General features: G+C 41.3%; 2 protein-coding genes across 4 annotated transcripts in view; both read right to left on the reverse strand.

The window, feature by feature from the left end:
- Positions 1-25,235: 25,235 nt before the first annotated feature.
- On the reverse strand, positions 25,236-51,658 carry SMC3 (structural maintenance of chromosomes 3). Of its 3 annotated transcripts, XM_017804044.1 has the most exons (29): positions 51,529-51,658; positions 48,738-48,813; positions 46,690-46,728; positions 45,824-45,891; positions 45,376-45,447; positions 45,109-45,188; positions 44,504-44,582; positions 43,037-43,154; positions 42,310-42,485; positions 41,572-41,652; positions 41,155-41,319; positions 40,525-40,646; positions 39,874-40,087; positions 38,133-38,236; positions 37,818-37,917; positions 37,206-37,366; positions 36,281-36,422; positions 35,191-35,341; positions 34,095-34,247; positions 31,749-31,900; positions 31,370-31,528; positions 30,886-30,993; positions 30,480-30,588; positions 29,728-29,975; positions 29,395-29,607; positions 28,548-28,739; positions 28,240-28,417; positions 27,606-27,712; positions 25,236-27,295 (listed from the first exon to the last, which is right to left on the reverse strand). In XM_017804044.1, the coding sequence occupies exons 1-29, from the start codon at positions 51,541-51,543 to the stop codon at positions 27,224-27,226; spliced, it is 3,654 nt and encodes a 1,217-aa protein (XP_017659533.1). In that variant the 5' UTR covers positions 51,544-51,658; the 3' UTR covers positions 25,236-27,223. The 3 variants fall into 3 exon arrangements, with proteins under 3 accessions (XP_017659533.1, XP_017659534.1, XP_017659535.1); XM_017804045.1 differs by lacking the exon at positions 46,690-46,728; XM_017804046.1 differs by lacking the exons at positions 45,376-45,447; positions 45,824-45,891; positions 46,690-46,728; positions 48,738-48,813; positions 51,529-51,658 and having other exon boundaries at positions 45,105-45,125.
- A 13,127-nt stretch (positions 51,659-64,785) lies between these two features.
- DUSP5 (dual specificity phosphatase 5) overlaps positions 64,786-72,089 on the reverse strand; it is a 10,337-nt gene continuing 3,033 nt past the window's right edge. Inside the window, exons 2-4 of the mRNA XM_017839679.1 lie at positions 70,165-70,307; positions 68,505-68,724; positions 64,786-66,380 (exon numbers count right to left, since the gene is read on the reverse strand). Of these exons, the coding sequence (XP_017695168.1) occupies positions 65,980-66,380; positions 68,505-68,724; positions 70,165-70,307 (764 nt within the window). The 3' untranslated portion in view covers positions 64,786-65,979. The remainder of the gene's footprint in view (positions 66,381-68,504; positions 68,725-70,164; positions 70,308-72,089) is intronic.

Here is a 72,089-nt window from a genome sequence, read left to right on the forward strand (position 1 = left end):
ACCCACTGCTGTAATAACACAGGATTAAGGAGTGGAATTGCTGCATGGTGACACAGTGGGACGAAAAGTTTTGCCTGCCCATGTTTTGGGAGGAAATTTCAGGTGCCCAGTGAAGCAGAAATTGTACACTTGTACCAAATAAGTAACACGGAAAGTGTTCCTTCCAGGTCTTCCTGCTTCCTTTGTAACGTGCTCTATTAGAGAGGACTGAGTCAAGGACCATTTCAATTCTTGCTCCTGCTCTGCCTCTCCTTGCCACACACCCTCCCCTGGCACACAGACTCACACACGCACCAAGGAAAGCAGAAACATCCTGGCTTCTTTGAAAAATTAATCCTAATTCAGGGGAAAGATGAATTTTAAAGGGGGTCAGGTTTCCCCCCCTGCACCTGGCATAGTCATTTACAAGTATGTAGCCTTCTAAATGGGAACAAAATGCCACCTCCGGTGACTGGAAAATTTTAAGTTAGTTGCATTAATCACGTACTTTGCACTTTGCAGATGGAGAGCACCAACCAGGTGCAGAGCAGTGGAGAACTGAGCTGCATTTCGGCTGCACAGCTACTTAATGGTAATGTAAGACCAAATGAACCTTCTAAAAATGAATGGCAATTAGTACTTGTTTAGACATATGTACTTGCACACACTATATTCTGAGAAATACAAACAATGAGGCTTCACATTCTTTCCCCAAGGAAGGAAATTTTGCAATATTATGGGTTTTCTGGTTCAGCAAGGACCAAATGGTGGCCAGGACTGTGTAGCTACAGGAACAGTAAGGTCTGACAGACAGGTGAGGCGATGCCTGGGAACAAAAATTTAGGATGCGGGGCCATCTCTGCCCAAAGTTTAAAGCAAATCTCAGGTGCTCACTGATCATTCACAGAAAAAGCGGCTTTGTGTGAATTTCCTGAGCAGCAGAGAAAGCTCTCGAGAGACCAAGTGACAGCCCTTTCTGCTGCCTGTAATTATTTGAGGAAGTGAAAGATGGTGACTCATGGCTCAGAGGGCAGCAGGAGCACAGCTATGACACTAATGCATGGCCCTGGATTAGAAGGTGGATAGTCACAAGAACGTGTTACTTCGCACAGACATATTACATCACTTGTAAAAATGGATCAAGTGTGTTTTACTAGGCACTACTATTTCTGCACTTAATGCATACAGTGTACAACTCAGCATTCAGTCTCAGCATGGGGTCCTAAAACTCTGTGAAAGATTTTCTCCATTCATTCTAATGCCACAGTCCTTATCCCCATGTCTGCTTCTTGTCAAGTTTTTTCTCTTTTTCTGCCATGCCTCAGTGTTTGGCTTGGCATGATCTGCTGTAGCAGATCAGGAGCACTGACCCCTCACTGCCAGCTGGTCCCTGCCTTACCTCAATGCACCAGCACAAGGCTCACTCAGAGGGTGTCCTACGGTGAAATAAATGGGAGGGTGTGAGCAAGCACAGTCTGAGTAAGGTCCACGGACCCTCTTATTCAAGAAATCAACATAAGCAGTTTTCTGTCCAAGACTTACAGTATTTCTGGAACGCTGCCATAAGAACAGTGGCTGGGCCAAACAACATAGTTTTAGGGTCTGGTTTTGGCAGTAGAACTGAACAAGTGCAAACTGCTACACAAGATCCTATTCTCCTAATAGTGAACATGGTTACTTATGCACATAGAGAAATTGTATCTGTATGTTTTTTCAGTCAGCTAGAGTCATATTCTGTATTTGTGTAACTGTCAGCTAATGGGAATTTTGTCAATGATACTGGCAAAACGCTGACATTCCTGTTGCTGGCTTCCTATGTATTAAATATCTATGATTTTAGTTTAAAACTGTTGATTTTTTTCAAAATATCTATGCCATGGATGAGTGCTCATGCAAAAAAACAGTCCTAGCTAATAATTTCAGCTGAGATTAATATGCTTACTGCATCTCCAAATACAACTAAATAATCCCCATGTTTTATAATGCCTTTTTGGAGTTTCCAGTTGTAGGAGTCTGCATGCTAAAACTGAAATCCTGATCTAACTGCTGTTCTAACTTGCATGAGGACAAATCAAAAGCAGGACTCTGGTATAAATGAACTCACATCCAGAATACTACATTTTTAGGAGGTAGATTAACAGCAGAACCCAGGAAAAAGAAAACAAGCATAAATTAGAAAAGGGATGGAGATGGGAACACACAGGATACTGTGTCCCCAAATAGTTCAGCATCAAATAACAAAACCAGCTATAATTTCATTGCTTTAAGAGCTCAACTAACCATAGAATTACATAGCAGCAAGGAACCACATCTAAGAATAAAAGACTATAGCATGTCAATCTGCCTATTAGTCTGAGTAACACCTATTGTTGATTCATGCCTGAACCTGTTATTCTGTGACCTGAAACTTAATATTTTATGAATCAATTGCCTTAAATGTAATCTTTTGAAAATTAATATATAATCATCTCTCCATTATCAGGGAAAAGACGTGGTTGAAAAAAAAAAGAAAGATGGAAAACCCAGGTAACACAAGTACCTCTGGGCCAGGGTTGGCCTGGCCACAAGCCTTGTTCCCCAGTGTAAGTGTCCTGCTCACTTAAGCTGCAAAGCGCAGAGCTAGCCTAGGTGCCACTGCATGTGGAACATGGCTTATCCCCAAAGTGGGTGAGGCACCCAGACAAAGCAGAGAATAAACTCTGTTTTAGTGCACAGGTATTTTAATTCATATTTATAAAGCGTGATCTAGATAGTGTTGTGATGGTTCTGCAGAAGCAATAGTCATTAAAATACAAACATGATTTCATATAGAATGAGATGTCATCTCTTAAATAGGATTGAAGTAATATAAGTATCCAGTTGCAGGAATAAAAGACTTCATCTAGGAAGAATGGCAACATCGTACTCCTTAACACACTGGAAGGCGGCAGGAAAGCGCTCTCTTACTCGACCTCCAAAACTAATGAAGGAAAATACCTACAAAGTCCAGAAAAAAAAATGAAAAAAACTTCAGACCTGGCAGATTATGATTATTAGCATATTAGCTTTTCCCAGGTGATGCTGAACCCTTTTGTTTCTGGAGCTTGCTGTACATGTTTTCTTCTTGTTCTCTCTGATTGTTGTTTGGATAGAGAAGCTGAAGACTGAAGCAGAAATTCACAGTGCCTGGGTATATGAAATCTGCCTTTTGGGTAAGTCTCTATTCATTTTTATTGGCTTCTTCTAAAAAATATTTCAGTCAGCACCACTTTTCACTTGTTTCTTTTCAGTGATTTTCTTTTCACTGGGTGTGAATGACAACAGGTGGCTAAAAGTGGTAGGTTCTTTTGCAGTTACTCTTGCTTTGCATTTTCCTGCACCTGTGCGGGCTGAGCTGCCCATGACTGCGCGTCAGTGGAATGGTGGTGCACAGAAATACTCAGGGTACATTTACAAAGGACCAGGTAAAATTCAGCTCAAGTTGCTTTATAAGCAAACAAGCAAACAAACTAAATTTTCTGATACTCGAAAGCGGCAGAAAGTTTTCTAATGGTTTGGAAGGAAAATACAGAGGAGATCTAGTCCTTTAGAAGTTTTTGGCTATAAAGCAGATGGTTTTATAGGAGAACAACATCATCTGAAGAATTTGACTAAGCAAAGGTTAGAAGCAAAATAATCACCCCCTGAACACTCAGAAAATGAAGCTTATTAATGATGCACTGAGAGAGACAGCCTTGTAACAGACCTGAGAAAGGTGAAAGACAAAACTCAGGGGCTGGACTGATTGCTGCAGTGTGCAGATCATGTGCCTTCAAGATTCAAGCAGATCAAGATGCAGAAGGATAAGCTTTGGAGACAAGCTATCAGACATTCAACCATGGGAGGCTGGGACTCTCAAATATGCTGGGGCAGCCAGCTAATGAAAGACAAACACTGCAGAATTTTAGTCCTGATGCAGAACAATGTGGAATAAATTAATGTTGTCTTTTTGTGGTTACTGTGAAAAGCTGTGTATTCCCTCAGCACATCAAGCCTGTGACAGTACAATCCTCAATTCACATATTATAAATTTAGAAAACATTAGAATGCGCAACTGATCATACCTAGGATGTTTATACACACTGTTTGATCCCAGAATACTGGCTTATGTCATTAAGGGCTAGTATCATGCTCCTTTCTAGCTTCAGAAATGGCAAATGTTTACCATTTTAACTACTTTAGCCAACTTCTTAAAGAAAAGCAAAAAGTAATTAAGGAAAGGATAATGGGCACAGTAAAAAATGAATGTTAAACAACTCTGAGGAACAGCAGGCTTTTAAAAAAATCCTTGATGTTACTTTCAGCTCTTCAGATAACCAAAATATGCATGTTAATAATCCAATTTATCTTTCCATGCCCTCACTATTACATACTTCCATTCATATCATGGCATAACTGATCTGCTTCCACTCATCCTCACTTCTGTTTCTCATCCTTCATGACCCCAGAAACACAAGAGAATTAACAGTAATTGCTTGTTTATTTGTTTAACCCACTGCTTTCTAATGCATGGGTGGGGACTTTTTCTTCTCATCCCCAAAGTTGTAGTTAATAACTAGTACCCCTTTACTATTAATAAAAATACCTGTAATTAATATATTCAGTACAGATTTTACTTCAGTAATTTTTGATTTATAAGAGAGTAGATTAGAAATAATATCCAGCCCTTAAAAAGCTTAATTTGCAAACCTTTAAATACCAATTCCTCTTTGTGTGCATACAAGTTCTATGGATATATGCATTGCTGAAGGCAAAGTCTAAGCCTTAATGGTTCCCTTCTCCATGATAAAACACTGATTTCTGCGTAACTGCTGAGTACTGTTTGATAGGGATAAATACTACTGATGCACAAGGACAAACTGGACACAGATTACAAAGATGTTTTTATATTTTATATGAAGATGAGTGATTTCTAAAAGTATACCTAAGCAGAACAGTACCAAACACTGCACAATTTATGCAGCTATAACTGATGTTTGGCTGCGGTGATTTTATCAATTTGTAGAGCTGGCCCTTGTTCACCAAGAAAAATTTTAATTTTCTTGTCGAAGTCCTGCATGAATTTTGCTTCAATTTTAGTATTAAAACAAAGCTCACTTCACTTAAGGATGTGCTTGATTATTGATAGTTCTTATACACTGCTACTGATGCTGGAACTGCGTGGACTGAGCTGAGCATTTAAAGCATCTGTGGTTTAAAACAAGAGTGTGTAGTTATCAATAAAAACATCTATTTCTTTAAGGAGCACTGTCCATGGGGGGTTGTGCTTGTCATGCTGTCTCCAACACAGAACCAGATTTATTTTCTCATCATTATTTTTCTGAGTAAAGTTTTCTCAGAACTACTTAGTGGAAAGATCTGGTGACTGATGGAGTTATCATACCTAAGCTCTGCTTTGATGTTCTTAGAGCCCAGCATGTGGTGGACAGTAGGAAAAGATAAATATCACTAAAAGTAGCCGGGGATGAGAGACCCTGTCAGGAAGGCTGGTCCGGACTAAAATGACTGACACATGCTGATCCGGCCTATGGCAAACAGATCTATTCCTGGGACCTCTCACTTGTGAAGGATGTTCAGCAGGACTGAGTTTTTGACAGGCCACTTGTGCAGGGCCTGTCTGCTGGCGTGAGCTGCCGAGCTGCTGTGCCTGCGGGAAGGTGTAAAGCCCGTGCGGAGCGAAGGGCAGGGCTGCAGTGCCTCCTGACGGACCGACTGACCTGACTGCAGGGCTCCTTCCCCTTGTCTGCTGACAAATTGCACAGCTGTGGTGTTACATGTCAGCACTTGCGGTGCGGATCTCCGGAGACAAACCAGGAATGTTCTGCATGCCAGACAGTGGCGCTGAGCCATTACATTGAGACAACCTTCTGGAGGGAGCCGTGGGCCCTGAGTGAACAATAAGAGTGGGGAATCCACTGATGTTCTGACATGCAGCCCTGTAAAGAGAGGCAGCCCAGTGCAGCAAGACCAGACTTACAGCTGAAAGGAAAGATGTCTTGCAAAAGCGTGCCAAATCCAGGCAGCATTTGCTGCACAGATACTACACTGATTTCAAACTCGCTCGGCATTTAGATAAGGTAGGTAAGACTATGTGTTCCTGAAGTCTGGGGTATGCTTTCATCAACATTCATGCTGAGCCTGAAGTTGTCTGATGATGTTTATCATCATCTGGAATGCTTCCAGTGGAAAACATGATCTTACTGATCTGGAATCTAGCTCAGCTCCTGCAATCTATATATTCAGAGTAAGAGTCAACAGGGAAATTCACATTGACATTTGATGCAGAGAAGCAAAGGACTCTGAAGTTACCTGAAATGATCTGCTCACCTGTTGAGGGCATCTTCTAAAATTAGCCTTTCAGCTCATAAACTAGAGTTCTTGCTTGTCTCACAGAACTACCACAGCTGTTAACCTGGTCCTTCCCCTTTAGAAAAACTAGAAGGGCTTTTAAAGTCATATTTCTATTGGGATTCTGAAGAATATCCGTAGGATTGTAGAATTAGATTTTGTAAATAATTATCATAGGGACTGAGAAATGGCAAAGCAGTCTTGATAGACAATTGTGGAGGGGAAAATTGTTATCTGTAATGACAGATTAGTTTATTGAAACTTCTGCCACCCAGGATACAGAAATGATAAGAATAAAAAACATTCTGACTTGAACTCTGGAGGGTTTCTCCTTTGTTACTCCCCACTTTAATAGTAAGTTTACCTCTTTCTTTATTAGCATCTTGTGGGAAAGGGCATAGAAAACAAACAGCAAAGACAAATATTGGGATAAAAAGAAGCATGAATTAAAGAGCAAAAACTCATGGTCCCAGGTAACACAGCAAAAGCCTCACCATCTCAGAAAATAATTTTAAAAGAAAAGTAGTCACACTGTAAATGAGGCTACAAGGAGATGGATACACAGCTTCTTGGAAACCTGCACTCACAGCTGGTATGAGTAGTTTGCTGTCAAACTAGAAAGGCGTATAATTTGGGAATCTGTAAGGGTTAAGTCCTTTTCCTATCTTGTTATTCAACAGTCTGGGTAACAGAACAGATCACACATCTGAAACATGCATGTAGGGTAAAGTGCTGTAGGCAAATTGGAGCAGAGCAAGAGTTTTCAGAATGATCAGAGAAACTGTCTGAAAAACACGGGATTCAGCTGAACAAGGACAGGTGCTAAGTCCTGTACTTAGGAAGAGAAAATATTGTCTGGGAAAGTACAGGACTAGACAGATAACAGTTGTTCTGAATAGGACTCAGGGAGTATTACAGAGGATCAGAGCTGAACACGAGTCAACAATATCATGCAAAGAAGGCATCCATCAACCTGAGCTGTATAAATAGGAGTTTCATCTCACTAATAATTATTCCCTTATTTTTCTTGGTGGTGGTAAAGCCTCAGTAAGAACACTACATCCAGTTTGGCAGTGGTATCTAAGTAGGAATTGGACTGAGAAATTCAGAAGAAAGGATAGAACTAACAAAAAGCCTACAAAAAAAAAAAAAAAGGATGACAGAAAGGGCATTGTTTGGTCTAGAAATGAGAAGACTGAAAGCAGAAAATAACCTTTAAAGAAGAATGGAATAAATTGGTTATGATACCCAGGGTAAAGAAGATGGAAGAAAGTAGACTTAAATCACAGTAAGAGAAGATTAAAAGAAGAGAAATTCAAATTAAAATTGTAAGTAAATGAGAGAATATGCCAAATTTTGAAACACCTGATACTATCAGTTTTAAAAATAGGTTACGCAAAATATCTGTCAAGAATGAGTTAAACATGATCCACCTTTGGGGCAAGAGATATTCCTAGGTGTCCCATTTTCCAGGATTGTGAGCAGACTCTGGGATGGCAATGAAATATGCAAATCCCTTGGAAAGCAAGAAGTGCAGAAGTTGATATATCTTGTGTTTATTGCAGGTCCAGCAATTCTTCACAGTCCTCCCCTATTCATGAGGTTTGAAGATGGCCAACAATTTATATTAATAAATGGCATGACCATGCATCTGGAGAGGGCCTTGAAAGTGATACAGTCAAAGTAGAGAAGAAGAAAAGGCCATTTTAGTGGAGAGAGACAAAAGGAGAGATCACACAAACATTTTGAGTGTTTGTATTTGTACTTGGTGAGAAGGAAAGTCATAGAGTGTCTCTAAGAAATGCATCGCTCTCCCAGACAGAGAAGCCATTGCAGGCACAGACCCTGAACAGAAAACAAGATTTCACACATGGAGTGTGCCTTAAATTCAGTCCCACCTAGGAAGCCCAGAACTGGAGCCTAAGGAAATCTCAGTTTAACTGATGCTTGTTTAAATCCAAATTATTAAATATTTTGGCTAATAGGCAGTATCTGTTTAAGCAAGAGCCTCAAAGAAGACATATCTCCACATACAAAATATAAAATAAACATGATCATATTAGGATACTCCTCACTTAAAGAATCTTGTCTGAACAGTCAGATGCTTTAATACAGTCAATAGACCCAGCCCCTTTTCCCTCCACTGTTAAAAAGAGATGTGTGATGAGAATGTATCTAGTAATCCCAGAGTGAAAGAAGTGGCATAAAACCCACCCATCAGTCACAGTCCACAAAGCTTTGACTTGGACTGCCCTTGGCTGTGATAACACATCATTACTAATCTTCCAAATATTACACACATACAATCTGGAATGCAAGAACTACCATACAGTCTGCAAACAGACCAAAGCAAAGCCCTTGGATTACTTCCTGCTTGGGATACAAAGAAAAACAAAAACAGCCTTTGGCCAGGAACTTAAAATCACTTATGAAATTAATTCTGATTTCCAGAAATGCTCAGTTATAAAACTGGGAAACCTCACAGTAGTTTCCCTGAACCTAACAACATACAAACAATTTTAGGCACTGAAGCTCCTTTAGCTTTAGTAATTCACAAGGAAATTAATTAGGTTGTAGTTACAAAACATAGACTTTTCAATTTTTTTTCTCTTTTTCTTTAGCAGGGCACCTGCAGAACAAAAAGCTATAAAAAAGAAAAAGCAACTTTTAAAATCATACCTTTCCTCTTCCTTTTTCTCCCCTTTCCACTTGTTTTTTCGTAGACAGCTTGACATTTCACACAGTTTTTTCCAGTAAGCAGATCACTCGCCAAATATGCAGCCTTGGGCAAGCTTTGTCAGTCAGCTCATGTAGAACTCAGCCCGTAAGAAAGGTAACACTCCTGAAAGAATTATATCATTCATCTTGATTTTCCTCACAGTCCCAGTAGTGTCCTTACCCTCTCAGAACACACACTAAAAGTGTAGCAGCGTCACAGACATTGCAAGTGAGGTCACATGCTCGAGAGAAGTGAGGAAATTTCTCAGGACCTCTGTGATATAAACAAAAGCCCAGTGATAAGGACAGGCAGAGGGAAGGTAAGACAGAACCCAAAGGGGAAAATTAAACCTGAGTAGTTCCAGTTTGATAAAATTGTAAGTAAATTAAAATAGGTTCTTAGTAAAGAGAAATGTCAGGAAAGTCCAAACTCTTCCTCTGCCTTTTCACAGGATGAACTTGAACTACAGGTTCCCATCTCTCCAAAGTTACCCTAATTTCCAGTCTTCTGAGTTTCTGGGACTCTCAGTAGGTATCTTCCTTTTGTATTGAAGCTACTTTAGCTAACATAAACATATAGAAGGCAAAGCAGCAGGAATTCGGTTCATATGCAAGTCACCTCTCCCTAAATCTGGCTCTGGTGAAGCTTTCACAAGATCAGTGATTATTTTTCTTTCTCTGTGTTTTGGAATAAACATGCAAGTGTAAAACAACTTCCATCAGTTCTCAAAATATTCTCATAAATGTTGTTTCTTGGATTAAGCTGAAACAACATAGAGTTTGGCCAATGACCAGAAGCAGTTCTTTGGATGCAATATTTTCTTCCAGATGACCTTTTTTAATATCTGCAGCTAAACTATCTGTCCTTTTCTAAGACATGATTAGAGAATAATGAATTATTCAGTTCACATTGTGAAAAACAACTTTCTAAACTTTTCATCAAGAAATTCTCACAATGGAGAAGAGACATGAAGAAGGCAGGAAATCCAAACAGCTGTCTTAAAGATTTGCTTTTTTCGTGCCTATTATAGAGTAGGAGAAACAATGGGGGGGGGAAATAGTTTGTCAGTATGGAAGAAGTTTGCAGCCCACTTCAGTACAAATGGGCATCAGGAGTTTGCTCACGAGATACCTCTGGTCTGCCTTGGAAACAGCACCCAGCAGACAAGGCAGCCATGGACTCTTCCTAGAAGGCCCAAAGTGCAAAGGGGATACGGATTTGTAGGCAGTGGGAACTAAAGCTGCTCAGCTTACACTGGCTGCACCTTGCTGGTATCCCAGGGAGCTGGGGATGAGGTAGGGAGATACAATCACTCTTAATCTTAACCTGAGGTTCAGTGGAATCATTGCTAGAGATCTGTCAGAGGTAGGCAATGAGCTCCCTAGAAATTCTGCTTCACTGGCACAGATCATGGTGCTCAAACAGTGCAGTGTGATAGCATATGTTTATCCTCTCCTCAACTGTATTTTCCAAGAAGTCTCTACTGCTCTGTTCTTGATGTAGACAGAAAAAGCCAAAAGCCCTAATTAACTTCTAATTGATCTTTCATTCACTTCATTTTGTAGCACTTGCAGCCATTATCACAGCCTGGAGGACAATATTTGTTAGATATGTTAAAGTAAGGTGACACCAGCCTCACTAGGTAGCCTCAGACAATCCAGGAAAATGTCAGTAAACTTTCATCTAGCAACAAAATAATTTCTAAAGAGGAGATACAAAAAAATCTCAAAATTTGGTGGCTCCTTCTCTCTGTCCTCTGTGACTAAAAGTTTGGGGGAAAAATGCATTATCTGTGTTGCATTTCTTTAAATTCCATCTTTTTTTCCTGGTAATTCTTCTGCCTAACTAGTATCCTGTAGAAAAGGTTTTCTGAGACATCTGAACCATCTCCTGCTTTTTGCACATAGGACTTGGATGAGCCATCAGTGACTTGGTGTGATCCATGCCCAGCCCAGGCTGAGTGTGTTCATCTGAGAGCTGCTAACACTCATCCCAGCTTCCCAAACTACAAGTGCTGCTGATGGTTAGGGCAATACAAGGCACAGGGACCGTGACCCCATCTCCTGCTGACAGCAGCAGCCTTCCTGCTGGGCCCTCTGAAGGAGAAGAGTGCTGCATTAGGGTGAGGGAGGAGGTGGAAAGGTGCAGATTTTGCACTTTCCTGTTTGGAGCACTCAAGAAGGAAAGTAGGACTGGGATCCAGAGGGAAGGAAGTAATTCCTAAAAATAGACAGAATTTAGGAGGTGAAGGGTGGAAGGAGCCAAGGACTGGCTGGAATTCCAGACTGGGGTCTCTGAGGTATTGCTTGGCAAAGCAGTAGCAACAACCGACCTACCAAACTGTAGGTAGTGAGTATCAGCTCCTCAGAGCCTTGAGAGGCATTCAGCACTCACCCCCAAGGGACCTGGGCTGAACAGTGATGAACTATTAAAGCAGGAACACCATCCTAGATCTGGGATTCAGCACAAACAGGCAATTCCAATGTGATCCCAGAGACACAGGGATATGTTCATATTTTTTAAACCAGAACAGATGTCTAAGGCTCCATACCACAAGGCACTGCCTCACTCCTGTAGCTTGCAGAGCCTTTTTGACAGCACCAGAACCATTGTGAGAGCTTATGAGAGGTTAAAGCAGCCAGAAAGATCCAGCCCAGGGGGCCTGAGTGTGCTGCACTCACCAGGAACCTCCATCACCCCAAGGAAATGGCCCCAGTTACACAAGTTACAGATGGCTCTGCCATTCCCCCAGGCAGTGAGAACAGATCCCCTTTCCAAGGGAGCATCCATATCAAGGTAAGGCTGCATGACAGCATATTGTAAATGATACAATAAATTGCTTAACAGTAGCATATTGTTCCTTTGAGGTGTCTGCTTCGTTATTCCAGCTGGTGGCGAGTTTATGCTCTGAAACATGAGGATTGGTGGCCCCTGGGATTTTATCCAAGCTAATCTGACTACAGATGCTGTTTTAATGATCCTAAATGCTCAAACCTAATTTTAAAAATGTTTTGAAACTGTCTTGACAGCATCCTACAACTGTAAGCACCACAGGTTAAGTAGAAATTATTTGTTTTACATTACCAGCTCAACGCATTTCTGGAAAGAGCCCTAGTGTGAGGCTGCATGGAGAACCTCTCACACTCCCCCCACTTCAAGCGATCCCTTTAAAATTTCTGGCCTCCATTCTGAGTGACTTGCTTTAAGCCATTCAAAAAAATCCATGGTAAACCTGGGTGTTGAAACCAGCTCTCCCAAGGGCTCACCCAGAGCTTATTTAAATCAACAGAAGTCTTTCAAATTGATTTCAATTAACTTCTGAGCAGGTTCTGAGTCTCAAGGCACTGCCCTTGCTGTGGCAGCATGCTTTTTATACTGCTCATTTTATACACCTATCAGATTTCTTCCAACAATTCTTTCCAAATTAAATTGCCTTAGGGTGTAAGGGAACATTTCAGAGAGATGAGGGACCGTGAGCTATCCTATTCTCATTGAAAACCAATGTGACTTGGATACCTATCTACACTGGGTGCCATTTAAAATTTTCCACTTAATCAAGCCAGACCTTCCTGCAATGCCTTTCCCCATTTTTATCTCTTTTCTGTGTATCACTTTTGCTGTCTTTTTCTGATGCATAATTGGGCAGATGACAGGAGATCCCAGCACAGATAGACACCAGATATCACTAAAAGACTGATGAAAAAGAAATCTCTCTCAAAGAGTACAATCTCAGAAAAAGGCTTTATGAAAAATGAATGAAATTGGTTATTAGTTTAGTTAAGATGTGCTCCTCCAGTTTTATCCTCTGATTCCAGTAGTACACAAAAAATAAGCTGGCATGCTGCCATGATAAAATAGGTCTATCATTTTTCAGTGGTTTCAATATGGGTCAAAACATTTAATCAGCCAATATTAATTTATTTTAGTATTCCCTGAGGAAACCCAGGGTGACTTTAATAGAGAGCTCCTTCTAGCTTTTGAAACAAAGAAGAAATGGAAGGACATTCACTGTGATTTATTTTCTCTGGTTCATCAGTGGAGAAATTGGATACGCATGACACATTCATTTAGTCCTCACTTCCCTTTGATGATTAGGGCTGAATTTTCATTCTGGTCTATGGGGATTTGTGTGTGTCACTCCAAACAACAAGTGTCATACATCTTAGTCCAAATGTAACTTTCTAAGAGTGAAGTTCAGAGACACAAAACTCCAGTGCAAGTGGCCACACTAGAATATTATATTATAACTGCATGCAAGCAATATTTGTGCTCTGATGTTGAAGCCTGAGCCTCACAGAGGCTTGACTGAATTTGTAATTAAGATCCTTTCCTTAGCTTTGGTAAAAAAAGCACGTTGGAAAGATGTGCAGGCATCAACTTAATTAAATCTATAAAAATTGATTAGCCATTTCAAAACATCTGTTACTTGGTCCTTTGTACACTATTGCAAATAACTTCAATAATGAGGTGTGACCAATTGCTTTATAGTGGGAGCACTGCAGCCTCAGGAGATGAAGGCTGAAGTGGCATAGCTGTAGCTGAAAGTGGTTGCAGTGAAATGCTAGGTCTGTGTAGTTAAGTGATGCAATTTCATTTGTTTATAATAATAATTTGTTTATTAATACAACCTTTTTAGAGACCGTCAGAATCAGAAATGTCAGCAAATGTTTTACCAAAACAATCCCTTTACCCTTCAAGATTACTTGACATTCACCAAAAGAAAGAAGTTCTATGGAACTAAGCTAGTGGAATGAAGAAAAAAAAAGCTATATAATGGATTATGAAGTTTTGTAATCACTGCTTGCAAACCCAGAGGCAATTTGAAAGGCTACTGCTATGGCATAATATTTTACAGTTTTCATGCAGTCCCAATGTGAAGTGATACAAGCAATAAAGCTCTCCCTTATCTTCCCCTGTAAGACTATTCCATACATCACATTGTGAGCAAGTTTTATTTTTGGACTGTGATGAACACCTCACAAGATCAGGCCAGCAGCAAGGCACCAAGCACGTGGCAGTGATACATCACACAGATTCAAAACCTGCCTTCCACCACTGCAGCACTGGCTGCACTCATTGCAATGACCACAGAATTAAAAATACAGCACAATTGCGTTGCTGTTTAAAACCCAAAGAAATATAATCTTCACTAAATAGTCACACTGCACTCAGATACTAAACATCTGGTGGATCTATTTTAAGATTAGACATATGGCACCCCCGGACAGGTCTCAGCACTACAGTAAGAATTCAATCCCAAGGAATCAGATGCGAGTGCTCACAACCACATTCTGCACTGCAAGAACAGGAAAGAGTGACCTTGAACGTGCCGAGCTGTATCCAGCAAAAGGGGGGTGGCGACAGCAACTGAAGCTCTACTTTGAGGAGGCAGCAGCTGTGAAGCTGCCTCAGCTTCGTTTGCACATAACCATCCTTGACCCAGCTCAGGAGAGGGTGCTAATACACTCAGTATCTGAAACACCTCAGTCTCCTGTGTACATATATTTTACGTGTAAATCTGATGAAGGGAAAATAAAAGCAGCAATACAAATATAACTTTTCCGTATCCAAGGTTTATGTCTTTACGGCCTTTTAAGAAAAAAGAACAATTCTGCTAAGCTGGAAAAATGCTGTGGCTCTGTTTTGGCGGGGAAGCTTAAAACAAATTGCTTGAGGGAAGTGAGAGAAGAGCAAAGGTTTTTAACAGGGATTGTCATGCGGAAGGAGTGAAACTGAGTAAACATTCTCTTCTGTTATTCGTCAGCAGAGTTCAGTTTCCTAATTCCAGACATTAGTGTTTGAAAACCTTTGCAGTGGAAGCTCCTGTGCCAGTAGGAAGCCCAGACTGCAGTACACTGAGGAAACTTAAGTCCAATAATCCTCACACAAAATTTCTGTGCTGGAGCATTTAATATTGTAATTTCCAGTACACATGGGTAAACCCCTGCTGGAAGGATAACACAAAACAAGCCCATTCCCACTGGATGGGCTATTTCAGCTCTAATTCCACATAATAGATTGCATAATACATTCAGGAAGCTGTTTTTTCAGCATCTTCACTGAGTATTCCACTACAGTGGAAAGTGTAGTACCAAAAACATCCTATGCACAAAAGCAAGGGATGGGCAGGCCTACAAACTGATGACAGACACACTATCTGGCTTTAAGCCTTCCCCCAGGCTGTTCACAACCTATATTTGCCCTTCTTCATCCCAGACAATTTTCCTGACAGGCTAAGTTGGTGAGTGATCTTTTCCTCTCACCAGCCCAGCTCAAGGGCTGCAAGGCAGGACTTTTGTTGCTATAAAAGGGACTCCTTTAAATGAACAATAAATAACTAGACTTAAAACTTTTTTGAATCATCTATGACAAGATTTTTCATGAGGGTATAGTTTGTGATGCTGTTATAAGGATGCCAATTTTGGTGCAAAGAAGTTCAAAACAAACAGAACATCAAAGTCCCAAACTCACATAAGCCATCTCAGATATACTGCAACTGGGATCCCACCAGTGAATGTGATTTATGGACCATGGATTCTGTTAAAGTCTTACCACAGGAATTTTTAACCCCATGAGTTTTATGTGGCTTTAAATGTGTTTTTTAAGGAGCTGGGCTTATAGGTCATAGAGTAGATATGAAAATTTGGAAACAGTTTTGCCTTTCAGACCAGTCATTGATACGCCCTCCACAGTTTTGGCATTAGATTTTTTTTACTCTCTTTCTCTGCAAATTCTACAATTGGATGGGTAAGATGGCACATTTTCCATGAATTATTACACTGAAAAAGGTTGAAAGCACTTGGCCCACAGCCTTGTATCTCACTGTACAGCCCAGACCTCTGATAATCCTTCAGAAATACACTGTGCATCGAATCTTGTCCCGTCATTAAAGGCATACTTTCTCACCCTGCTTTACAAAAATCTTTCAGGGCAGCCCATAGCTGTGAGGTAAAGCCACTCAGATCAGAGGTGGCAAGGCACCAATAAACCACTCTGAAGTAAACTTCATTGGCAAAACTCAGCCATGTTTGCCTGCAGCTGATTTTTTACTGCAACTACTGTCCTTCTTTGGGGTTCTTTCCATAAAAACATATGACCCAGATCAACATGTAGAAATTACAGAAGGGTTGAGCTCCCAGCAGAGCATTTAGACACTTCCACAGTGTTTACAGAGTACTTCTTCACCTTGTGTCCATTTCTGATTATTCTACCTTCTTAAATATTTATAAATAACTGCTAAAATATTGCCATACCTTTTTTAAAGACACCAATAACAGCCATAGATCAAATCTGCAAAGATATGTAATTGATATGATGAATACAGCAAAAAATGTCATTCAGGTCCTCACATCAGTGTGGACTTAAACTGGAAAATTGCAGTTAAGCATCCTGGATAATTTAACTCAAAATTGACTGCTAAAAAAAATTTCCACTTCTTACAAAAGCCACCTATCACCACTCCTTGCACACTCACCTGGTTGAAAGATGAGACAACCTGAAGGAACGGCTCATGCAGCAGATGAACTCACCATTTGAAAGGTCTTTGGAAATGGGTCTGTTTTAGCAATCTCTCATCCAGCTTGTAGTGAGGTCTCTCATTTCTGAATGAGCACATGAAGAATTGTTTTTTTCCCACTTCTGCTCTCAGAAAAGGAGTGTATTTTTCCCTAAATCCCAAGTTTGTACAGAGAAAACTCAAATTGAATAGAGGTATTTTTGTCATTTTTTAAAAACAAGCACAAAAAACTAGATATTTTTCCAACTCTTTCTTAGGATAGAATTACTTGCATACTTCATCTGAATGCTTTTTAAGTAAAATTATTTATTTAAATTTAAGAAATAATTTAATTCATTTCAACTACTATTAAGAAAACCAAAGTAAAATTTCTGCACTTTTGAGCCCTTAACACGTGTGGTACAGACAGTGGATTTAACTTATGGTGTATCCTAGAAAGCTCAGCTTATGTCTCTATCACAGTTCACAGCTTCAGCTGTTATATCCTTATCCAGGCTGCTCTCTTTTGTAGTAAAGTGACATGAAAACACCTGTTAACATTACAGCCACATGGCAATTTCCAATCTATTTCAAAATTTAATAAGCTCTTTCCCATTAATTCTTTGATGTCATCTAATTTTCTGCCAGTTGATAAAGTCAGAGACACCAAAGTCTCAAAGTCTGAATTTTATAGTTCCAAACTTTTCTTCCTTACAAAGGAGCAGATCATCTTCTGCTTTGGTCTTAGATGGATTATTAAGACAGAGAAACTATTACAACAATGAAGGGAATGTTTGATTTTCGTATCAGCTCAAAAGCTCATCTCTGTTCTCGAAACTGAGATCCCTTATGCTGCAGTATACACTGAGATCTGATCAAAAGTTGCCCAATCTCAAAGGCTCATTAACACTTCAAGACTAAGAAAAGCATTAGGAAAACACTCACATTTAACTTTCTGTTAGTCACCTCAGCACCAAGCCCCCTTTTCCTCACAGTGAGGTTACATGCAGTGGATTCACTTTTTCTTCCTCTAGGTCACTCCATAACAACTCCCAGTAAAGTCACAGAGAAAGGTTTAAGGGTTTTTTTAAGCTAAATCCCAGCAGGAAAAACTGAGGCTATGTTTGTGCTGCCTCTAATAGAAAAGCCAAGGCTCCCTCATGGCAGATCTACTGATTCTCTGTACTGTGGTCCTACAAGTGCCTGTAAATGGGTGCTGTGGGCTGTGTATGAGGGGGTGGCACAGTACCCACCTTGCTGTGCTAAGGCAGGCAATCATGGGGACCCAGTGGGTCTGCTCTAAGACCAACCTTTTGGTGCAGCACAGACAGGATCTCATCTCAGAGCAGCAATCCCATCTGCTAATAGACAACCACAGCTGAGTCCGGACAGGCTCTGATCTTTAGAAGAGGCTAGACTCTTCTCAAGGGGTGAGAACAGCTTATCATCCTTCAGCATCAACTTCTTCAGCTGCTTCTTGTCCAGACAGGACTGCTTGTACCCACAAGAACAAACCTCTCACACTGCAGCCGAAACAGGTGCAAAAACATGGAGTCAAGTGGGGGGAAAAAAAAAAAAGCTGAAAATTAACAACCCCTTGGAGTTGTTGGTTAAATAATATTGTGCATAGAATTTGTATGGCACTACACATAGTATTTCCTTGTCAGAGGTAATCCTGATGTGGAATCACAAGAGAGGCACTCATTTCCAGGCATGCTACATCTGTTCTGTCATCTACTTTCCACATGCAAGAATTTCCCCTCCTTCCTCATTGCTGGTAAACTGCATTAAATCTCCTTCCATCAATTCTTCTGCTAGCTCAGTATCACCTCTTCCAAAGATGTTAATACAAATCCACAATACTCCATATCATCTTTTAGTCATATCACTGCATGGCAATTTCAAGTTTTGATTAAGAAGTTGTTCCTGGCCTTCTTGGGTACACACGACTGCTTTGAAGTGTAATTTGCAGGCACCTTTAAAAGCCAAAAGGGAAGCATCAAACAAAAAGAACCTACAGCCTTCTATTTAAAAACAAAGAACTATGATTTCCATACACTCTTTTTTTTTTCCTTAATACTTGACTCATCATTTTGTAACACCACTGGCAATACTGCAGAAGTTCCTTCCCTGCAGAGTGGCCCAGGCACTCATATGTCCCTATGGTGTCTGCCAACAGCAGTAAATAAGCTTTCCAGTCTTACACTGATGCTAAAGATCTAGCTGTTTACAGAAGAGCTTCCCAAAGATTCCTCAAGTGCTTGCAGAGATCTTTACCGCTGCAAGGTGTTACCTAAGGTCTTTCGCGCTTAATCCAAAGCCCAACAAACTCCACAGAATTCCCATTAATCTCAGAAATATTTGGATCAAGTTACTAGTGCTACCCCACTTTATAAGGGTACACCTTCATACCTTTGGCTGCTCATACTTATGTCACTATCATATGTTTTCATTTTAGGCAAGGAGTACAATTAAACAAGCCAAGACAATTTTACTTGCCTTTCTATTTTTGTTTTATCAAAGCTTCCCCCATCTCAGTAATGTCTAAGTCCATCTGCATTTAACATCTTCAGGCCTATGTTCAGTCCATTTGGTCAGGTGTCCTCTGCCATTTTTGGTGCAAATCAGGAAATGCCCCATTTATGTTTTGAAAACTAGCCCCCTTGTTAACTTTGGGCTTAAACAAAGTACTCTTCAAATATTCGCTACATGCATGAAGGAAGACCTTATTATCACATTTTAATGCTACTGTAAATGGATCCCTGTTCCTTGCACGGCATCTCAGACCAGTGGGTGCATAACATACTGGAGCATTACCCCAGGAAACTGAAGACTGAGCCATCGAGGTCTCAGCAGTGAAGGTCACAGAGCCAGGTTCCAAACCTTGACCTTGGCTGACTGGGTGTCAGTGCCAACATACCAGGCAAGAGGAGAGTGGGGGGAAGGGTGAGCAGACATTGGAGACAGATGGCCTAATTCATCACACACCAGAAATAAATAAAAAAAAAAGCTGTTCCAAGCATTACACACACAGCAATGATTGTAAATTCCACAACTGTGGAGGGCTGCCAAGCCATTATACACACACCCATACTGCAGTCACTGTGTATAGCTCCTGAAAGGTGAAATCAGGAGAAACTGCAAAGCATGAAGGGTGCTCAGCTCTCAGGAAATTGGTTCATAAAATGATTATCCAAGCCCTGGTGGAACAAACAGCATGCAGAAGTTAGGGACTGATGTGATACTACAGTTTATTTATTTATAAACAATCCACTTTTGCAATGCATAACTAAGTTATCCATGGATGTGATTCTAGATATTATATACCTAATTAGCTTCTTTCAATAATATTTTTTTTTATTTTGCTCTTAATAGGTTCCCAGTTCAAGCTACTTGATTGCGTGTCCTGCTAAATAAAGTTCCCTAGTCACCAAGCAGAGTAGCTCATAGGAACTGGCAAGGCTGGTGACACTGCTTTGGGATGATGGAATGCAGACCAAATGGAGCTTTCCCCAGACCATGTGCTTTGGTTTCTCTACAAAGAGAATGATGGAGCATCCTAGATGCTGCCTTGGAATTTTTGGCATCTAGAAATCCACAGAGAGCAAGGAAATAGAGTGGCATCAGTAATGCTGTTTCTAGCATAGGCTGAGTGCTCAAAGTGGTTTTGTGAGCACAGCTTTCCTACAGACAAAGACAACAGCAGCCATTGAATTGCTGAATGTCACAAAGCCAGTGCCAGAGAGCTTGATCATGGCCTTTGTCCAGCCCTTTAGTTCTCTTTCTACACAGGCCAATATCTATGCACTACATAACAAAGAGTTATTAATACAACCTCCACAATCAGCCAGTGTAAGAACCCACACATAGATCCTGGGGCTCCATTCAGAAGTTCCTTAGGAGTGCATGGTATGAATAACTGCAAATTCTTGCCACCGATCTGAAACTGCAACCCACGGAGCAGCCCTTCACTGTCAGGTGACCTCAAAGGATCAGAGAGCAGAAGGAACCCTTTCTGTGCAAGTAGGTTCAACAAGCAAACACACTTGACAATTCAAGTATCCTTGTCTGACTTCCAGTCCTCAAGTCTGTGATTCTTCCAGGAGCTGGTCTCCTGGAAGCTGATGGTATGTCAGAGAACCAGCACAACACACCCTCTGCTGCCTCAGAGCCACCATGGGCACTTCTGAGCTCTTACATAGGCAAGATAAACACAACACCCTGAAAGCCCGGCTGTCCTGGGAACTTCCTCTCATTATATCATACCAGTTGTATCCATCCATGCTTTCCCCTTGTCTCACTGCACATTCCAGAATTCGGCTCAAGCTGCCTCACTCAGTAACTCAGATGGGGAGATTAGACAATGAAGCACAAGTGTACTGTGTTGGATATCACTGGCTCATCCCATTCTGACAGGGAACACTATATGCACTGAAGAACTGCTCTGTATCCAGAGTCTGCCCCAGCCTCCTGAGGGAGAAAGAGGAGGAACTAAAAAGCAGAAAGTAGGCAAGTATTCTCCAGTTTTTCCTCTTACTCCAGCTATCTATCAGATTATTACTTCATGAAAACAAAGTTGTCCTCCTCCATCCAGCATGTGGTCTCCCTGTTTTACCCTTATTCTGGACTCTGAGGGAATATTTATGTGATCTACTTTGAGCATCTGATCGAGGTGTGATTCTCTTATGGCTTGAATGTCCTATGTCTTATGTAGCAGATGAAGATGTCTCCCCAGGAAACAGCGCCAAATGGTCTTGAAAGGACTATTTCCTTAATATGTCTTTATGTATTCTAGATTTATTTCTATGTATTAGATCTTAATATCTTTTAATATTATATATTTTACTTTATATATATTCTAAAATTTAGAAATCCCTCTTAGCTGTTGGAAACAACACAGAGTAACCCTAGCACAGTTTTGGCATCTGCACTGTCAGAATGTCAGTAATTACAAAGCAGTGGGAATGCAATTTATTCCCAAGTAACCAGTGCTGCATACTACAGCTGTACTTGAGAGTTTCCAGCTACTCAATATTTACAAGCTTGAATTCTAAAACTGGCCAGAAATTCATTCACAAGCTCAGACTTTCCCCAGTTTAAGCAAGGGGGTGAAGCGTTTTCCCCTGCACTGTGAGGGCCTGCATCCAGCTGGCCAGATGCTGTTTGGGTGATCTGAGCACTGAAGGTCATGGATACATTTTTATCCTTCAAACTTTAAGCAGAAAAACTTTAGTTCTTGTTTAGAAACAGAGGCAGATTTTCATTGCACTCAGAGCTCCAGCAGCATCTGCCTACAACCTGTACAATGATACCAACAGCAATTAGATGTTGTACTTCTGACTCAAACACATGCTCTGTCTGGAATGCCTCCTATTTAAAGCCCAGCACACGCAGATTCTATATCATCGATGTCCTGTAACGCAACAAACATCCAACAGATCCTCTCGGGCATAGCTGCACCAGTGAAATCTAAATGCTCAGCCTACCCCATGTAAATCTCATTTCTAGAATGGTGGGAACTGTCAGGCATCAGAACCTGAGAACATGCACGTCATTTCTCATCTTTACATTTCCACAGAGAGAAATTAAGCCATTAAGCCCAGACGCAAGCTGTGACTACAGTAAGAAATTAAAAGCTCTTATTTGCCTTTGCAAACAGAAGTTTGGAGGTACTTCAGAAGAATAATGTCATTCTACTAAAAGTAAAGTGCAAAATGAAGTGGCTGCTGATTCAGAAATGCTAAAAACTAATGCAGGGCTCAGCATTGTTACAAAAATTCTTAGGCTAAATGTGTTTTATCTGAAAGTGGTTAACACTTGGCTCTAAGTGCAGCAATAGAAGAATCCGAAGACTACTGAACAATGATTTTGTCCATCATTGCTGCTGCAGTATGTAAGAAATATCTGTCTGAGACAAAATACATAAGTAGAAAACTAAAATTAGAAAGCTGAACTTGAGGCAATCAAGGTGACCAAACCCAAGAGATGTCCTCTCATGGCTGCAGCCAAAAGGCAGGGAATGAAAGAGATGGAGAAGGAAAGAGTAAAAACTATATTAAAGGATGAGCAAAGCAGAGTAGCTAGAAATAAGGATCTCAGCCTAACTAGCTTCTCTCTTCAGTTCAGCTGACTGAAAGAGGGAGAAGAGGGAGATGCCAGGACTGAGGTGAAAAATATCTCCTAATAAAATAATCCCCAAATACACTTACAATCAAACAAGAAGGAAATGTTACGTATTTGCTTTTCTGTAAAACCAAATTCACTCTTTCCTAACCCTCTTGGAAATTAACAGTACCACTGGTGAAATGAACTTAAGCACACATGTGAAAAGATTTTAATTTGGTTACTGAATGCTTTTATTGGTTATTAGGGAGACAGTAAAAGCATCCATTATGTCTAATAAGGAATGAAAGCAGATGCTGGAAATAAAGATCATCCATGCTCTAAAGGTTACCTTTCCCCCTAGGAAAATATTCTGAAACAATGTCTGAAGACTCTCAGCTTGCAAAATCAGCAAGGCTCTAGTAAGAGTCAATAAAAAAATGGCCATTTCCCCCCAGATGAAGAGCTGTTCTCTATTAGAATCAGGTGCTCCAACCACAGAGCAGCTGTTCTTCAGCAGTGCTCTCATATACCTATTAAAAAAGCCCACACTCTGATAGGAGCAACTGAGAGCATCCCAGCAGTTGCCGACTCCAACAGTCAGGGTAACTCACTTCATACCTCCAGACTGAGGGAAGAATTTTAAGAGAAGCAGCCCATCAGCTCTGTTCATCCCTGCCTTGGGAATCATCACCTCCCATATCCACTGTTTAATCTGCATGGAGAGAACAAGGACTTCATTTGTTAGAAAGACTTATTAGTAATTTCTCATAGAGGAACCAGAATCTTTTATTTTTGTGACAATCTTTTACTTTAGTTGCAAAATGTTTATTTTTACATAAATTTACTCATACACTTTTCTGAATTGGCAAAGTTCTACCCAATAACATTTTAGCAAATTATTAAAATCTTAAAGGCTTTCATAAATTTTTAAGCAAAAACTGTAATTTATTCCCATTTACTTACATTCTTGTCCAGGTAAAACTATTTATAATTTGTATTTCTCTATTTGTTCAGGATCCTCACGACCACCGGAACTCCAAAAACCCACAGTAAAGCTTTGATTTTACCCTAAACTTTAACAACAAAGTAAACTTTCTTTTTGCATTTAGTCCAGTTTGGCTCCATCTCCTGCCCAAAGTTACAAACTACATCTTGTAACATTCAGATAAGTTTAAAACTATGAAACTCAAAGGTGTTAATCTTACAAAGTACTTAAAGAATGTTTGCTAGAGATGAAAACTATCCTAAGATATTAGAAGTGATCAGCGATTCAGCTGTTAAGAGTCACATATTGATAATTAAGAAAAGGAACAGCTGAGCACCTGTATTGGCAACACCAATGGCACTCCAGATACCTACAATTTCTGGGACGTCCTATGTTTCAGGGAAAGGGTGTAGTTTCACTGAATTCTGCCTTAAAAAGTTTCAGGTGGAAAAAACAGGACACCTGTGAAGAAACTCCATGACACAGTACCTTTCAATAAAGCTTATTTTTAAAACTTTATGAAGAATTTAAAGCACTGACAGACAGAAATGGCAACTTGTAAACCACGATGCTGAATGGAGCAGATATGAACCATCTCAAACAGAACACAGAAAGAACATACACCTCAGAAATGTACCACTCCGATCACTGCATTCCACAATGGCTGTGTCACATCTTCAGATTTATGTAGCAATCTGAAGCAAATCATCGGGGGGCAGCAAGTAAAGAAAACTCCTCTGCTACTCCTGTCCTCCACCATGGCCAAAAACAGGCTGGGAAAAAAACCTCCTTTAGGTTACACGTACTGGCATTTTTTTCAAGACCATTCTTTCATCTTTGTATAAGGACTTTCCTTAGGGCAATCTGTAACAGATGAGGTTCTGCTTTTTCTACTTTCATGCAGTTCTCTCCCATGCAATTTGCTTTTCAATAGAGTGAGTTGGTATGGATTTTGCTACACAACCTACCTGACTCCATCCCTGTCTGAAGCCCTCTTCAATTGTAAGCACAACTCCCAACTTAGCAACCCAAGCTCACTGCTGAGCATTCACAGCGCCGCACAGAGGCTGTGCTCTGACAGCTGGAGGAGGTGCTGTGTTAGTTCAGCCTTTCCCATTCCAGTCCCATGCATGCCAACATTACTGGTAACACTCAGTGAACCAGATGAGGGAACTGATGCCCTTAGGTTTTTTCACACTTGCCATATATGATTACACATCGGAAAGGCAGCACAGCAGTAAGAATGAGCATGTGGGAAGCAGTATCCTCACAGGGAAAAAAAGGTGTCAGCTTAGAAAGTACCTCTCTAGCAGCGCTACTTTCAAAGGACAGAATAAAGTTTAGTAGTAATTTAAACAAAGAAAAAACCACCATCACCCTCGAAACTTACCTTGGAAAGGGATTCTGAAAATCTTGATTAATCTCCCTTTGTGCAAGTAGGTCTAAAGCTTGGTCTTTAGCAGATGAGAAACTGAGCGATAGCTAAAGGTCTCTCTGTTCTTACTCTGCATTGTATCAACACAGTATGCAGTGGTTTCCACCAGCTTATTAAGAAGTAGAAGTTACCCTTTTCCTACTGTGCTTGGTAACCAACTTAATGCTACACCCAACCCAGAGAAGAATTCCTAAGACGGCTGAGATTGCTCAAGTTATTCAGCCGCACTTAGGCTCTATTATGCTGAGTACTGTATAAAAAAATCCCAACACCATGAAAACAAAACCACTTTTGCTCTGATCTACCTGCATTTTAGAGATTATATGTGAGAAAATTCATGATCAGTCTTAGATGGATTTAGTACAACACTTCTTAATAAGCACAGTAATTAGCTCCATGGCCTGTGAACTGCTTCTCTCTTCTAAAATTCAAACTAACAACTGTCAAGCTGATACCCTAGCACTGGCAAGTCTGAGTTAACTGAGAACAGAGCCTGCTACTTTCAGAGCAAGTTATGTATTTGGTGGTCATGGATTACAGACACTTCCAGTGCGCCCTTACACACACTGGACCAAATGACATGAAATCAGTAACCTGAGGTGTGAACCTCGGGCTGGGTTCTTTAGGTCCTTCTCTGGACTTTGAACTTCCTGGTTTCACCTGTGAGTAATTCAGGAACACTTTGATCTGCAGCCACCCTGAATGCATATTCAGAACTCTGCATGAAGAGGACAAATTTCAAATTCTTCGGGGTTCTCAAATATAGTTTATTCACACGGTAAAAAGTTTGGGGGCATTGGGGTTGTTTCATGTTTTGTACTCTATCCTCTCTTCACTAAGAGAAGTCTACTATGCAGCTAGTGAGTCCCTAGAACTACAGAAAGCTTTGTTATGTCACAACACCCTCCTCCTTTTGGCTTAAGACTTACTGCAGGTAGTATTTTCCTACATGTTTATCACTCCCTGGGGAAGTTGCTCCATACTAGCTTTAGTAGTTCTCTCACCCTGCCTTGTGATGCAAGGATATGCACTCCTGAGCCCAGGAGGCCTGCCATCAGTTCATGCTCTCCTTTCCTGCACTTCCCAAAGCTCTCAGTGGGGAGGGAACAAGGGTGCTTGTTTCTCATTGTACTATCTAAAGTTACATAAAGTACTGTTTAAGGTTATATATTTATAAATGTACTATTGTAACACCTACTGATTCTGTTTATACAACTGCTTTGCTATCTAAGAAATATATGGCTTGTGGTAAATCTTTAAGTATTCCAGGAGAACACATCAAATTATTCAATACCCCTTTCCCAAAAGCCTAGACAGCAGCAAAAGACTTCCCTTTTTGCCTAGTGACTGTCACTTGGCCCAAGTTGTGCTGGTTTCTCAGGCTGAAAAGGTGTGATGGAGCAGTTACACTGGCCAGTGTGCCAGGAAAAAGAGGGGGCTGTGATTTATTTTGATACATTTCTAGGGTCTTTTCAGACTTTTCTGATACTTATATTTTTTTTTAGTTCAATAACCAGAACACTGTGAATTTGGACAAGCATAGATTTGGGGCGGTTTTCTGCTGGCACTGGCAAGGTGCAAAAAAAGGGGGGGGAAAGAACTAAGAGTGGCTTGGAAGAATTGCTCTGTCTTGTGTTTCTGAAATATTCCACTCAAATATGACCAAATAATGCTTACTCCAGCTCAGTGGATCCCTCTTAAGAAAGACAATATAAACCAGAATTTTACTGTATACAAGTTACAGCAATAAAACCAATCATTTTAATTGAAGGCATTAAAAAAAACATGTGAGGCAATATAAATGATAAAACTATGCTTAAGAAGAAATAGCTAGCACTTTCTGAAAAGCTTTAAAACAGCGACAGACACTTTACAAAAGATTTGAGGGAAGAGAATAAAATTTCTGAACTACAGGTACTGTATAAAGGTAACATTAACAATTATCTTATAAAATACAGCAACAGAGACAAAATGGATACTCAAGCTCATTTGAAACTAAGCCTTCTGGGGTCTTGGTTAAAATGTATGTTCAAAAACTATTTTAAACAAGGACTAAATAATTCATATTTTAAATGTACAGGTCCCTGGCATAAACAGCACTATACACATCTTCCAAACAAGCAGTAAGTACAAGTTCCTTTAACCATGTGTGGTGTCATCTTCTACAAAGTCTTTGGCCATTTCTGCTGTGATCACATCAATATGACTGACCTGGCGGAACAAAGAAATGTGCAGTTATTACAGTATCTATCTCCTGCAGAGTAATACAGACACTTCTGAAGGCTTCAGAACTCAGCAATACACCTATAATCAATTTCTAATTCCCTTTAAGGAACATGACAAAGGACACATCTAGATATTTAAATCCTTTTTCAGGAAGGAACTTTTATAGAAGACTGCAGCATAACTAGAAATCTATCACTGAAGTGAGCCTGCTTCAGTTTGAACTCTTTTTAAGTCAAGTCTCAAATTTAGCTATTTTAGTTATGGTGTTTACTGAGAACCTTATCATATTATTTACCTTGTTTCGGAATTTTACACCATAGAACTTGTCAGCTGACTCAAGTAGTTCAGGTCTAAAAGTTGTTGTAATAAACTGAGCATGTTCAGCTAGTTCCATAATCATATCTAAAAATGAACACAGAAATTCTTGATTAGTGTAATCTTTACAATAAAGTAGGACAGACAGGTAAAGAGTTTGCTATTCTTTATTCAGAATGAGGTTTTGTTTAATTAAAAAAAATAAACATCCACAAATCAAGAGAGAACCCATACCGGGTTTTAAGTACTATCATTAATTCCAGTATCCACTCTTGACAAATCCAGCCACTCTGCAAACATAAGGGTGGTATTAAACTTCTGTGATGAAAAACAGAGTAAGTACTTTTCCACTGACTTTCAAAATCAAACGAGACTTCCAAACAGGACTGTTTCACCACACTGAAGTGCAGTAAGGAGACCCTTTAGACACAGTAGATAGCACAGAGCTTCTTCCTAAAATCAAGTTCATGAAAGCTTCAGTAGGCACAAAGTTAAATTCTAACACACACCGGACTTCTCAAAAATGTGCTTTTATGATTAAAAGCTTTAATCAGGGATGAGAAGACAAACTGTTACCTTTATTCACAATGAAGATAAGAAAGGTAGACAGGTACCTGAGACAGCCTTTCTGTGCTGGGCATCCAGGGCTTGGTCGATTTCATCAAACAAGTAAAATGGAGCTGGATCACATTTCTGGATGGCAAATATCAGGGCCAGGGCCACTAAAGATTTCTGTCCACCTGAAAGTTGCTGCATTTCTCTCATTTCACCCTGCTTGCCTGTGAAGGATACCTAAGAAAACAATATAACAGCAAGATGATTTCAAAACACTAAACCACATCACCTGATATTAAACCAACCGGATCAACTGACTGTTGCCTTTAAGTTAAAACGCAACTTAAACACAAATATTTTTCTTTACCCTTATGCCAACTCCAGTGAACTGATCTACAGATGGAACACTGCTCTGAGATCCAGATCCCCTATCACTCTCAGTGCTGCCTTCACCTTCATCCTGGGACTGATTGCCCTCCACATCTCCTTTCTTCATTACTAATGTGGCCTTGCCACCAGGCACTAACTTCTGGAATACTTCACTGAAATTTTTTGACACCTGAAAAAGAAACAGTCAATAAACCAGCTCAAATGCAGACAACAACTGCTTTTACATGATCACACAAAGTATCTGCTTCAAAGCAGAGATCAACATTCACTCTTAAGCAGAACTGAGAAATGTTATGCTGTACAGAGCTTGGCTTAAAAACAGCTAAGACAAATATTGTTGTAGTATGAGAATCTGCAAATTTTTTTTTTAAAAATGGTAGAATTATAACATAAAACTGTAGCAAAAGTACGATTTCTTTCAGTCACCTTCTATTAACCAAAAGACCTTTTAAGAGAAGTCTTCACACACTTTGTAGTTAAGATCCTTTGTTAACTTTAGAATTACTTTCACCAAATCTGGAGAATGGATTTTTTTTACCAGACATGTCCCAGAAAGGGTTGTAGGTAGTACAAAGAGACTCACTTGAAAGGAAATATTTAAGAGGTTTAAAGCAAAGCTAGAGTTGTAATAGAGATGGGCACCTGTTTAAAAGGTTAGTTATTTTTCAGTATTTAAAAAACCCACAAGCCTCAAGTTACATGACATTGCCTTCTGTTATTACACACATACTTAGTATTTGCTTCTTCCCATAGAGCTGCTACATAACAGGACAATTTGATTGATTTCAACACCAGTGTCTTTACAATTGTTCCGATTTTGTTACCTGTTTGAAAGTCAGCTGAATAGCCTCGTATTTCCTGAGCTCAAGGACATTCATCAGCTCCATGATGGATTTGTAGCCCCTGTCCAGTTCCTCCTGTCTTTTTATCAGTTTTTCCTTCTGCTCTGAGAAATTCACAAACTGATCTAAAGCTTTTTTATTAACGTGACTGTATTTCTTCAGTTCCGTATTGCACTGCTCCAGCTTGCGGAATAACTGTAAATGGAAACATTAACACATCAAAGTGACTTGCAATTCCAGTCACATTTGACACTAAAGATGAAGGTGACACTGATATTTCAGGTTAGGAAACATGAAACCAAGCACACTATTTACCTGCTTTAAACTTAAAGTCTGATACTTTTCAAAAGCCTCCTGTGGAAGTGAACCCAACTCTCGGATTTTCTTCATGCATTCCTCTTTTTTCTTGAGAAGCATGCCTTGCCTGTTGGTCATTTTCTCAAGTTCCTTTGTATCATGGTTAATGGCATCCATATGCTCCTTTTCCATGTTCTTCCAGCGTTCCATGCTCTTCTGAAGTTCTTTAATTCCTGCTTCTGTTTTATCAATAGAGTTATCCAGATCTGCAATATTGGGTGAGAGTACAAAACCCAAAGGAGTAAGTCTTACATGCCTTCATAAGACCAGCAATTATCCAGAAAAGTATTTATGAAACAAAAAGATAAACTAAAGAACATGATCTATTAAGGACCAGAAGGTTAAATTTCAGGCAAAAGGCTGAAAATCCCTCTCTTTTCTTCTCCATAAGCATTATGGCTTAAAAAAAACCCAAATGTACTACAGTCATATTGTTAATGTCTAGAAAGAGAAGCAAAGAAAGTTTTGAGCCACACAGATGCAATATTTTATTTGACTGCAGCTGAGTTTTAGATGGGTTAGACAAAGTTCAGGAACAACTATACAAGATTTTGCTTGTAGGAAGATATGTACTATGCCCTGAAGCCAGAAGCCCGTTATCGCCAAGTTAATTACTTCCCACATTATGGTCTATTTCTAAACCAAAAGATAGTATGTGTGAACTTCCAAAACACTGCAGAGTTTTCTTTCAAAAGAATGATGCTACCAACCATCTGACCGTGCCAGCGTGTCCTTCACTCGTTTGTTGATGGCCTCAAGTTCCGATGTTGTGGCAGTAAGAACTGTGCCACCTTCTGTTTCTCGAAGCTCATTCAGTTCCTATGGGATAAATAAATGCCACCAAGCTTCAGCACAAAGTGCAGCAAAAGTATGAGCCAGACAAACAAGTTACCTTCTGCTACTCTACATATAACTGTGTTCAATATTTACTAAAGTTTTAGAGAATAGTTAGATTTTCAAACAAATCTGTCATTATGATGACACACACATAGACTGTATTCAAAGCACAGATAATGCAGGGTAACAAATGAGTATTTATCAGGTGACTAATACGTGTTAGCCCTGGAAATAAACCAAAACCAGACTGCAAAAGTACATTTAAAACAAAATTCTTACTTGTTCCACTTGGTCTAAGCGTTTTCTCAGATTCTCATTGAGATACGTTTCAACTCTTGTGATAATGCCTTCTAGTTTAATCCTCTCATTCAAAAGCTGTCTGTTTTCCTGAAGAAAGTAAAAGACTATATTAGTTGCCTTACCTTGTTTTCTTTTCCCACACTGTGCATAATCCCTTCAGATGATGTCTAATTGTATTTATTGCTGCGAAGTTCAATAGCAGGAGAAAAGAAATTCCTATGATTTCACCCCAAATAACCTTAATTCTCACACGATCAGCTGGGAAAAAATCACCCAGCATTTGAAAAAAACATGCAAATACACTTGGCAAATAAGAGAACTTCAAACATGCCTACCTAGTACTGATGAAGCGCTACTTTAATGACACTGTATTCATAAGTGACTTTTCATATAAAAGAACAAAAATAAGTTTATTGCAAAGAAAGGTACCACAGTTAATGGCAAGACATTTTAATTTCCTTACTTGCTGTAGTTGTCGAATTTCATCATTAAGAGCATCCACACGTTTCTGATCTTCAAGACTGAGCTGAGACAACAAATCTGTCCCCAATTCTGCTTTTAATGATTCTCTAGTTGACTCCATAGCATGCAAACTTGCCTCCAAGCTCTGCAAACTACGTTGCTGTGGAACAGATATTAGTCAGAATCATTCCTCAAAGCAATCTGTAGATGTATATGAATTTCACCTTTCTGTTTATAGCGACATCTTTTTGTGACACACCTCTAGTCATCTCTTAATATTCCATTAAGACGTTAATCAGAAAGGAATGCAACTTTATCAGTAATATTAATGAAACAATTAATATAAATGCATTAACAGCTTTCAAAACCCCCATACCAACCTTAGGCATAAATGTCTTTTCAGACTGCTGCCTTTTCTCCTTCAGCATTTTCATCTCTGACAAAATACTGTCTCGAGAGGCTTTGAACTTCCTCTGCTGTGTTTCAATTTGCTGCATTTGGTTCATTAGCTGGTCAATCTCATTATTAATCCATGCTGTGAGCTAAGGAAAACTGTCTTTGTTTTAAAAGGCATTTTATACCTACTAGTATCTCTGTCATCAAAACAAGAAACAAACAAAAAGCCTCACCATACCACAATATTCAGTTGTACAGGAGAAATCAAGACTCATCAACAAAAGTAACTTGAGCAGCTTATCAAGTAACTTTTCAATACCAGGAACTAAGCTAAACAAAGCTTTCCTTGTTTATTTTACAACATGGCATTGAGAAGAACAGAGGCATACATTTGAATATGCAAGGAAAATTCAAATCTCACAAAATACAGAGGAGATGCCTACATTTACAAGGAAGTATTAGAACAATACCATTATCCCTCACTCAATTTTGAGGCAAAAGTCTAATTTGTTCAGGCCAATTTTGATACAATGGCTTAAGGCACAGTGCAGAGCTTGCTAAGACTGTGTTTTTAATTTATGTTGTGTTGCTATCATGTTACTCCTACTGCAACGTATATTTAAACACATCACCTTAAATGCTTTAAAACTGAAATAATTTCCTAAGCAGAGGTTACAGTAAAACACACATACTTAAAGCATTTGGGGAAAACTAAATGAGCTATACAACAGGAAGTTAGTGGCAATGGATATTTTACAACAACTGAGGTTTGTTTTCGTTATGTTTTAGAAGTTACCATCAGATTGCAGTAATAGCTACCAACAGCTGAAGCACATGCCACAGAGCACTACTTACATCCTCTATAGATCCCTGCTCAAAAAGAAACTCAGGTCTGAAGATTTTGACTTACATGACAGCAAGAAAAATTTCTCAGTTCCAAAATAGTAGTCCTGGTTAAAAGTTAAACTATACAGAAACACAAGGGTCTAACAAGTAATTGGAGAATTTTACTACAAGCAACAGGAATTCAAGTTCCCATTCCTACTCACAAAAAGTAGGCCACCTGCACGTTGCACACCGGGTTGTTAAAACTAGTTTCTGCACAGATACTTTTAAAACTGTATGCCTATATATCTATAGTTTAAAAAATACCTAAAGAAGGAGAGAAAACACACTAATTCTAGATATACATATTTGGTCCTGCACACTGCCCAGAAGTAACCAGTAGAAGGGTGAAAGACATTAATTATTGCTGGTGCATGTAAAGCCAGCTGGCAAATTCAGCCTATTTAACCCATGTTTAACAGACCATTCTGAAATTCTCCCACTGACTTAACAAGACATAGTCACATACTTTTAAAGCTTTACTCATCAGCTTAGATCTAACCATAGGCTTCAGTGGTCTGCTTATCTGCAGTCCCAAAAATGTCTCTAATGCACTGATACAGGTCATAAAGCAAAGGCATTCAGTTTGAAGGACAGCATGACCTAGGTGATGGTTAAGAAAATTGTATAAACCTCCCTTGCCCCTGAATTCTAGATACTGGATCTCAAAAGGACACTGTACAAGAGACTGAAAAGACTGAACTGTCAAACAACTTACAGCTTATTATAACATAATGGTCTCCATCTCCCCTTCACAGCGTAAGGGGACTCTGTAACACACCAATTCAGGACACAAGTACTAAAAATATAGCATGAGTCAGAAGGAGCAGTGAAGATTAACACAGATAACAATATCTGGTTATAGCAGTTACTACAACAAACTCTAAAAGGAATAGAAAGCCTCATAATTTAGGGTTTAACCTCATCTGTAAGCTTTAATGATCAGTATTAAATTTTAACTGGGACAAGTTACCAGTGCTTTTTACCTGAAGGCCACTGTGCCAGCCACTCTCTAAAGCAAACTATCGACAATGTGAGCTTCAATTACTATTTTTGAGTCAAGTGTCCCCAGTAAGGAAGTTTTACCAAAACATTAACAGTGGTACAGCAATTACCTCTTACCTAGCTGCACTGATCTAAATAATATTATTTTTAAAAGAGAATGCAATTCAGGCACATAAAGAATTGATATGTTTTAAAATCTTTTCACTGGCTGTACACCAATTTTCACATGCAGGGCGTTCTTTATTTTTGTTTCACCACTGATTCATTTGTTACAGAAATCCCTACAGTAACATATAAAACCAGGCTATGGTTCTATAGAACAAATGCCACAGCTAATGTGTTACATTAACAAGTCAGTCTCCTGCTTTTTATCTATAACTGTAACCAAAACAAAAGATTTGTCATCACACAACCTTCCCCCATTAACAATAAAAGGATATTTTCAATGTTTCTGCGTAAGTTTTCATTGAGTTTTGCTTCAAGTTCACCAAGTTCTTCTTCTGCTTTTCTAACATCTTTCTGCAATTCAAGCCGAGACTTCCTGGTGTCGTAATAACCTCCAGTCAAAGCCCCACGATGGCTGACTTGATCACCTGAGAGCACAAGAGAGTGAGACTATAAACAGCACAATATATGCTCTCCAGTGCACACAAGTGCTGCATGTCTGAGCAATCATGTACCTATGTTTAAAGTAATCAGGGAAATGCTTATTTCTGTATTCAATTTAAGTGCATTTCCTTTCTCAAGACAAATGCAGACTCCTATGATGTCCTTTAAGCATTAGCTTGTTTTTAATTCACTTCTGAAACCATGCAGCTTGAAGGAAAGAAAATACGTAGGAAAAGTGCAAATGCCTAGCACTTATCAGTTTGAAAAAAACCCTCGAATTTCTGTGAGGAAATAAACAAGAGATCAAGTAATCAGCAGCATCTGTAGCTTGTAGAGTATGCTGATACTGAAAAATTAGTAACTTCCTCCTCAGACATCCTTAGGAATTTTTTCAGATTGACTTTGAGTGACAAAAAGACAACAATAAACCTGCAGGGAATCTGCCTTCTTAAGAACTGGCAATTAAGAAGAGTTATAGATTATTTCAGAGAACCTAAGATGTAAACATGCCTGTTGCACTGGAGAATTCACCGTGCACTTCTCAGTAATTAAGGCCATACATTCACACACTAAACACTGGTTTAAGCTTGAAGAAAACATCATAAATATACTCCAGGAAAACAAACGCCTGTTAAATTGGATAAAACAAATTGTATGAATACAAACCTGATTTGCTTTACAATTCTCAGGATGGAGATACGCGGCTACTACTTTTAGCTCCTACAAGAATTCCACAGTTTGTGAAGAAATCCTGTATTTTTAAGCACTGTACTTAACCAAGTGCAACTTTGTACATACATCTCCGTCAAGTATACTATTATCTTAAATAATCTTATTTTGACAACACCAACAGACCATGTTTAATGAGCCTCACAAGTCAGGGATCCTGTTTTTACAATAAATAATTTATAAAATTGAAATACTTACCTTCCAGAGTGATACAATCCATAGTGAAAGCTCTGGCCAACTGGGTAGACACTTCCATGCTACGACAAATTAACGTCTTCCCAAAAACATGTTTGAAAGCTTTATCAAATCTTGGATTATATCTCAGTTTACTGATCATAGGAATAGCATCCTGAAATGACAGGAATTTTAACGATAAGAACATATGGCAAGTATATTGCAACTAAATTATACACAGCACTCAAGAGTAAAAGTAGTCATAAACACTCTACGGAAATCAAGTGCAAGATATTGCAATTTTAGCTTCTCACAGCTAGGCTTGTGCCTGAAGTCAACTACAGGTCTTCCAGAAAACTCACAAGAGTATTAGATTGCTACTGAAACAAGTTGAATAAGTATCACGTTTTTTTTCCTCCAAAAAAATTACTGCTTTTTGTAGAGAGCAGAACACAAACATTAACAGTTGTACTAATACAGAGTCCTCACAATAAACACACTAGAAGTCTGCTTGTTTCCTATGTCCATCCAGGAAAAAGAGAAGAAAACCCCCTATTTTTGAAGAACTCATGCAACTGTGATTATTGCAGGAAGCAGTGTTAACGTTCACACTATTAATTCACTACTAAAGTTTCAAATAAGAGCCAATACTTTCCTGAAATGCGTTACAGAACTATTTTTTAAATAGTAGTCACTGAAGGTTTATTTATGCATTTTTAAATGTAAAACCATAACTATTTCCAATAATTTTTATAATCTGTCCATGGCTGTAAGATGGCTATTCAGCTTTTGTCCATAGCAGCATTTCAGCTGAAGGAACTGCAATTCAGAATTTAGGCAATTCTTGATTTTTAGGTTACAATAAAATTCTACCTTTTAGTATTGCCTTTTTGCTTGTAAAGTACAGTTAAACTTTAAAGAGTAGATACCTCATAGGAAAGTATTTTTCTATAACAGAGGATTTTATGTTGAGAAGCATAAATTAGAAGTAGCATTTACTTGCAGACATCCAACAGAAAAGCAAGTGAGCAATAAGCAATGTACACAAACAATTCAAAACATAAGGCTTTGTAATTATGAAGCAGAGGAAGGTTCAAAAGGAATTCTAACTCACATTAGTCTCAGGATAAGCAGTATCTCTAACATCCAGCTTGTTCAGAGGGAGGAAGGTAACTTCTCCAGGAAGGTTCATTTTGTTAAATTCCATTAGGATCTTTGTACTGACCTCATCAGAATCCACAATGTGATAAAACAACCTATTTAACAAGCCCAACAAACAGACAAAACTTTACCGTGCTAACAGCACAAACATATTTCTATAGGAACAATAATCCTGCAGGTACCATTAAATAACATATCAATATAAAGCTGCATTGCATTTTCCTTTCAATTCCATGCCTCAGGAAAAGCAAGTGGATACATTCTATTCACTTTCATTAATATGGGATTAGACAAGAACTTTATATTCCACCCTCCTGTCACAAGAGCAGCTCAATCTCTCTAGAGCGTCTCTGTATACAAATATTTTACATGGACTCCTTAACACTCAACATCTTCTCAGAGCTTTTAGGTAGCAGTTTTTGACAGTTTAGAGACCATTCTCACCCATGAGATTTTCTAGTGTGAGTGAAATATTTCTTACTGTTATTGAAAGATCAGCCTTGTTTCCTGTAGAATTTTCCACACTGGAAGATGCTGCCAACTTTAGGCAATATATCTCCGTTTCACCACCAGTCCTTCTGGTAAATGTCAAGAGTGTGGGTCTGGGGCCTTTTTTGTTGTTTGTTGGGTTTTTTTTTCTTTTTCTCTGTGTTTTTGTTTTAGGGTTTTTTTGACAAAGTCAAGAGCAGCTAGGCTTAATATTCAAATAGGCAAAATTCTTCTTAGTTCCTTGACAAAGGAATAGCAGTTTGATCATGCTATATAGAAGGCACTTTGACAAAAGAAAGGCAAGAGCTCAAGTTCAAAAGACTAAAACTTCAGTACCAGCTTGCACCAAGAACTGAACTGTGACACTGCACTAAAGAGCATGTCATTACCTGTTCCCTGCAGTAACTTCAACACAGGTGTAGAAAGCTGGTTCACACTCAAAGTTATTCATCACAATGCCATGGTAGCCATTCAGAACATGCTGGTTTATGCCTTTGCGACGGAAGTGCTCCAAAACTTTGTTTATGCTGTCTATACCATTCAAAATGGCCTGTTGAAGAACAACTTATTATTGTATTGCAGTTAAAATATGTACACATAATATCCACTTTAACTTAGTGAAAGTTGTAACCTCCTTTTCTGCCAAATTCCTGCTAACTAACCCAACAGCTCTAACAGAAAATATCTAAATACTTGAGTTCATTACTTCTCAGTTTTGCTTGTTTGTTTGGGTTTTTTAAGCAAAAAGATATCAGAAAAAATTTTAGAAGTATTCCGTTTCTGCCTGGTCTCCTCACATCAATTACCCTGAGTTTACAAAACAAATTTTCAAGTAGTTTTAGAGCTATAAATATTTGAAAAATTCAGCTTCTAATATAACTTGTTTGAATTATGACAAAAAGACTGTAATTAAAAAAGTAACTATCATATTTTTCAGATATGACTATGACTTGTCCTTTAAGAATAAGATTCCACAAGGAATTCTCAAATATGAGGTATACCTTTCCTGTTGCTGCTCTGAGAAGCTGCTGTTTCTTTTCTAAATCCTCCCTCTTCGCAGCAAGAGCTTGTTGTTCTGCATTTTCTTCTCTCCATAGATAACTACAGAACAAAACCAATAAAATTTTGAAATGTGAATGCAATCTGAAGATTTTATAATTATTTCCTTAAAGACTGCTCATCTAATGGGAAGGCAAAGTGCAGGAGTTCATACATGGCCATATTCGAAAAACATACCTACATGCCATGTTAACAACTACACAGTTGGGGTCCTTCATATTAAGTGAGACTGAGACATATTTCAATTAATTACTAACTTTCTTTCACTCTGTAGTTCATCCTTTTTATTTTTCACTTCATAGTATTTTCTGTCCAGTTCTTCAACACGAGCCTTCACTTCATTAAGATCCTGGTCCAGTTTCTAATACAAAGAAAATAACAGTATGAAATTACAAGTCTTCATATGAAAAAAAACTTTATTTAATACTGAACTATTACTTAAAATTCAGAAAACAATTCCTACAAACATTTAAACCAGTTTATAACAAACTGCAAAAGCACTAAGAATAAATACATCTTTGTAAGGAAGCAGTAACAAGGTCTAGCTGCTACATAGATGGCAAGGCAGGCAGAGTTCAACTGTGCATCTGGGCATTGAAGTGAAATGGATCAATTGTAAGTCATGGTAAGAATGTAACTAAATATAAATTATATAACTATTATAACTACTACTATAACTACCATGTAATCATGCTCATAAATGAGATTCGTGATAAGAACGTACATAATAATCTCATGTACCATGCCACCCTGTTATTAGTCAAAAATCTTAGGCTGCTCTCCAGCAGTACTAGACTTTAACACATCTGCTGTTGATGTGTGCTGCTTAAGCCAACGTAGAGACATCTTTCCTTTGCTCATTTAACACCTGCCACTTAAAAAGCAGTTCAGGGCTAGCACTCAAGATAGTGTTTATATACTTATATGTGTACAAGGAGGAGTGACTGTGTTCTAAAAACATAGTCAACTTGTTCCAAACTACCTTTGCAAGCTCTCAATCACATTCACCCAAGACACCTTCTCTGAACAACAAAAAGCTATACAACTCTTTGTCTAAGCATAAATCAATCTTCCTTAGGAAGAAAAAGAAAATCACACTTTCCTATAGAAAGGAATCAAAATCCACCCAAAATTTAACCTTTTCAATGCTACAGAATACCCATTGAACAGGATGGTACAATTACAGTCAGATAAAGAAATCCCATTTCTTTCATTCATCAACTCAGAGAATCACTACTTTGCCAATGTGGGCCCCAACCAAGCAGTATTTTAGCTGAACACCATCTTTTTTGTACCACTACATTCCTGCATGCTGTCAGACTGATCCTCAGCTTTAGCAGATATATTACACAAAGGCCAAGAACACTGTCTATCAGCATTGGCACTGTATGCTCTCTCAATACAAGAGCAGAGCTTTTCGCTGCTGTAACTCCTAGCAGGAGTGCTATTTTTGGATTATACTGCTGTATTTGCAGTGTAAGAGCTGTTTCTGAATGGAAATTAAAATCTAAGTTATGCAGATAATACTACAACAGGTCAATCTTCTAACATGCCTAGGGTTGCAACTTCTAACCAGCTGCAATCATGGTACAAGGGCAGTGCCTGCTGCATAGTTTAAAAGATCCTCTGGCTTGGGAAAATGAGAAAAGTGAGACCAACCAACACAGACCTCTATAAGAACATAACAAATGGTTATCTATGACATGGCCACATTCAATGTAGACAAGAGCAAGGCAGATAGAAAACTCTTCCTGAAAACTCAGGCCAAACATACTGGGGAAAGTACTACAAGGCAAAGCCAAGACACAGAGTGAAGTTAGATGCTAAAGGAGTTTAAAGCTTATCTACAGATGTTTTCAATAACACATTTTTCAAAGGCCACACCCAACCAGAAAGTCACATCTTCCTTACAAATAGCCATTGAAGTCTAATTGTCCAAGATCAAAATGAGTATTTAACCCTTCTCTCAAAAACCCTGAGAATAAGCTGAAAACTTACACTGTACTGTTCCAAGTTTTTCTCCTTGTTTGCCTCTGTATCCTCTAAATCCTTGTGTATAGCTGCAATCTGCCGCTTCTTGTCATTGATGGCTTGATCTAAAGACTTCAGTTCTTTCTTTATCCACTTATCTCTTTCCTCTTTGGAAGTAAACTGGCTTCCTCGACCTTGTTTTGCATAAAGATCTGTTCTTTCTTGTGTAGCCTGTGCAAGTCTATGTTGAGAAGCAAAAGACGTGGTGTATTATAAGGAAATCTTGAATTTATTAAGAGCGAGCATTAAGAATTACTATTAGAATTTTCAAGAAGTGTCAAATCATCTAAAATGATTTGTCAAATCTAAAATTTAAGCACCAAATCAGTAACAGAAAGAAAAGGATCATGTTATAAACGACAAAAATCACCCAGAAGACTTCAGAAGAAGTCAACCATGGCCCACAAAAGTGGTCACAAAAGCTTAAAAAAAAAAAAAAATCATTTCACCAAATACTGTTCCCACCCCAACAATAAGGAAGGCTTTTTACAGTCCATCTCCAAACACATAACAGCTACCCCACTGTCGAGCAACAAGTACACTTTAACTGCACAGATGAATAGGATTGATAAAATTTTTTCTAAATGCTTTGACTCCCCATTACAGAATGGCACAAACCTAGCAATTCCTCTCTCTTCTTTTTCTTTTACGCTGTTAAATTTCGGCTCTGTTTCTGCCAATTCTTTCTGCTTCTCCTCGATTTTCTCAAGAAGCTTTTGCCTCTCTTTTAGCAGTCTTTTCTGAAAGTCAAACAAAGTAGTATTTAAAGTTAGGTAATAGCAGGAACTATTTTTACAAATATGCACACTTCTGAAGAATAACTACACTGTAAGGCTGCAAGATGTCAGTGCTTATCTGACACTATGCTATTTTAACACTTAAGTGAATTCATTTCCAATCAGGACAGCAAAGAGAGATGAAATTAAGCATTCTCGAGATGCTAAACTACACAAGCAAGGAAGGTCTGTACGGGCCAAACAACCAAGTTCAAATTAGTGCTACAAACAAAACCCTCCATCCCAATACTTGCAGCAATTAAAATCAAGAGAATTATAGGTGCTTGATTTTGCAACATGCAGGATGATAAATAAAGGACCATAACACAAAAGTCCAAGTTTACATCCCCTGGAATCACACTAAAGACAAGACTAATTTATCTCTCTGGGAAACCTTACTAAATGGGCTGCGGTTTGAAACCAAAACTTCAGAGTACAAGAGCACTTTTAAGACTTCACTGCTGTTACATACCCTTTGTTCACTGTTGCCAGCTAATTCATCCTGCAGATCCTTAGCCTTCAGCTCTAATTTAGTCCTCTGCTTAATCTGCTCTTGTCTTTCAGCACTAAGTTGTTCCTTCTCTTCTTTCATTGCAGAAATCTTTGTCTTCAGTTCTCGAACTTGCCGTTCTATTTCCTGTGCAAATTTAAGTGTAGAATCTCAGACACTGCACGCACATTTCACTATCTACAAAACTCACAAGATCGTTATTCTGTGGATCACGATACACTAGAAGTGTGAAAGACTTCTCATGTTTCCAAACAGGATGAAAGTATAAAACTGGATTTAATACAGTTTTAGACATCACCAGCCCTCCTCCCTCTCCAAAAAAAATGCAAACCCACAAAGCAAAACACATCTCAAGAGCTCTTTTGAAAGTATTTTTACCTCCATTTTATCTCTAGCATCTTGCTGTGCATCTCTCAGCTGCCTCGATTTCTCTCCACTTGTCTCTCGTTTAGCAGAAAGCTGTATGGAAACATCACCAATAGTTTAAGTAGCAAGAATCTGTTTTAGTAGTGGTTCCAGAAAGAAAAGAATTTGTTTTATTAGTGAAGAACACTGATGTTGAGGAATACATTCAGAGCAGGTAGCTCAGTGTGCAGCTGCAGACTGCTGCAGATTAAGCTCTGGGTGGTGCGTGCCCCAGGCAGGAGAACCCAAGGCAAGACACTGTGAACTGCTGCCAGGGCCCGAGAATCTATAAGCAGGCCAGGTAACTGGACACTGGGAGACACAGCAGGAGCCAATGGCCCCAGACTTGCATGTGCTCAGACTCTGAGGGGATAAAAGTCCAGGGCCTCCTTTGTTTGGGGTCCCTCCTCAGAGGCACCCAGCTCGAGCTATTCTGTTATTTTGTTATGACACCAAGATTAAAATTAAAGTCTGCTGTGGGAAACCTGGTCTGTGTGAGTGAGCACCTGTTGGCTCACCGGAGCTGCTCGCTCTGAAAAGACTTTGGTCCCAGCTCAGCTGGTGCGGCTGTGACTGACAGAGCAGCTCCTGGATGGTTGGACAGGAAAGTTTCCTCAACACTGACAGGATTCTACCAAGGAACACAAAGAGACGGTGGCAAAAACAAATCAGCAGCTCATGTTGTATCTCGTACTAGCCAAGATATTTTACCTCATCAAGCTTAGCTCGGGTTTCATTAAGCTCCTGATTATAGATGGTGTATTCTAATGCTCTCCTCATTTTATCCCATTTCTGGTACTGAGCCAGCTCTTCTTTCTCCTCTTCGAGTGTGTGCAGTCGCTCTTCAATGTATTTCAACAACTCGTTGATCTTCTCTCGCTTGCCCTCTTCAGAAAAGAGGACAAGATTGAAGTTCAGTTAAACACTAATACATTCCCACACATTTACAGCTACTGAATCTCCTGAAGTGATTAATTATTTCTCAAGAGAAATCTGAGGAGAACCCATGTCCAGAAGTTCCAAAAAAAATATCCTAACAGCAGAACTGTTGATAATTGTTATGTAAGACAACACTAACACAAACCCTCTTGGCTCACACACTTAAAATAATTATAGACTACCTGACATGAACTTTAGTGTTTGCATGGCAGTAGGTATTCTGATTTTTATCACTGCCAGCTGACATCACTCATGTTTTGAACAGTAAATTTATCCCTACTAGCTCAGCTAAAAAGTTTTATTACTAAAAGCACATGTGAAGTAACTTATTAAACCTTTTGAGCTATTTGAAATTCAGGGAGGAAATATGACATGTTCTGTATCATTTAACACATCACAAATAAAATCTATCTAGTAATTAGCACTACTGAAAAAGTCAAACTTTCAGAGTTAATGGAATTACTGTGGCATAAGACAGTAATTTCTTAGACCGTTTTACCTGTTTCTTTCATAAGTGAAATACTCTCCTCTTTACGTTCATCATACACTCTGGTACCAGCTACTTCCCTCAGTAACTTCAGTCTTTGAGAGTCAGGAGCTGTAGCCATCTGGTTAATCTGAAAATTCAAGATTTATGATTTCAATAGCCTGCTCTGGATGTATGGCTAACCAGAAGAGATCAAAGATTCCACTTATTTTGCTGTGCTTGGTTGCCTGAAATTTTGGCAGGAAGATTCAGGTACACAGTATATACCACACTACTTTTCTTTTGAGACAATTAGTTTATTGGACGGCAAGTACTCTGCTTGTAATGAAATCTGTTGGTTTTCCTATGTTACTAAACTAAAAATCAGGATACAAGTATTACATACACGGAAGAAACCATAATCCATTCAAAATTACATTTAGAGAAACTCAAGCTTGAGTTTTTAAGCCCTGGTGCTAAATCAAACAGTTTAAATGCCTCCATAAAACCACACTAAAATGCAGGGGTTATAAATCTTAGAATAATTCACATAATGAAACACTCATTAATACAACATTAAATCAGCCATACAATTACACCCAACATAAAACTCACTTCCCTGTAATACAATTTCAGAGGCTGCATCCTTTTCTAAGAAGGTTACTGTTTCTAATTTGTATTATATTAAAGCCAGTATGTGTATTTTGGCTTTAAATCATGTGCACCAATCCCCACTACAAAACACAAATGACTTTCCAGCCCAAGTCATTTATTTCAAATACACACATTGAGCTGTATAGGAAAATTTATCCCAATAAACATTTGAGGGACCTTACTATGGTCAGAATTCTTGTCATCAAGTGCTCAAGTCTCCTGCATTTCTGTTTAAGTATCCCTTCCAGTAATCTTTTGGAAGTGACAGTTTCCAGTGACTCCTTGAGGATGCATCCTGTGAGCCATTACAAGTAGAATGTCCTTTGTCTACAGCTATGAGTGTCCTTTATAAGCTCTAGGAAACTGCTTGTGTCTTGAACAGCAGCTAAGACAGGCCATGCTCCGAGCCCTTTCCCTGATGTGTGTTCACTTTCGGTACTTCAGCATTTCCATTCATTCTCCATTGACAGGATTTTTAATCTCCTAAAATTCCCTACCGTTACTTTGCAGCCTCATCTTAAGGCCCAGAAATCTATGAATTTACATTACAACAGTCATAGGAATCAAGTTTGCTTTGTACTTAAGTATGGAAAAGCACCTGATGGCCAAGAACACCATGAAAAAAGCCCTTTTCTAAATACCAACATTACAGATATGATTTTTTTTTTAAATCAACATAAACTCCTAGAACAGTAATATTTGCAAAAGCAGCATCTACATACAAGAATCATTTCAAACTAAAAATGGGTTCTAGTTTGCTTCTGCAATAATTGAGGTAGGTTCAGCATCCAGGGAGCATGATACGCTTGACAGTGATTCCTTCCATTTTGTGAAAAAGAATCTTACCTTTCCTTGCTTGACAATATAGTAGGGATTACTGCGAGAAAATCCAGCACTTTCAAGAAGATTCATTACATCATTTTTCCTGAAATGTTATTATGAATCCATTAAAAACACAGTGAAAGTCACAGTTGTAAAAATTCAGTAAAGTATCACAACTATATGTCACATACTATAATCACCATGTGCAATGCATGCTGTTTGAAGAAGCTTCTTGATTTGATAATGGCTAACTCTAAAATGAAATGAGAGAATAAAAATGGAAAATATCTAAAATAATAGAAAGAGACTAAGAAATAAGCACCTCAAAGCACAGAGGAGGCAAATACAGGTAAAGATATCAGAAGGAAGGATATAAAACAAATCTAACTCCTCTATTTTAAAAAGGCCTGAAAGAAATACTATGCAAGCAGTTAAACATCACATTAAACAATGGATTAAACTGCAAATTCAAAGTCTGCTGTCTATTGCACAACGACTGATGTTCTAGCTGTTGGTATTACACAACAGAAGTAAAATATTTCAGGCTGGGGATGCGAGTGTTTGGTTGGACTAGAAAATGTTACAGAAATACTGCTAGTCTCATTCAGAAAAGAAAAAGAAGTACCTACGTCACCATTTTCTTGTCTAAGAAATATTGGTCCTTCTTGGCTCCAATGACTCTGCGAAGTGAGACTTCCTCTTTATCAATCTTAAGAAAACAAAAACCAGTAAATATACATACCTACTGCAAGTAGCTGTAACTAATCCAGAATGTTTATGGCATTTTTTATCAGAAACGTCTCCAAGGCAGTTACTGTACTGAAGACTTACTCTAAGAATAAGATTACAAGAGACTGAAACAATAATCTATTTCCAAAGCAGTTTATTCAACTCACCGGTAACCTGTTGTCCGAATTGTCAAATATAATTTCCACAAATGCTGAAATAACACGAGGACCTGTACCTTCCTAAGATAAGAGATATTTTGGTTAGATAACTGCCACCTTTGAAAATATTTTAAGCTCATTCATCTCCCCTTTCTCCTGACAACCCCACCTCCCCTTTCCTTTCAAGGACTTGAGAGTCAAGATCATTTATGTAAGATTCAGCACAAAGATTTTTATTTCTGAAAATCTTGGCTACATATTCACTGGTGTGCATTATCAATACAATGTATTACTTTGTAATAAATTCCCTTTTGCCAATGGGAAACGAAAAATGTTTATGGATGCTTTCAAAATAATTGGCTCAAAATATCCACAGCCCAGCAATTTAACATTTTTGTAGAAACACTCCAGTGCATTAGCTTATTCTTTAGTTTTGCTGCCCTACACCTTCACTTACATGCAACAAAGCCAGTCTCTGCTCTGGGCGAAGATGACTAAACTCATCACTGAGGACAAACTGGATTGCTGTAATAAAATAGTAAAGAAACAGAAGACTTATTCTTTCCTTCAGGGAGATATGCAGCAGTTTCATTAACTCAAAACATATTGATTTACTATTGTATAATAGAGTCATGCTGTTGCTAAAATTTTACAGTATTTCTTCATTAAAAGCCTTAGTCTGCTGGATCTTTACCACTCAGCCTGCTGTACACCAGGATTTCTCTGAACATATCATTGTTGCCACATTACTAGTTTGCTGCATAATCACTAACAATGCTGCACAAGCAGAGATTTGTGAGCTTTCCTCTAGAAATACAGAGCACACAGGCTAGGCTAAAAATATTGCTACTACTTAACCTTTGACAATTTATGAACACAACCATCACAAAGGCTACTAACACCTTTTTAACCAGCATCTCTGCTCCTCCATTAACGCTCCCACCCCACAAAATCCTCCTCATAACCGTACGTTAAAAGACTGCATAAGCTGTGTCAAACTGCTATGGAGTAGAATTTAGCCACTAAGAATGTCTAAAACAACTGCAAATATCATCATCGTCTTTCACGGTGGGTGACTTTTAGAATCGGTTTCCTCCTGTAAATACTTCTTTTGGCCATTTTGAAGTTAGAAGGCTCTTAGTAAGAGAAATTGAATACTAGGGAAAAATCTGAAGTAACTATTAAACAAGTGCATTGAGATCTGCCTTTCAACAATCAACTAAATGTTGAGGAGGAACGTTTGGTAAACCAACTTCTAGCAAAAACAAGCAAAGAAACCTGGTATCATCAGCATCCCGGTGCTAAAAAGAAATCCATACTTACCATAAAAAAAGTTGCTTTTTCCAGATCCATTTCTTCCCACTGAAAATTAAACCACAAAGCATAACCTCAAGTTGACATATGTTAGCAGTGCAATGTACATTAAATGCTGCATAAAAATATTCAAGAACAGAACCCAAATATAACACAGCCAAGCAAAATCTCAAGGGAATGAGGCACATTTGGTAGGTGGATCACTCAGTCATTGAGAACAAGAGAGCAGTTCTTTGCCCACGCAAACGTATTACAATGATTTACAAACTCCAACACCATTCCACAATGAAAATAATAGTTAAGACAATCCTACTTATTCTCATCTTTTTGGTTTTTATACTGATCTTCTGGTGGGATAGGAACAGTAAACCTAAATCAAATTCTCCTGGTATATTTAAATGGAGCAAATCACTTGCCTGTACATTCAGGTTGACACTGAACTTCAAGTAGTATATTGTGCTGGTTTGGGCTGCGGTAGAGTTAACTTTCTTCACAGTGGCTGGTATGGGGCTGTGTTTTGGATTTGTGCTGAACACAAGGATGATAATATAGAGATAGTTTTGTTATTGGCTTACAGAGGCCTATTCTGCTTTTTGTACTGCCACACTGGCAAGGAAGTCAAGAGGTTGGGAGGAAACACAGCTGGGACACCAAACTGACCAAAGGGATATTCCAGACCATGACATCATGCTCAGTATATCAAGCTGGGGGGAAGGAGAAAGGGGGAGGTTTGGAGTGATGGTATTTGTCTTCCCAAGTAACTGTTATGTGATGGGGCCCTGCTCTCCTGGGGATGCCTGAACACCTGTCTGACCACAGGAAGCAGTGAATGAATTACTTGTTTTGCTTTGCTTGTGTGCATGGTTTCTGCTTTTCCTATAAAACTGTCTTTATCTCAACCCATGAGTTTTATAGTTTTTATCCTTCCAGTTCTCTCCCTGATCCTGCTGGTGGGGGAGCGAGTGAGCAACTGTGTGGTACTTGGTTGCTGGCTGGGGTTAAATCACAACACATCTGAACTTCCACTTGCTAATTCAACAATATTTTGTTTTAAAAAGACTGGAAGAAGTACTACTTCTATTTCAAAAATAAAGGTGTAAGAACACAGCACTACACTACCATAATCTTAGTGTTTATTCCACCGTGTTTCAGCAAGGCCCAGTGTCTCCTCTTTAAGATCAGTACCTACTGTACTAGTTTAAAAACCGCTTGACTTCCAGCAGCAATGAGCATTCCAGGCCTTTCATCCCTTCACACCTACATGCCTTCCAGGTTCACCTCATCCCCAAAATTACTTGAGGATCACTATGAAGTCTTAAAAAAAAGCGAAGTCTGATTTTTTTAGTGTACTTTAAAAACATCGATACCTGGATAAAGTTTTAGCTCCTGTGGCAGTAACGCTACAAAGTAAGACGTGCTATTCGTGTCGTGTGTGCTTTTTCTAAGACCAGAGTAAATCCCGCCTACTAAGATTTTACGTCCAAAATTGACTGTTTGTTGTTGGGTCAGCAGTCTCAAAAGTTGCTGCACAATCACGAAAATCAATGCACATGAAAAGGCAGGGCCAGGTGTCCATGGGCAAAACCAGCAAGGTGCATGAGAATGGTGGACAACAACATGCTATTAAAGTAGGTGTTATTTATCAAACTGCATTTTAAACTTATACTTTTTGACAGCCCACATTCCAAAAATTCATTCCTTTAAAGCTGGAAGAGGATCTTCTTTCCCTATAGCAGTTTAGAGTAGCTGGTGTGCTTATTTATAAAAAATGATCACACTTCCACAGAGGGAAGAAATAAAAATCCCAAGTGAGTTTATGGACCTCACTCAGTTTCTGAAGACTCAGATGTACAGCAAAATTGAACATTAGCATTAGTTTGCTGTAAGTGGAATACACCTTGTAGTATGTTACAAACTGTACAGAACTTTCTGAAACAGAAAATATAGTCATCAAATGTAGGCAAAATACTGAAAATTACAAAGGAGACTAATGTGAACAACATCTGAAATAACACTGCAACTTTAATTAGTGTGAAAAAACAAGTATTGGAACTTACCAATGACATTGTGTTTGGAGCTGAATGGGTCCACAATGGTTTGGTCCCTGTAGCTTCGAAAGCCCTGAATTATTACCTGGAGAGAAGAGTGAGTTATTTTAACCAAGTTCTCTGTTCTTGAACAGTCTTTGAACCGTAAGGTTTGACAGAATGTTTACATCAATTGTAATGTAACTGATTTCGCCTGCCCTTCCCGCACAAACTCAACTTTCCAGTTCAACATCAGAAACTTACATAACAAAACTGGCCCTTCCCCTAAGCATCACCTTAGGGACAGATTTCTCTCCCAGCAAGAGATGCTGTGTAGGTCAAAGCACAGCAAACAAGAGAGTCCCGAGAATCTTCTTGCAACAAACTACACAAAAATATATATTTGTTTTAAGTATCATACACAGGAAAGAAAACTCAACATAACAAGCGCTTATCCCAGCAGCCCCAAATTTATTCTTAACTTTTATAACACAATCCACTTACACCTGAAGAATTCTATTTGCAAATTCTCTAAACAGTGCAATTGCAGGCCGGAAAAACTGTACTAAACTGCCTACTTCACATGCAGTGCAGTCTTGTTTTACTGTGCAACCTAAGGGGAAATGTAAAAAAGCACGCTATCTTGGTTCTGGCAAATTCAATTCCTAAACAAATACAAACCTACACAGACAACTACAGGAGCTACTCATCTGGGAGCAGCATGTCAAATCTCAGCTACTCCATTTCAGCAGCAATTGAGGTTTGCCAAGCCCAGTAGCACGCAAGGCAGAAAATGACAATATCCTAATACTTCAGTGCTGCATAGCAGCAAAACTGATCCAACTTCCAGCACCAAGTAATTTGTTCCATATATTAAAGCTGTGCTGGAGACTACACAGCAGCTTTGCTCTGCTCAGCAAGACATCAGAAAGACAGCAGCCACCTGAAGGTTTGATGTTTGCAGATTTTTCAGCACCAACACTTACAAAAGGACTACAGTTGATATTTTACAGCAATGTTCTTCACCCAGCTCTTCCAATGAGACACAGTTAAAATAATGGCAAGCTCAGTGCCAGCAGCTTTCAAAGCAAAAGCAAGAACAGAAAAATCTTACTCAGGTCTTGCCACCAACTCCAGGCCACAGCAACTGTGTTCATTCATTTTGATTTTAAAAATTAAATAAAAAATATTTTTAAAAAACCCAAACATTTTGCAAATAATTCTGCTTCCCAATTCACCAGATTTCATGACAGGAAAAAAATTAAAAGAATAGGCAAAAAAATTTGGTGTCTACCGTCTTTACAGTTCACCTGTAATATTCTAAAAAAATCCAGATTGGAATAATTCATTTATTTTATTCTCATAAGAACCAGAAATTCTCTACAAAAAGATAAAAACCCATTATTATTTACTGGATATTGCTAGAGAAGCCAAACTTTTACCATCCGCATCCTGGGGCAACACAGGAGTGCAATACAGGCAGGCTGAACACCATCATCTTCCCCCAAAGTTTTTTCTCTGGATGGCTTAGCACTTCTTCCATCCTACATATTCTGAAGCTTCATGAGTTCTTTACTGCCTTGTATAGACTCGGATTAAGACTTAAATAACTTTAATGTTCAAACTCCAGGAATAATTTCTGGGAAGCAACAAAATAAGGGATACTGGTGGAACCAAATTACTTTTATTCTCACGTTCACACTTTGTTACACTCTATTCTATACCTTCTACAATAGCATTGGTTATTGAACACCCAAAGTTCCTCTTTTTTTCCCTCCAAATGAAACATTTCCCCTGTTCTGAGTTGATTTGGACTTTTTACTCTATATATCTTCACCACTGTTTACTTTTGTGCAATTCAAACCTTGAGAACAAGAACTCTTATTCGAAAACTTTAAAGCAAGGTGCACACCTGTGGTAAGAATGATTGACGAAAGCACAAACAAAAGGCATTTTGAACACTGCCCAGTCAGCCAAAAAGTAGATGAAAACCTGATTTTTACTTAGAACGTGCACTTTCTAACGTGATTAAGCATTCTTCTTAACAATGATATCTGCAGGGTGTCAAAAAAAAAGGGTCAACTTTGAGTCCACCGGGAAATGAGAACCCCAGAAGGCTTTGTATGAACGTGCAAAGGCAGTGGCACGAAAGCAGTGATAAAAATCGGTGCATACTACACAATATACTGCTAAGAGGCTGCAGGGATATACTGCAGAAGTAACATTAATAATGACCTCAAAAACTGTTTGAAAAAGGTCCATACCAGTATATTTTTTTAACTGAACGTCAACCTGGCAAGGGTGAAGTATAACAAGCAAAGTGGTCCATGCCCGGGGGCCTGAGGCATCACCCCAAAATAAAGAAGAGAACCCACAACTTGAACAGCTGCAAGGTGCCGTCTGACACCTGAGCAGAGCCTTTTGTTTGGGGACGAGCCTGCGGGCGGTCGGGACACCCGGGCTGCCGTACAAAGGGTCCCCGCCAACAAGTCCCGGGTCCCAGAGGGTCAGCCCCCAGCGCCGCTTCACATCTCCAATGAATGAAACCAGCCGCGGGAGCTGGGGCAGGGCAGGCATCGTCGGCCCACCCCGCGGTGGGACCCGGCCCGTGGTCCCCCCTGGACCGCGATCCTCCCCCCGGGGCAGGGACGGGCCAAGCAAAGGCCTCGGGGCCCGCCGCCAGCCCGCGGGCCCCTTCCTATGGGCCGGGCAGGTGTGAGACTGCGAACTCCCCACCCCGGGCGGAGCGGGCTGGGCCAAACCCCCTGCCAGGCCCAGGCCACACCGCACACGGCGGGCGGCTCCAGCCCCGCCGGCTCACCTGCTTGATGTACATGTTTGCCACTAATGGGGTGGGCGCGCGCCCCGCTGTCGCTCAGCCCGCCCTCGCCGTCTCCTCCCGGACCAAGCGCTCAGCCGGACCGCGGGTCTCCGCCGCCGCCGCCGCCTCCCGCCCCCTCAGCCGACGCGGGGCCCCCTCACAGCGCCCGCTCGGCCCTCACGCAAACAAAATGGCGGCGGAACCTCCCCGTCCCGTCCTGGCGCGAACCATTCCGCCCCACATGGAGGGGGAGTGCGGAGCAGAGGGCGCGGCCCTGCCTCGCCGGAGAAGCGACACCGCGAAGAACAGAGGGATATCCCCCTTTTTTGAGCCTTCAAAGTGCCTCGATGGTCTTTTGGAAGGTGCTCCGGAGCGGGGAAGGTCCTCAACGCTGCGCGTCCTGGCGGCAGCGATCCCCCCGGGGAGTTGGGAAAAGTGGTTCGTCCCGAAGAGGGGCGGGTTGGGCGCCAAAGGCAAGTTGAGCGGAGCGGGGAGAGCGGAGGCGCGCGCGGGGGCGCGGCGGGACCGCCGGCAGGGGGCGCTGTCGTGGGGAGCTCCGTGGCGCCCTGTGGGAGCGCTCACCCAGAACGCGAAATATGGGCCTCATTTGGAGTCCTGTCTTTTATTCGAGGATATAACACTAATTTTTAAAAATAATATTAATAAAAAGGGGCATTAGCAGCATTAGGGCCTGCGGCGGGGGATCCAGCGCGCCCCTCGTCCCAGCCATCTCCTCCGGGCCGGCCCCATGGCTGTGCCGGGCTGGGAGCCCCCAGAGCTCCCCATCCACCGGGAAAACCCTGGGCAAAGCCAAACAGGTACCCAGAGTGAGAGAGGCAAATAGGAATGCTACGAAACGCTCTCAGGAAGACAGGTTGGCTGGAGTCTCTGCCCGCACCTTCATCTCGCAGAGCCACTGCTCAGCTGCCCGAAGGAGCCCTCAAAAACACAAAAATAAGAAAAATGGTGAAAGAGAAACATTCATTTTCTCCTAATCTCTTCCAGTTATGGTAATTTCAGGTGTTGTTGTGACAACGTCTCAGAGAAAATGAGATTTTCAATTTGACAGTGCTCCTTTAAAACTGCAGCTGTCGCCAACACTTAGACACATGAGAGAATTCCTCCACTGATCCTCTTAATACTAATAAAAATTAGATTTAAACTGAAAGGTCTAGTTTCTACCTCCCCTAGAATAATAGATGGATGAATTACTTTTCTTCCCTAATGGGAAAATCTGCTCAGTTTCAGACATTCTTAACTACCGTGTAATTAAATGGTTTTACTAACAGCCCTTCAAGAGGCTATTGTAACACGCTTTACCAGCACCTTTAAAAAAACAGTCTATTGTTTCTTCAGAAAACACAGGGCTTAAAAAACTAATGCATTTAATGGTTACTCCGCAAATTCAGAGAGAAAATTTTCTGCCTGTCTTGCTTTGCTTTTAAATAGCTCCGTTCAATGGGCATGGGCAAAAAATATTTTCTCTATTTCCACTTTCAAAATCCTTTTCATCTTAGGATTTCAGGGAATTTTAAATTCTTAAATGAGTCACACAACGTCTTTCTGGGATTGGTTTGTGATACTAAATTTACTCTTCACTTTTTCTGGGGCAAAGTGACATGATGCCGGTAGTTTGGGTTTCAGGTGTCTGGCCATCCAAGGGGGCTCATTGTCAGGGGTAGAAGAGACTTTAAGAAAAGAAAGAAAAGTAAAATTCCCCACTTTTCCTTACAACGCAATTAACTAATCATGTACCTCGTTAAAAGAATTATTTACATCCATTTTTGTGTTAATATTTGCATATAAACAAATTGCACAGATTTGCACACTCTAAACAAACTTGGAATTTTCAAAACCACCTGAAGCACTCAGGTGGGAGAAAATAGAAATATGCTTTATGCATTTGAGACTGTTGGCACCGCACAGTGGGCAGCACATTCCGACCTCTGCTGAAACACAGCAGCGAGGAGTTTGTCCCAACAACGGCTGGGATATCTCCTCACTAACAGTCTTCTCCTCCTGCTGAAGAGACGGGCAGAAGGAACCATCCCCGTTTCTCAGGACAGTAATAGGCGTAAAGATGTTCTTAAATCGGCAGGTTCTAAAGCTCATTCCTCTTTGTGTTATGCTTTTAGAGGTCCAGGTTGCCTTGAGTCATGTTTTTGAGATTTCCTTCTGTAGTTTAGAAGCTTATTTTCACTTAATCATAAACTCCCAAGCAAGGATTCTCTTCATCCTCTAAAGATGGGGTTCAGAGAAACCAGCTGAGGAAAAATATGCCTTTTCTCTTGACTGCTGCAGTGAAATTGTTGTGCCTGGGTGCAGTAAGTCCTCTTGAATACCCTGTCTCAAGTCAAATAACCCACATCTGGTGCTCCAGACAGCTTGCTGTTGTTGAGGTGTACCAAGATGTGCATCACTCTGTATTATGAACAGACACAAATAAGGACTTGGGATCTCTTTTATCTCCAGGTGTTCATCCTCTCTTGAGGACTTTGCATATACAGCATACTCCTGGGGTTTGGAGAGGGCTTATGCGTGCATACAAACGAGCACAGACACCAGGTTATATTTATTTATAGGAATAAAATCATATCTCACTGATATTTCATCATCAAACACTCTTACCAGTGTGATGTGCTTGCAAAAATAGCTACCGTATTCATTAAGGATTAAGTGGCAAATGATTGTCTAGTTCAAAGAGTGTTTCGAGTAGGGCCCCTGCACACAGGTTTTGTCACATAGTTTTTAAAGATTTATACTTGAGGGAGTGGAGTGGTGGGGTATGTATTGTATTTTTCTTATCCTTTTGTTTTTGTAGTACACGCTGAAAATATGCACCCACCCCAAGGGTGATGCACGTAATTTTTATTCTTTCAAGCTGCTGTGGCCGTAGGAGTGCAGAAAGCTGGAAGCCTGTAAAACAGCACCCTTCATTCAGAACCTGCAAACATATAATCAGTGCTTGCTGCGTGAAATTCACCTCAGTAGGTGCTGCAGATATTTTTTTCTAGGGCCCTGCTTTCTAAGCAGTGTTTTTGTATAAATATGCTAGAATTAAACATTAGCATTAGAAAGGAGAAAGTGGGAACACTGCTTTAATTCATCTAGGCTTCATCAGCATAAAAATACGTCAGGCATTTCTTTCATGAAACTTAATGGGAATGTATAGGTGGGGTTTCAATTCTGTAGAATTTTTTTCTCTCTTCTCAAATAGTAAAATTTCTCTCTGAAAAAAATGTTAAACCTATGTGGGGAGGGAAAAAACATTTTAAGTATTATTAACCTCTTCTATTACCGCTTTCATTTGTGAACCAACTGTGTATAGACTGCTTTTTTTCGTGAATGGCTGCAATCACTGAGGTATTTACTGCCTTTTTAAAATGACTGTAGAAATCAGTAGGCTCACTGCAATATCAATCACTTATTCTCAGTCACTTGAAGCCATTATGAGAGGCAGAACTGCTGGGGCCAGTTCTCCTTAGTGCTAGTGTTGCAGCAGGATCTCAGGAGCAAACTGGGGAACTGGGATTTTGATTGACACTTTGGTCAGACCCTGCAGAAACTGGTGTTCAATGGCACTTGGAACTCACAAACAGATATTCTGATATTCTGCTTTCAGATTAGGAAACAAAGACAGTGAGAAGGTATCTTGCCGAGCTCAAGCAGGGTAACTGTGGGACAGCCAATACCTCTCCTCCTAAACCACCCCTACCAAGCCTGAATCCTAAGGCAGCTAGGCAATAGTGCATCTTTCTCTCACCTTTGAATTCAATGGAGATTCTAACAGGTAAAGTGAGAGAAACCAGCGCTTTCTTTACAGATCCTGGCATGTGCATCCATCTCAATGCACTCAACCCACCAGGCTTTTGAGGAACAAAGAACACTTACTCTGAAACAAATGCAAGCCAACCACACGTGGATTTCCTTTCCAACAGTTTTTTTTCTCTTGAACAAAGTTACTGAGCTCTTTTGCTCTCAAACCCCGTAGTCACTCCTGTGCCTTGCAATGCACAGTGTGACCCCTCACCAGAACCTAGAGAAGTGTCTGTGACTTTGCCAGAGAGCAACTGCCTGTCAGAAAACTTAGAAGAGGGAGCCCTAAGCCTGCGAGACCCTTAGAAATCTGTTTGATAAGAAGTGGATGTAATTACAGATTCAGATGCTGTAGATGCACAGCCTTAGTCAGTGATGTCTGTGTTGCCACGGTGGGTACCTGTTCCCACCACCCGCAGACCCCTTTCTTGCTGGTTTTTGTCTCTGGTGCCCATGTTGCAGCAGGCAGTGGATACCCCCTCCCCGAGAGGGTGTTGGCTGTAAGGGGCAATGGGCTGTGAAGCATCTATATACATGTATACAAAGGACAAATGTGCAATGGGTGGTAATGATGGCGCTTGCTCCTTCGATTTGGGAGCAGCCCGATGTTCCTGGTCCCAGCTGGATGAGGCAGCAGGCAGGAGGCAGCCATGTGCCTCAGCTGCCCAACACCGTGTGCAGATCATTAGCTCTTCTCCGTGAGGCAGCTGCCATGGGTTTTATAAACTGCTGAGGGTGGAAGGGCAGTATCCTGGCAGGCTCCAGGAGACCTGCCAAGCTCTCCTGTTTATTCCTCACGGTGGGTGCTCTGCAGAGCATGAAAAGCACTGGAGTCTTTATTTTGCTTTTTCTTTTCTGACTCAGTTTCTATTCACTTTAAACAAGTAAAAACAGTCAGGCAGCTTCTTTACAAAAATAAAATAAAAAAAAGTTTCTCTTGATCATTATGGTCCTTTGAATGTGTAAAGGTAAATAATTATTGTTGACTGTTAAGCATTCATCCACAAACCCATTAATCCAACAACATTTTAAGAAAACTAACATGCTTGTCAAGAAGAGAATGGCAGGGTAAAACATCAGCGTAAAATGAGCAACAGAAGAAGTTTTGTTCTAAGAGCCATGTATTTTATTATGAATGAATCTGCTGCAGGTTTACTAAGGGAAACCAGTTGTTATGCTCATCATCTTTCAGACAAGCCTCTCTGTGAATAAAATGTGGTTGTGGTTGAATTAATTTCGCTTGCTTTGCTAATTCCATAAGTCAGACCATTGTGTACAGACCAAACAAACCCCACACGCGGTGCCGCGCTGGGGCTGTGCTGGGAGCTCTGCCGGCAGGCGGCGTGGGCCAGCCCCAATCATGGCAAGGGTCACATCCTGCCCTGCATTCTTTGCTGGGATGCAACAGAAAGCTTTGTTGCGTTTGGAAATTTTGTGAAAGAAAGCGTTGCTCTGGTTTTTTTCTGTTTTAACCTCTGGAGAAGGGAAGAGCCCTGCAGTAGGCTGTTTGTGGGGTCAGCCATGCTGGAAGGCACCCACAAATGCACCCCCAGATCTGTTTTCAGGTGGATTGGATGTGAAGGAGAAGTGAATCAGGAACTCTGGACCCCATGGATCTGTTGTTGCCCTAGCAGTGAGGGTGGCAGCCCACAGCACCCCTTGGCTTCAGCAGGGGCTGCCCTGGAGAGCGGCCGGGTTGGCACCAGCTCACAGACATCAAACCAAGGAGGGGCTATCTGATATTCCTGAGACCAGCACCTCCCCATCCATCAGCAGGGCTCAGGGACAGTCCTGGGAGGACAGGATCAACTGGTTCTCATCAAAATAAGTCACAAGAAAGGGTGAAATCTGAAGACCTGCCTAATCCCGAGCTCCAAGTGAAAGAGCACCAGGTCAGATAGCCGTGTGAAACTGGGAGATCAGAAGGTGACTTAACAACAGTCAATTTTACTTCCAAAGAATTTCCTCATGTTCGAGTGAGCAGTAAAAATGCAATTCTGGCAGTAAGAGAGCCATGCGGACATAAATATATGTCCCCAGTCTGTGGGACTGGCTGCTTGCTCTGAAGGTGTCCCTGCAGAAAGACTGATTTTTGCTGTTATAAAGGAGTGGGTGAGGGACCGAGGAGAAGCAGTGGTGCCTGTCTTGACCCTGGAGGTGTTGCTGGTTTGATGATATCATTGACCAAAGGGATATTTTGCAACCCGTTCCCAGCAGTGGTAGGACACAGACTAACTGAGGGCCGCAGACACTCCCTGGAGAAGTTGGGGGATGGATGCAGAGAAACCTCTGAATGTCTGTGCTCAGCACATGTAATGAGGCAGACTGTGGAGCAAGGGGCACAGACAGCCTGCGTAGGCCTGTGACCCAGGCCACCTCATTTGGGGGCAGCTTTTTCAGCCTTTGTGGCCAGTACAAACAAAATTACATTTGACAGAGATGCCAGACTGGACATCTGACTTACACAGAGCATCCTGAAATTCTGAAAAAACCATTCCATCTTGCCTCTGCTCCTCATAAGCACCCTGGAAGGAGGTGGCTGCAGTAAATTTTCAATTAGATTAGAACGAAAATAATTATTTAGGCTGACCACATCCATGCAACAAAATAATACACATTCAAACTGAAGAATCATATTAGAATCACATTGACTGGGTTTTACTCCCTCTTTAAGCCATCCATCTACAGCCTCAGGATCCACAAACAAATGTGATTTTCTAACCAAGGCATCAAAAACAACCCTGGGAAAAAGCAGAATCTTTTCTGCAAAGCATTTTCACACTAAGGCAGGTGAGCTGTTGACCTTATGGCATCTGACTGATTTTCACAAGCTGCAGCAACCTCACCTGACACCGGGTGGCCTCCCCTAAGTGTGAAATTTCCTCCTGTGCTTTGAAGATCAAAGGAAAGCAAAGATAATTTCCAGTTTTGTCATGGAAACTAAAAACACTGCCCCAGGGACTATCTTGGACCTCCCTCCCCATTAGCACTTAGCATTTCTCAGGCTCTTCCCAGGCTGATCCCAGAGGCAGCAGGACATCCCTCTCCTATCACACCCAAGATGGCAGGCTTCACCGGTGCAACTTTTCACAGTTCGGTCCAGATAATAGGCATCTTTTTTTATCTTTTCCAGCCCTCCGAGGAAGTGTCTTGCTGTTTATTCTACATGATCTCTCCGTATCCTGGCCTGCTGTGCCTCCCCTTGCATCCCCAGCTCCCTCACGTAGAGAGGATGAAGAGAAGGAAATGAGAAGAGAAACCAAGATGGGAACACTCGGTTCTGTCTGAAGCCTCTCGGCAGCCTCCCCTGCTGTCTGCAGACATCCTCCATTTGTCCCGACAACCTTTCCCCAGGATCCCACAAGCCACAGCATTGGGAAGACTGTGCAGAAGCCTCTGCTTCCCTGTCTTCCCCACGCACATGGCTGAAGTGTATCCCCACTGGATGTCACATACAAGTCCAGAAAAACTCCTCTCAGCTGGGTTTAGTAATCAGAACTGCCAGGAGCCACTTTGGCACTTAGCAGTGCAGGGAACAACACACCCTCCTCTTCTCCCTTCTCCCTGCTGGTGGCCCCTGATCAATTCTCTCGAGCGTATCCGCCTGCATATGTCATGCTGACTGCCAGAAAACCAGCTGCTCTTCACAGCTGGATTTAGTAAACTGAACCATGTCAATGCTTTAGCACTCAGTAGCACACAGATTTCTTGCCACCCACCCAGGGCTCCCATCGCCTACTTCCTGGCAGAGCGGCTGTGGTGGCTGTCCGAAAGTGCTCCCCAATTGGTTTTGTTTTTAACTAAGTAAAATATTATATCCTGGGGGAAAACAAGCAAACAAAAAACAAAAACCAAAATCCCACAACAAACTCTCTCTTCTAATATGGAACATATGGTCTCAGAATCACAGTACAATAAATACATCACGGTAACAAGATTTTGTCCTTAGGATAGTCTTTGTCTGTGGGTCTAATGTGCATTGCAAACACATGAAAAAGGCTTTATGCCTTTCTCAGAATGAGATTGATATTATTATCCCTGATGCAAGACAGGATGCAGAGATGTACAGATAAGCCTGTGATAAACGTTCAGAGAGAAATTCAGGTTCACTCTAGCACCAAAATGCTTCTTGCATGAGCAAAGCCACATCAACAAAGTTCAGCTTTTTACCAACAGAGCAGAAATATCCTCTGCAGGAGAAGTGAGCTGTCCTGTGGAAAATGCAGTTTTGCTGCTGCAGTCCTTTTCTATATACTCAAGGGACCAGTCTGGTCAGCTCAGTTAGTCCAGGTCTCACTCATTTCCTTTATGTTTTTGATAAATATGGCTTTGCCAGCAGGAGTGTACAGAGCAGCTGCACTGCTTGCTCTGGAAAACCACACACACAGCCCACAATTGATCCCAGACTGCCTGACCCCCAGGCTCTCTGTTAGCCACAGTAATTACTTGGGGCAACGTGGGCATTGCTAGGGAGACCTCAGGCTGAAAGCATCTCAAGGACGTGAACATGCACAGTTCTGTTGCATCCCTGTTAGAAATCTGTTCATCCTGGCCAGGCACTCAGGGTCCAGCCAGATGGAAGTTAATGGTCATGCTGGAATTTGTGTCAATTGATTTTCCAGTTAACTTGACTTAACATGATTGGAGGCATTAGAGCAGAGAGGATATACCCATTGTTCCAGTTTGAGTCCTGTAGACCTCATATACCATTTCAATGCAGCAATAAGTTTAGTTCCAATTAGAAAAAATTGTTCCTTAAAATAAAGATTCAATGGAAAGATTCATCCAGGGCCTGATCCGAAACCCATTGTGTTCAGGACCCTCCTCCCCACCAAAGGCAGTAGGCTTTGGTTCGGGGCCTGAGGCAGCTCACAATGTATGGACAATTTAATAATGAGGGATGACTCACTAACAACAAAGGAATCTCAGAAATAGAGTATCTGTGTGACAGAAATAAACCACTATTCACCCACACACAGTCGTGTTCCCTCCCCCACCCCCCCAAAAAAAAAATAAGGAGAAGAGCCCACAAAAACTACGTTGTCATTTCACTTGGGACGCTTAAACCTGGCTTAAACGCTTAAAACTTACTTAAGTGAGTAACTTTGCTAACATGATTAGCTCAGAAAACCAAATCTGGAAAAATTGTTATGCCAAAAGCATTTGAATTAAGGTCTTTATCAGTTTGCTTTTCATCTCTGAGCCTCTAACAGTCCCAGCAGATCAGAAACTTTTATGTGCTGCCTGTCCTGAAACTCTAGTTGTAACTGCAGTGAGTGTGGGCTGAGCTGGAGCAAGGATCCCTGTGTCATGTAGCTGTAGGACTTATGCTATAGGTGTTTCTCACTTCTTGTGTACAGCATGTCTGATGGGTCCCATGGATCCCATGCATGCTTCTCTCCTAGACATGCTTTCCACCCATGATCTCCCCAGCACAGATGTGAGATATGAGAACAATCCCTGACAGAAATATGTGAGCCCTAGGGCAATGCTGTACCTAAAGGCCTTTAAGCTTCTTTCTCCTTTTCCATCTACCATGGTCACTCTTGGTCCTGAGTTACTGGCTTTATGGGTTTGTTTGGTGTTTGTACAGCACAACAGGTCCTGCTTGGATTCCCAGGAGCTACAAATAACAGCCAGTGACTTCCAAGAGCTAGACTAGTACTTGAAAGGGATATCTAGGGGCCATAAATCGTCTTCAATAGCTGGACAAAGCTGGAAGAAGTGCTGAACACTTCAACTATAACCACAGAAGCCATTTCTCTTGGTAATCTTTACGTTCCCTGCAATTGTTCATAGGCGGGGCATATAGGGATGTATCATCACTGCTGACAGAAAACATGAACCAATTTGATAAGCCCTACTTAGATGTCAGACTACTTTGAATTTTAAAGCAGAAATAAACAGGTTGAAATGACCCCGAAGTTTCTAATGCAATGGTAAAATAAAGTAGGACTTAACAACTGAGGTGAAAGAACTCCATTTGATTTTCTCTGATGACTCAACCTGTTTCACAAGCTATTTTCATATTCCTTATTTAGCAAACTTACGTCTCGGTAAAAGCCTACGATGTGATAAAGCCAAGAAACCGTAATGTGTGGTACCAGTAACACCTCCCACGCCAAAAAAAATCCTACTTCCATATTTATGTGGCTCTGCAAATTGGTTCCTGCCTTTTTCTCCCCAGAGAGTGAGCTGGCAGTGTGTCTCCTCTCCAATTAACACGCAGCCATGAAAAGTGGAAACGGAGGGTCACATTCGCCACACCTGAGGCCTCACCTATTTTTTTTGCCATGTTACAGGCCCATTTGGATCTCTGACTTCTCTGCAAGGCAAGTGTTGTTTTTAGCATACAAATAACAATACCTGCAGAATATCTTCTTCATTCATGCTTTGTCTCCTGAAAAAAAGCTCGCCACCACGAGGCAAGAAGCTAAGGAGAACTACCTGCCTTGTGTTGCTCAGGGAGTGGGTATGGGCACCTCAGTACTGACTCCCCACAGATTGGGTGAATTTTACGTGGGTTTGACTGGTAAGGATGCAATTTCTGCCTTTTGGAAAGTTCTTTAGTCAGGAAGCAGGAGTAGCTGGAGAAATCCTATGCTATGTAACCAGCATAGACTGCAAATCACACCAGCAAATTCATGGACTAAAAGAACACATAAGGACACTTAAGGACAACACTCACCCATCCTCACCAACCCCAGATTTCTTCACAGTCTGATTTGTGACAAAGTAAAGACATGTATTTTTTGTGGCAGTTTTTGAAGAGTTTGTTTGTCTTGGAGGCAGAAAGGCAGAAAGTGCAAAGCAGAGGCAGAGGCTGAGCAATAGCACTCACACTTGCAACGACTGCTCCTTGAAAGCCTGAAAGCAAGGGACCAGAAGCTACATGGCACAAGCCCTGTTTAGTCCCACCCCAGGCTCTGAAACAGCTCCCAGCTGACACCAAGCTGATCAGGACACAAGGGTGCCCCATCAGGAGTGTGAATGGAGAGAGATGAATGGAGAGAGTTGCCATGTCTGAACCCGCACAGCTCTGAACCAGCACTTCCATGGGCAGCAGAACTTACAAAATCCCCTTTCCTTCAACATTTCCTCTCATCTTCTTTGGATTCAGTCTCATAATGGACAAGGATAAGCTCTAATCAAAGTTTTGCCTCAGGGTACAGCACATTCCTGGCATCTTTCCCTCATTTGCCTCTTCTGAAGACTGAAAGCATCCTGCTATAGCCTTCCCCTTGCTGTTATAGCTACGTAGGTCTCTACTTTCCATCAGAATTTTGTTTTTGAGATCCTTATTCCTCTGCCAAGCTCTGACAGATGGACACAGGCATGTTGAACCAGCTAGTTCAGCCCCCATCACTGTCAGCCTCCATCCTTCAGCTCTGACATTCCCCACACACCCGTCTGATCTGAACTTCTGTCCTTAGAAATAAACCACCAAAACTCAAGCCCATCAGGGCTACAAAAACCCTCTAAATCTTCCATCCTACCCAATCTATGGAATCTTCTCAGCACATAAGCCACAAAACACTGTTGGAGCTGTTCCTCTCCCTAAGGATGGAGGTACCTATAGTCTGGAAGCAGAGAACCAGGGTTCCTGCCCTGGCCATGTGTGTTCAAACTCACACATCCCATTTCCCAGGTAGGTGCCATCCACATTTGACATACCTTCACATATTGGTGCTTGAATCCTCAGCTTCTTCCTTCCTGTGGGAGCAGCGAGGCCAGGGAGGGAGGAGAGCATGTACTCTGACCCCAGAGCCCTGCAGTCAGATGGCTGTGATGTCCCTCAGAGAAGTGTGATATGCCAAACTGGCCAAGGGACTGAGCTGGGGGCAAAGGTCTCATATTAGCACTGAAGCAGCAGAGCAAGCACCAGCACAAGCATGTGAGCGCATCCCTCTGGGAGGCAGCATTTACATCCACTCTGACTGGGATGATGCTTCTTCCTTCTGCAGGGAGGAGAGGTAGACTGAGACTAACCAAAAAGAGGGGAACCCTGCCCTGTGCAGGAGCATAAACCTCAGGCTCCTTTGCCCAGACATGACAACAACCCTTTTTCAGGCCCCCACAGGGCTCTGGCCCTCTGTCCTTCCTGAATCCCAGCCTGGCACCTCCCTCTGCTAACACTATCCACCAAGACACTGTGCTTATAGCTCAGGATGAGCTTCTCTCCAAACCCAAAGCAGCTGCCTTCTCTCTCTGCTAAATTCCTGGCCCCTCTGATCTTTTCCAGCTGACATGGTCAAATCTGCCAAGGCTAGCAGTCCCTGTGTTAACCCCTTCAGTCCACTGCCCTGTGTTCTGCAGGTTCTCATAGCAAACACCATCAGCTCTGCACAGGCTTTCAGCTTCCCCATCCTTAAGAAACAAAGCTGCTCATTCTCTCAGATGGGGTTTGATTCCCTCAGACGGGGTTTCACGAGAGCTGTTGGCTACTCTGTTCCTGTCAAGGTTGTAGATCTCAGTGCTCAGGACATGGCCATTCTCACTAAGCCCAGCAGCCTTTCTGTTTGGGTGCTTGCGTGGGCCGAGAGGCAGAGAGCACCTTCTAGAGATCTCCAAGGGAAGCGATCAGGTCTTTCAGAAAACGAATTGATTTGCTCTTATAAGATCATCTGCCTTACCTCCCTGGCTGCTGGTTCCCATGTTTGGGTTTCCTAGAACCCAGCTAGGGCTGCTGCCACATCCCCCTGACACAGGGAAGAAATCCAAGGCTCATCTGCAATGACCACCTCATTTGTCAGATTTTCTCCCCTGGGGTAAAAAGCTACAGATGGACTCCACAGGGCACACACGCTTTGTAACCCAGATAACTACCGTATGTTTTTCAACTTGATAACTTGGAATTGCACCTTATAAATGTGCTGCAGTGATGAACCAGAAAAGACCTAAAAACTTCAAGATGAAAAGGGGCATGAACTGGCTCAGAGATGCTGGCACTTTGAAGTAATTTTTTTTCATTTAAAAAAGTGAAAAGACAAGTATTACCCACATGCCCTAGTTCCTGGCACCCAGAGGCGCTGCAGGCCCACCCACAAGCATCACACCAGGGACAAGGCATCCCATGTGGTGTGCCCAGGAAGGAAGTGGGGGCCATGCCTAGTTCAGATTTTCATCTTCAGCAAGATGGCAAATCTTATATAAAACATGTATGAATCAAAACAGAAGTGCCTGCCCAGCTGCTGGGAAGTGACGCCACCATGATTCATGTCATACTGTTTAAAATAGTCCTCCCCCTCACCTTCTCCCCTCCGTAGAGGTGCACCTTGGTGGCTTTCAGCACAAAGCCCAGTGATACTTTCCCACCTCTTCTACCTCTTACATCACTTTTACACCACATCATTTTTCTCGGATGACCTCTCCTGCCACCGAGCTCTGCCAAAGCACCTTCGCAGCTCACTCCAAATACAACATACAGCTTTATTCTCCTGGTATTTTTTTCCTTTATTACACTCCATAAAAACCATTGCAGGGTTTTTTTCACATTCACGAGATCTCCTGGAAATTATTGCCATTTCCCATACATATTACATATTAAAAAATAATAAAATGGTCAACAGACAGACACTCATTCTGAACTCCCTGCCAGACACAGAAGCCAATGCAAGCAGGAGAGAAACCATCTTTTGTGGACAAAGGCTGACTAGAGGTGATCACACACGCTAAGCAAGTCACATGACACTGAACAAGACCACTTGACCACACAAAGGGGACACTTGGGAAGGGATGGAGGAAGAGTTGGTTTGGAGCAGAAAGCTTGTCAGGTTTTTTTGGTGTGAAGTCCAGCAGTTACAGTGTTATCTGATGAGAAGTAACTTGGATGAGGATTGTGGAGACATTCAAGTATACTAGGGTTGTTCTTAAATAACAGATGGGAGGATAATAGCTCAGCAGGGTAGTTGATAGCGAGTTAAGTCCCTGCTTTAGTTAAAAGCACATCCAGTACAAAGGCAAATGTAGAAGTACAGGAAATGCCACACCTGAATGGACCTGTTTGACCTGGTTTGGTATCCAGTTACACTGTGATCAATACCTGACACTTCAGAGGCTGGAGCAGGAGAGGGGGTTTTCACCTGGTTGTGCAACAGTATCCTGGGAAAGGCCCCCCCTCCAGGCACACCAGCTCTTTGCTCCCTGAAACATGACACATGAGAGGGGAGGAGGAAAGCCAGAAAAAGAGCTGAACAAATATTCCCTCCCACCACCTCTGTGGTTGCAAAGGTGGTGCTTTTCATTTTACTTTCTTCCCTGCTGCTGCTGTTTATTGCTTAAAACTTTAAATAAGGGTCTTTTCAAAAGTAAGATGGGAAGGAGATGGGAACTGAGAACATATTAAACGGATTTCTCATTGTTCCCCAGGAATCTGGAAATACAGTAGTGGGTGCACATTGTGTGGATAAAAACCTAAAAAAAGCACTTAGGTTTTTTTAAAAAAAGGACAATAAAAGTTCAGAAAACCTGCCACACTTAGAACACTTGCATCTTACAGTCACAACATATGACCCATGACAACCACTCCATCTCAGACTAAGTTGATGAAGTTTCTCTATTGCACGTTCATGAAATGTTCTTGTTGGGGATCACAGTTTGGATCAGAGGACCACACCTCTGGTCTCCCCACGGTGTTCAGCAAGACGAAGATGCCGTCATGGGGCTGAGTTTCAGCTGGTGGACAGGAGAGTGGATGGGCACAGAACTCAGCACTGAGGTAGGAAAGGCAAAACACGAACCTTCAAAGTTTTTGCCTAACGTCAGTTCCTCTGCAAAGAAAGATGCCGCTTCTCTTTTGCATGAGGCGACGGGGGGGCTGGGAGTGGAAGACAAGATCTCTGACTCGTATTGTAGCAACTGGCCCATGAAACCGAAGTTGGGTGAGATCAGGCTCCGGCGCTGCTTGATGTAATCGAAGGCTTCATCCAGTCGGAGCTTCTTGGTCTTCATGAGATAGGCCATGCAGATGGTGGGGGAGCGCGAAATCCCCGCCTCGCAGTGCACCAGGATCTTGCCCCCTGTTCGCCTGACATAATCTAGGGGGGAAAAGGCATTGCACAGGTCAGTTGTAGTTGGGATGGAGAGGACACTGTGACACACACCCAGCCCTGGACAGCGAGTATGGCACAATGCCACTCTACCAGCAAGGAGAAGTTTGCTCTCCTGTTGGGTACTGAGAGTGACATGGAGATCAAAGGACAAGGGGGACAAAACACAGCCTGTGATGGAGCAGAGCTGGAGATGACACTTGGTTTCAGAATCTGTGGATCCTGATTTGGTTCTTTTTGCATTTTTTATCAAAGTCTGTTCCTGTCCCCTTCCATGTGCCTATTTCTCTTTTGGAACAACTGACGTTGCAGAACATTGTGATACAGAGATCAGGTATCTGGACAATGCTTATGTTTGCTGTACATGCATTTCTCTGCCAGCAGCTCAAATGATGACCCAAGCCCAGCCTGGTGAGCCCTCCCACCAGCAGGTCTTTCAAAAACTGCAGGGGCTGCCTTCCTCCCATTAGCTTTGCTAGAAAAATAGGACTTTTCCTTAAAGTCCTAACTGCCTGCTTGGCCAGCTGGCAGCAAACAGCAGTACCAGGAGGTGAGCCCTTGGTGAGTACCCTTGGGTGGAGAGGCTGAGCTCAGTCTCTGGGGCCTCACCACAAAGCACACAAGCACTGGTAGGCAGTTGCTAATTACAGCCTGGTTAAAGGATGCTTGGACTTAAGTCAGGATATAAAAGACTTATGCAAAGCACCCATTTTACACAACAGGAGCCACTGTGGTTACTAACACAACACAATGATTGTTATTAGATTGAAGAGAATGTGCTTAAAATAAGCCCTTTCCACACAAAAATACTGTTCAAAAAATAGACCTTCTCTGCTCTATTGCCTTGAGCAATATGTTCAAGCTCCAATTTATGGATAACTGTGCTGAGTGTAGAGCTCAGTGAAACACACAGAGCTAAGCAAGTTATCATTTGCCTGCCTTTGATCGTCTATCAGGGGACTGGTGCCACCACGTCCAGTTATATTTAACTACTGCACAAAACAAGGAAGACGTGGATTTGAGTCATCCCCAGCATCTACACCACATGCCCAATTTTAAAAGAAAGTGAAAATTAAAGTCATCCTCAAAATCTGGGAAATTTCCAAGTGACTCAACAACTATCAGAAGGGGTTAGGGATGGGACAGAAGAGTATCATAAATTATTATTTCCCTAAAAGGTGTGAGATGTCCTTTATCAGGAAGGGGAAGGACTCGGAGAGCCCTCAGGTCAGGTTTTTGTAATTCTGCACACACTGTTGAAGGACTCAAACTCAGCTAAACAGTGAGTCCAGAGAGTCTGTAACTGCTTTTTTCTTTCTCGCTTGAATATTCCTGGAGAGCAACAGCACTGATTTCAACATTCCACCCAGGCTCAGACTGCTCCACACCACCAAACACCTTGTGGTTCTCATGGAGGACCTTCTGCTTTATGCTCCCTGGCACAGCTGGCATTCACTTACCCACGCAGCCGAACACAGGAGGATTTGGAAGGGAATGGCACAAAGTTTTCTAAAGGCACCCTAATTTTTTTGCAGTGGGGTATTTGATTACAGGGTGAGATACCAGCATGATCAAAAGCAGGAATGGAAAGAGCTCTGTGATAAGGGGGTACAATGGATTTCTAAAAGACCCTGCCTTTGGGATATCTCAGCACAGCAAGGTGATAAACTGACCCTGCTTCACCTGGCTGTTACCAGGTCTGGCACGTAAGTCCAAGAAACTGTTTTTTTCCTTTACAAAGTTCAGTAGACTTCAGTCTTATTCAAGGTCTTTACTCCCTGTCATGCTGAAGTTACACCTACACTTGCTTTGAAAAATCTAATCAGCTCACTCGCCCGGTCTGCCAGATGTTAGACAAGTGGAGCCATTTTCCTTCCTCAGCCTCCCAGCCTGGAGAGAAGGACAGAGACCTTGCTCTGAATATCACTCTTTCTTCCTTCCTCACAGAAATCCTTCTGCCAGAAGAAATGCTGGGGAGTGGAGGGAGCTTAAAAGTTTTTGTTGTGACATCCAGAAACAGACAATAGAGTGTGTCTTTCCCACCAAAGCATATTTTAAAATAAATTAATTTAAAATACATGAAGATCTGAAAATTTGTTCATTTGAACCTACCAATGAAGTCTATGGCTTCCTGGAAGTGAGAGCTGATGTCTGCCGTGTGACTGTCCTCCACTGGGATCCACTTGTAGCAATACTGGTCTTTGAAGGACTCTGAGCTCTTCCTGGAGACGTTGAGCAGGGCTGTGATGTGCAGGTTGGCGAGAAACTCGCATTTGGAAGCATGATAGGCACTACCAAGGTACAGAAAAGGCAAGATTTCGACTGGACCACCCTGGAAGAGAAGGAGCAGAAACATGTAATTCTTTTTCAAGAGTATTTGAGTCCTGAGACCCAAGAGAGCCAAGAGAGCCTGTGTGTATGCCTGCTCCCTCCCTCTCTGGCTTTTTTGGACCCCAGTGCTGCCGGCCAGTTAATCGCTCCCATGGCAAAGCCCACACTGGAAAAAAGTGTTAATTTTCTTGTCCACATCTGTGAGGTACAAAGTCAGATCCAGCCCACTCATGTGCAGGATGTTTCTGGCTCTCTTGAAAGTGCTGCCCCTCATGATGCACCCAAAGCACTTTCATATGTGAGGCCTGCTCCCACTGAGGCTTTATCGAAATATGGGCAAGGCAGGGAGCCACATCCCAGCAGGGAGGAAGATTAGGACAGGGGAAAAAGCTGCTTTAGCTCAGTCCAGGGCTTAGCCCCTCTGGTCACATGCCCAAAGGTGAAACGAAGCAAAAAAAGTGGATCTAGGCTCCCCATCCCCCTGCACCCCACACCTCTCTGGAGTGCAGCACCCACTGCGTCACCCAGCCCGAGATGTCATCTCAGTTCCTCCTTCCTCAGCACAAGCCAAAGGCTGGGTGGTGAGACCACGAAAGAAAAAAGCCACTGTCTGTCACAAGGGTTTCGGAGATCGCAGGTAACTTTCCATGATGCACAAGAGCTGCTGCCACCCCCCAGCTGCAAGAAACTGGCTTTCCATCCCCCACTCCGAGCAGCCCACACTGTGGGTCCCATACATCAGGGACAGCTGGGAACCACTCAGGGAGCAGGAGGACACCTGGTGGGGGAGGTGCTCCTGGGAGAGCAGAGGGGCATCACATGGGGACTCCCCTCAGCAGCAGGAAACGAACACCCTGGCGGAAGCATCCTGACCGCAGGGTGACATCTCGGAGCACACACATTCCCCAGGCTGGGCGGGCACATGATGACTTCCCCCGCAGAAAACCCACTTCCCCTGTTGAATTGTGGCTCTCAAGCCTCCTCTCAGAGGCAGCCCTATGGCCCTGGCCCCCTTGCCAGCTTCAGATCCCTCCTGGGATCTCAGAGGAAGCACTGGCAAAGTGTGCTTCTTTGTCAAAAAAAGAACACTATTGGAAGCCTCTACCCTGCCCATTTTCAGTCTCCTGAGCAGGCGTGAGCTGCTGATGGCTCATGCTACCTGAGTTTGTGATAAAGACAGTTCATAAATACAGTTTTGGGGCTAGATTGGGTGTTTTGCCTCTCTCCATTGCCCAATTTTGAAGCCAGGTGAAGGCAAAGCTGACCAGCAGCACATAAAGGGCGTTATTCAGCACTCGGGCTGTCAGCCTGGACTACAACAACTTATTGACAGCCCACACCAGCACCAGGGGCAGCGGCACTCTGCCAGCCTCTAGAGCCCAGTGGCAGGTGGGAGAACACGCACAAGGGGAAGGTCATGCACCACAGCTGTGACACACACCTGGTCATAAGCAGGTTTGTGGTTGGCACTCGGCTTCTCACAGTGGCTGGCAAGATTTCTCTCTGCCTCGGTCCTCTCTGGGGAAATGAGTTTTCCATCCACACAGCACTCAGGATATTGCGAGTTAAAGGTTTCATATCCCCCTAGAAAAAAAAAAAAAAAAGAGAGAGATGAGTATTTGCCCTCCAAATAGCTGATTTAATGGAAGTGGAGGAGAAATGAAGCTCCAGCACTTGCAATGCAGTGGGATAGTACCACACAGCAATGAGCTCTTGGGGGAGGGTTAATGAAGGACAGTGCTCCCCAGGGGAAATTGGTTTGTTTAAAAGGCTTTGGGCACCCAAGGAAAAACCTCTGATACCACTGATAATTATTAACTTGCCAAAAGCCAGCAAATCCAGATTTAAACTGTTAGCGAATGTAATTCTGTTGAGCCTATCAACCATTAACTCCAGTACGGTGGGGGCTAAACTCCCTTCCCCCAGATTTTATATATGAGCAGTGTTTCTAGTGTTTGAGACAGATTCTGTACTCAGGAGTCATGTTTTCTAAATCTGCCATTGCTATATATGCTGTGACAACATAAAAAATATTTTATTTGCATTTTTGAATGGACATAAAGACTACAGGGGGATACTTGCAACTGTCTCATTAATTGCCACAATGCTCAAGACAGTGAAGTAATGAAGATGGTCCCACCGAAACCAATCTATTAAATAACAGCTATAAAACTTAATGAAATCCTGTGACAGCATTTGACAACTGAATAGCCCCACGTGAGCTATTCTGCATGGTTAAGTACTGTGTTCCTTTCATTCAGTGCACTGCTAATGAAAAAGAATTAATCCTATTATTACATTGTTACTCAAAGTTTGTTGTCAGCTAAATCGTTGCCTGTTTCCAGGCCGGGAATAGGCTGCACAGAAGCACACAGTCTCCAAAAAGAATGTGAATATGTCAGGTATCAGAAGCAGCCTGGAAACATCAGTAGTGTGCCACATGTCTGCCACCTGTGCTTTTTCAGAGCAGAAATGAATGGCGAAAGCTCATGAACAGCTACATTCAATAATCCTTCACAGCCTAGCCCTCAAGTAAACAAGGCTGGGAAAGCAAACCCTCTAGTGTGATTCATTCACCTGCAACTGTTTCACCCTGATAAGCAGCGCCGGTGTGGGTGCCCTGTTGCAGGGAAGGATTTTGAAACAAAGGAAGTGGTGAAGATCAGAGCAGCCGCAGGATCCCCACCGACCTCGCTGCCAGGGCTGCCCAGTACATTCAGGGCCGCTCTGGCATTTCAGCCCTGGTATCTCATTTGTTTGCAATGTTTGAGCAGATGTGAGCTCAAATTCACGACATGCTACAGTCGCCTACTCATTCCTCGTGTTGCAAGTGGCCAGCATGATCCAAAGCCCACTGAATGTGATGAAAGTTTGTTTTCCATGGCAGAGGGCAGGAGAGTGACTTTATATTCAACTGGCATTCAGCACCTGTACCTTTCCTCCTGCCCTCAGGCACATCCTGCCAGCTCAACCTAGAGCTCACAGCATGAAGTCAAGCAGCCAAGTGACCCTGGAGACCATGGGAAGGGGTGAGTGTTTGATAAAATGATATCCACAACAACTGGGTTGATAAAATTATATCCCTAACAACTCAGAGTGTGAAAAAATAACAAACACAAACAGCTCTACAGACTTCCCTGATCTCCAGCTGCCCTTCTTGGGGAGGACTTTTAAATCCTCTTGTTTTGCATAGCTCACCTTATCTCCCCCCAGCCACTGCCATTTCATAGGAAAAATATGTCCAGTTTATATAAATAACCATTATCCCCATTTACACCCCATGTTGTTTTTACTCTTGAATTAACAGAGAGATCTGTCCGAGCCAAATCAGCGTGTGTGTTCGAACAGACATGCATGTCTCATGTC

Source organism: Lepidothrix coronata, unplaced genomic scaffold (genome assembly GCF_001604755.1).
Source record: "Lepidothrix coronata isolate B3197 unplaced genomic scaffold, Lepidothrix_coronata-1.0 Scaffold8, whole genome shotgun sequence".
Classification (NCBI taxonomy): Eukaryota; Metazoa; Chordata; class Aves; order Passeriformes; family Pipridae; genus Lepidothrix; species Lepidothrix coronata.

Excerpts from the sequence above, each read along its gene's own strand:
- SMC3 (XM_017804044.1), bottom strand. Across the intron at positions 42,486-43,036 it reads TTCACTTATGAAAGAAACAG|AGGGCAAGCGAGAGAAGATC; the intron begins GTAAAACGGTCT and ends TCTTTTCTGAAG. Across the intron at positions 29,976-30,479 it reads CACGCTGGCACGGTCAGATG|ATCTGGATAACTCTATTGAT; the intron begins GTTGGTAGCATC and ends CCAATATTGCAG.